Source organism: Cannabis sativa, chromosome 7 (assembly GCF_029168945.1).
Source record: "Cannabis sativa cultivar Pink pepper isolate KNU-18-1 chromosome 7, ASM2916894v1, whole genome shotgun sequence".
NCBI lineage: Eukaryota > Viridiplantae > Streptophyta > Magnoliopsida > Rosales > Cannabaceae > Cannabis > Cannabis sativa.
In genome coordinates this window covers 57191097-57263185 of record NC_083607.1, presented here as the reverse complement: position 1 = coordinate 57263185, position 72089 = coordinate 57191097, and the positions used below count along the sequence as shown (strand labels likewise).

The following is a 72089-nucleotide window of genomic DNA, read 5'->3' as shown; positions in this document are numbered from 1 at the left end:
CTCACAAAAATATTTATCTCACCAATGAGAATCAAGTCGCATTTTGCAGACCAAAACTGATGAGACATGTGAGGAATAAGTGAGAATCAACTAAGTATTGTCGTTTCCACAAAGATATTGGGCATACAACCGAAGAATTCTGTCAATTAAAAGATGAAATTAAAAGTCTAGTCTCGCAAGGGTATTTTAGGCAGTGCATGAGGACACAAAGAAATGAGCCTAATCAGTCTAATAACCTAAGATTACAACCTTCCCCCGTAAAGGGCGAGGATATCTTGGTTATTTCTGGAGGGCCACACCTCGTAGGAAACAACAATAGTACACAAAAGAGGTACATTAACGAGGTAAAGAATGAATTATCAACATTTGCTCCAGAACCTTTGGAGAAAGCAAAGTCATACGAACCACCCATCATCTTTTTTGAAGAATACTCAAAGCATGTGCGATATCCTCATGTGGATCCTCTCGTGATAACAATTCAACTCGCCAATAAAAGAATAAAGAGGGTTCTCGTGGACAATGTCAACATTCTTTATAAGGAAACATTAAAGAAAATGGGATTAGAGGAAGTAAAATTAAGACCTTGCTTGGTAAATTTGTGTGGGTTCATAGGCGACAGTGTTGCAAGCCTTGGCATAATTGAACTTCCCTTAACTATGGGGGAACCACCGTTGTCTATGACTCAAATGCAAGAGTTCTTAGTTGTTGATATCCCTTCTGTCTGCAATGTGTTGATGGGACTTCCAACTTTAATTGGATTGGGGGCAATAAGTTCGATAAAATATTTGTCCTTAAAGTTCCCTACACATTCTGGAGTAGGGACAGTAAGAGGCGACTAACTGTTAGCTTGAGAATGTTACAGAGTGGAACTTAAAAATAGAAGAGCCAGTCATCAACTAATGGTAATTCTAACTGAAAAAATTGAGAAAGAAACAGAAAACTTGGATCCTAGGATCCATAATGATAATAACCAACTCAAGCCAATTGAAGAGTTGGAAAAGGTAAATTTAGACCCAAACAATCCTATTAAGTGTGTATATATTGGGAAAAGTTTAGGGGAAGAACCACTACTACAAAACAAGCCTTTAGAGGTTCTTTTTTCAGCATAATAATAAATAACCGACGGCATAGGGTTGAAAATTTTTTAGAAGAGAATTTTACGCCACTTATGGCGTCAGTTATTTGGAAATAACCGACGGCAAAGGGTTTATAACTCTAGCCCAGCCCTTCGTCTTCCTCATTTGATCAGCCAACCCAGAAACCCCCAAACTAGAGAAACCCCAAACCCTCTTCACCAACCACCATAGAAAATCACCCCTCTATCACCATTTTTTCACCATTATTTTAGCTCATTTTTGTTTCTAAATCTTCTATTTTTCATAGCTAAAACTATATATCTAAAAAGATCATATTTTTCCTCATCTTTTAGGGTAAACCAAAGGTAGAGGTAGTGGTTGTGGTGGTTATACCTTATTTTTGAAAATACAATCTTTATATAAATTAGCTACTATGATTTTATTTAAATATTAGAAGAGATATAAAAAGAAATTAGTATTGCACATTTCATTGTAGTATAGTTAACAAATACATCATAAACATTGATTTTAATACTTACCATTAGAATTTTATTAGTTTATTTTAAGTAAAATAGCAAAATAAAACACAAAAAATTAGGTGAAAGGGGTGCATAACATGATTTTAGTATACAAAAGAGCATTTTTTGAACAAAATGGTTAGCCAAACTACCGTAGGCTGTTTGGGATGCGTAGAATGCGAAAAAATACCCAAGTTCAAAAACAAATCGCCTCAAACGGACAATCGGATCAAAAGTTATTAATGTTCAAAGTTTTCAAAAAAAATTATGCAAAGTTTAGCCATTTCTCTAATTTTTTTCCATTTATTTCTTGTCCTTAAATTATTGTTTCAATTTAATGGTCTTGAAAAATTTAAATGTATAAAAATATTAAATTACATAAAAATTAAAGTATTACACATTATTTATTATTTAATATACTAATTATTATACAAAACATAACTTAAAAAATTATAAAAATGATACTAATATACTAAAAAAAACCAAACACATAATGTAAAATATAAAATATTAATAAAAAGAAAGCTAATATACAAACACTTAGATTAATGTAAATATTTTATTTAACTTTTTAATTTAATTTTTTTATGCTTATTATATATAATTTATACTTAATTTAATTATATTAATAATAAAATAATATATATATAAAAAAAATTATGCTAAAACACAAAATTGTAAAGTTGAAAAAAAACCAAAACCCTATGGCGTCGGTTTTTTCATAACAACTGATGCCATAGGGTCCCTATGGCATCGATTCTTGTATAACAACCGACGCCACATATACATATATTAATTCTCTATTTATTAACATAAAAAATTTCTTATCTCAACACAAAAAAATGTTTTTTTTTTGAATAAAAATCATAAGATCTATTAATTAATAAATTCGTTCAAAACAATAGAACGCATTTCAGAGGAACAGTCCTCCAACTGAAGCACACGACCTATAGAGAAATAAGAGTCTCTTGCTAATAAGCAATGAGCCAACTTATTTGCAGATCGTTTTACAAACTAAAAATTGTGAAGGCATAAAATACTGCTCTGAATCGCTTGGACACACACCAAGCTATCTGTTTCCAACATGACTCTATCCCACGAATGACGAATAAGTTGCAATCCAACTCAATGCTTCTTTAATGCTTATTATCTCAGCAATTTCAGGTTGAACACATCCAATCTTCCCCTTCTTGAATGCTTTCTATCATAGCACCATGATGATTCTGAGCTACACAACCCATGCCAAAAGACAAGACTCGAACCAGAAAAAAACTAAAAGGAAAAAACTAAAAAATTATGTCAAAAGACAAGACTAAAGAACCATGTCAAAAGACAAGACTAATGGAAAAACTAAATTAGTTTCAACATATAAACACGATCACAGCATTAAAATTAATTAAGGAAACTCCTTATAATTCTAACCACATAAAAGCATTAATTGGAATTAAACTAATAATAGTAAATTAATAAATGAAAATAAAAATCTGAAACGAAAGACTGCTCTTGAACCCCTCACAGAAGAAGACGTTGATGTGGGAATGAGAAAAATTTTGGCATCAATTAAGAATATCAATACAATAGTCTTCTTCTTCAAACACCATAGTTATTCAAATACTAGCAACCTGTTAATTAATTGTTGAGAATGATGAAGTCAAAGATTTTGGTGGACTTTGGAAGCTAGGTTTCTTTCGTAGTTAGGGAACAAATGTGTTAATACATATATCACTATTATTTAAAATAGTAAAACACAAAATACATCATCATGGTCACCCATGAATGGCTTTCACACAAATCTCTTATCCTTATATTTTGAAAATCTTGATTTATCTTCTCTTCTATTAAAAAATGAATAAGTTTTTTATTGTTAGAGATTTATATATATCAAGAAAATAAATCAAGATAAATTACAACTCATTTTAAAAATAATACAAGAACTAAAATAAGAGATTAATTACATAAATGTTACAACACATCTATACAATATGTATATATTATATATAAGAAAGGCAGAAGAGATGAATTACAACACATGTTATATACAACATATATAATATAATATTAAGAAGGAGATATATATATACACTCACTCACAATCTTGAGTAGTGTAGATTAGTGAGGATCACGGTCATGACCTAAACAAGGTATTAATTACACATTTGTCCAAAAATTATTTCCCATTATCTCTAAGCACTAAGGGACTCTCATAAAAATAACTTTGGGAATTATCAAATCTTTTAGAGTTTCTAGCAAAGTGTTTTTTTGATTAAAAAAAATAACTTAGTCATCCAAATGAGCACATTAGACTCATTTATGTAGTTTTTAGGTGATCACGCTTAGGATTCACACACTACCTCATTTATCTCGTATAAAGTATTAATATAATTTATAACAACTATATTTCATTACTTTTGAATCTTATCGTCAATTTTGTGTAACATCTCTTTTATTACACCAAAATATCATAAGCAACCAAAAGAAAGTTACAAAATAATTAATCTAGTAACTCATCTCCATATTACAAAGTATAGGTTACAATTTAACACTTAATATATAGGGGGCTAATACAATAGGTATTGTAATTTTTACCTATCAATAGGGATAATAATTTATAGTCATTGATTTAATCTAATGGCTCAAATCAACTCTTGAAAATTACACCAAAATTAATATATTTTTTTATTTATAATTAATCTTGAATATTATTAATTACAAGTTCAACTAACAAACTCCAAACTTTTTTTTTTACTTATTTATCTTATGACTAGTTATAATTTTCAATTAATTATTTTTTTAATTTGAAATTTATATATTTATTTTTAATTAATTTTATTTTCTACTTAACACAATAATTGTAGCTAGAAAAGTACAAAATATTCAAGTTATTTAATCCTACCATAATCAATACAACCAATAATATAATAATGGTGTAAGAGGTAAAATTATTGTATATCAAGTACAATGACATGAGTTCAATCCTTTCAAAAGATATGATTTTTTTATAATTTAAGATTTTAAATTAATTTAATAATTTGAATTTCTTTATTTTTTTTCTAAACAATAGTTCATTTTTTTTAATATTTACTAATATGGAACAATTCTTATACTATAAAAATTTTAAAGTTTGTAATATTATTGTGGTGAAAAGTTTTAAACTTTTATTTGTTAATATATATTGGTGGTTGTATTACATAAAGTATAATAGTGAACAATAAAATAACACATGCAACAATAATAATAATAATAATCAAATAAAAATTGAATAATAAATTTTGTCAAATAAAAAAATACATTATAAATAGATGAAAAATTTGGTACTAAAAAAATATCTAAACGATTTCGATTTATTGTCGATTTCATCCAAATTTTATAGTTTATGACAACTCTAATTATATGGTGCTTCAAACGTACTATAAACGATCGAATTGCTACCCTTGTAAAGACATGATTTTTTATTATTTATTATTAATTTAACTTTTAAATTAATTGAATAATTTAAAATTTTTGTTTTAAACAATATGTATGGAATACACTATAAAAATTTTAAGGTTGTAATTATAATAGTGAACAATAAAATAATACATGCATTAATAAATAATATTCAAATGAAAAGTTATGGCTCTTTTTCAAAGCAAATTATGCATAATAAATAGATAAAAAGTTTCGCACTAAAAAAAAAATTTAAATGATCTCGATTACTGTTGATCTCATTCAAATTAGATAGTATATGATAACTCTAATGACCGCTTAAGATCAATATTTTGGATTATTAAATGATTAGGGCTAATTGCAATATTGAGTTATTAATTATGATTTACATGTTTATGGAGATTTATTTAAATTCAAAATGTATTATTTATGCTATATATGTGAATTTCGCGTTTTATGTGCTCGTGTTCGGTAACGGTAGAAAGCGACGTGGGCCATTAGAGAGTCATGTTTTGTATGATTTAGAATGTCAATAGCAGGGTACTATTGTTAGGCATAGGAGATATCGGGGATTTGTCGGGAGTGGTAAATGACTAAACTACCCTTGCTACAATTATTGAGTTTTCAATCAGAGATAGGAGGTCCAATTCAAGGTATAATGCTTAGCCTTCTTCTTTATGGTTTTCTTTAGCTCAAGATAGGTTAATTGCATGATTTTAGTGATTTGAGGTTTTGTAGTGTGCAACTAGTTTGGGTTTGAATTCTGGGGTTAAGATAGGTTTGTTTTAGTTGATTTTGTGCTGAGATAGCTAGTTGTGCTACGGATTACTCAAACTTGAAGTTAGAGAGCTTAAGTTGGCTCTCTAATGGTGTTTTTAATTTCTAAGCTATTTGATGTGTTTCGTTGCTTTAAATGGATTTAGTATAGTATATGCAATTGTTCTAGAGCGTATGGTAGAGTTTGGGCTCGAATTGAGTTGTGGAGGACATTTTTGGGGTTCCCTGCACTGAACCGATCGACCGGTTCAGGGGAGCCTGTAACAACCGGTCGACCGGTTGATCCCCAGGAACCGGTCTTCCGATTGGGAACCAGTCTGCTGGTTGGGCTATTTTCAGAACCCTACCTTAAACTAAGTTGAAGAATAAACATACTATGAATGTATATTATTTACTAGTTCATCCATGATTTTATAAATAATGTAACTGATGTAAAAAATTAATTTTATATCTAAAAATTTTAAATACATTGAACATTATAATCTTGAAAAATAAAATTAATTAATATAATATGATAGAATTTTTAAACTATTAAATTAATTGAAATCTTAAATTAAATATATGTAAAGAAAAGAAAAGAAAATATTACATTGAACTCGTGACATTTTAATTATTTTAAGAATGATTATTATAAAATTATTATAAGTTGAATATGTTATAAGCTTTTATAAGTATAATTATTGTTTTAAAAATAAATTTAATTAAGATATTTTTATGTAAATTTGAAATAAAAAAAAATATAATTAAAATTAAATTTTAAGTAGAAATAATATAAAAAGATAAAAATATTAGGTTTGGAGTTTGTTAGTTGAACCCACAATTAATAATATTAAAGATTAATTATAACTAAAAAAATATATTAATTTTGGTGTAGTTTTCAAGAGTTGATTTGAGCCATTAGATTAAATCAAGGGCTATAAATCACTATCCATATTGATATAGGTAAAATACCCAATCCCTACCATAATAATATATATTCATATTTTAATCAATGTATTATTAAATAATATAACACATTCCACTTCTAGTAATGCTATATATGTGTGGCTTTAATTACATGATTATCACACAACATGTGAAATTCAAATAATATTTATATCATCCATCCAGATGGCCAAAAAATTCATAAGTTTGAAATACAAAATTTCTTTCAATTATCATCATAACCAATTCTCGAAATTGGAACCACTTCATCAATAACTAATAATACCTATAATTTAGAAATAAGCTATGAAACTAACTAACAATGAGAAAAAAATAGTGTCATAATAATAATTAATAATTCCTTCACATAGTGACATGTTATAAAATTAAAATATATATATTATATATTACAATGTAAAGAAAAGAGATAAAAAATGAGAAAAATGGAGAGAATTGTTCTTTTATTTATTTATTTATTCATTCATTCATTTCTTAACCAATACACTCCATAAATACACTCTTAATAAAACTAGGCCTGCAATTTCAATAAACTAAAAGGTATATATCACAACCCTAAAATACATAAATAATAATCTGCAATTACAATACATGTACTTTACAATTTATTGATATTAAAATATATATAAATTAATTATGCAATATAAACCTCACACTAACTTAATTATACTTAAAGCAAATTTTCTTTTTCACTTTCATAATTGAAATTGGTCAATAACTAACAATAAAATAATATAATTTCTCAAAATAAATAAATAAAATTAATAGAATGATTGTTTATAGAAGAAAGTAACAACACAAACCTTTTTATTCCTCACAATTACAACATTATTTACATCTAAAATAGAGGGATAAAAATAGAAAGGTGTATATAACAAATAACAAATAACAAAACAGATGTTGACTAATTCAATTATGAATTAATAATCCATAGAATTATTCTTTGACCTAAAGAAATATTATTAATATGAAAACACTACATATATATAAATTGGAAAATATGATTACAAACCTTTAATTAAAATCTGTCAACCTGAAAATATGAAGACGGGGATCGAGAGAAGATCCCATGGAAACTCAACCAATTAGTGTTTCATTATCACACTTCCATTAATTACAAGGTGATTACATTTCAAATTAAATATACTTTAAACCTTCTCATCACATCACCTATTAATTGTATTTTTTTATATATATAAACTTGTTATGTATATCTTTAATGGCTTTTGTTAAGTTATTAATCTAGATTATTGTGAACATATAAATATCATTGTTGTTATATATTACTTCTATTCATTCATCGACAATTTTGTTTTTGGAAAAAAAAAATGAATATGTACTATATAGACACCTATTAATTCTTCAATTCTTTTTCTTCAGATTTTCATATATAAACATGGTGTGTTTTTGGAGATTTATTGGCTATTATTAAAACATGAAATATTGATTATTGTAAGCATGCAACATTTGCTATATGTATTACTTATATAATCTCATGAACAATTTTTTTTTTTATAAAAATGGTGAATATATAGCTTTGATTTGTTTTTTAAGATGAGTTTGAGTTATTATAGGATGATCAAATTCACACAAAAAAAAAACCCTAAATATAAAAGATTGAAAGATCATTTTCTGAAGCATCATAAAAAAATTATTATTATTTGATTTTTGTGCTTCTGAGTTTGGATTTCTCACTTAATTAGATCTTATTTAAAAATTTAATATTATTAATTAACATTTTTTAACATAATTGTGTTTATGAGAATATTATGTGTAACCATTACTATCTATACTAATATTACTTAGTTGCTTAATAATGTTACATTTCATTTTTTTCCAGAGAACCTGAATTTGTTCTTTTGAATTGTCGAGTTCAAGGTAAAATATCTTAAATTATAATATAGTATGAATATAATAAGCTTGTGACAATAACAATTCCACACAAGATCAGGCTATGTTTATTTTAATCCATTAGCAATAAAAATTAAGGTTATAAATATATATATATATATATATATATATATATATGTTTATAAAGGCTTGTATGCAACTTGCAAAGAGACTTATTTCAAACAAAAAGTGTATGCATCCAAAGTTGATGCAATAATAGTACTTTTATTTTTCTTTTTTTATCATAATTTTCTTAAAGTATATTGTCATTAACTTTTTTATGTTCTTCTTTAGTCTTGGTGAATAAACAAGTGACATAGAAGCAAATTAAATGTCATCTTCAAGCTCTCATTCACCATGTGCTGCATGCAAATTTTTAAGAAGGAAATGCACTTTAGAGTGTGTATTTGCACCATACTTCCCTCCTGATCAACCACAAAAGTTTGCATGTGTCCATAAGGTTTATGGCGCGAGTAATGTGGCCAAGATCCTCAACGAGCTCGCGGTAGCTCACCGTGAGGAAGCTGTGGTCTCCCTAGCCTACGAGGCACAAGCTCGTATACGTGATCCAGTCTACGGTTGTGTAGGTTTCATCTCTGTCCTACACAACCGCCTCAAACAAGTCCAGACCGAGCTTCACTCGGCCAGGAAAGAGCTTGAGGCCTACATTGGCCCTCAAGCAATGATGATACCATCCTATAGCCTCTCCCCAATGCCACCCATGTTGGGAATTCCCACAAATATTCCCAATATGGGCCGGCAACACCAACAGTTCATGATTCAAGATCCAACCAATAATAATAATAATCATCATTTGCAACATCCAATTTTTGTTGACAACAATGCTGCTCATCAACAACATCAAATGAGGTTCAACAATAATAATGGCTTTGATCACATGGGAGTGACTGCTTCAATTGGAGACATAGGAGTTGGCATTGGCTGCGGGTTTAATAATAATCAAATGAGCAGTAGTGGCGGCGGTGGTGGTGGCGGCGGCGGTGGTAGTGGCTCTCCTAGTGCTGTTGGTGGTGGTGGTGTTATGTCTCCTACTTTAAGTCTACAAGGAAGCTTTAATAATAACATTTTCAATAGTACTACTCAGATGCAACCACACCAAACAACCGTACTAAATCACAATTCTCTTGACTATCAACTTCAATCACAGCTCTTGCTCCAATCTCAACACAATTCAGAAGCTGAGGAGAGTTGAGCTTAATTATATAGCTATTTTTTTTTATAATGTTTATACTTAATTAGTATTATTTCTCTGCAATATTTTTCATTCATTCATATTTTTTTTTCATTTATTTACAATTAATTATCATATTCATTTAATTTATTCTTTAAGATTTGATGAATATATATCTTTTTGGATGAAATAATTGAAGGCCATATATTATATATTGGATAGTTTTATAGTGCACTACTTACGGGTTTATTGATGCACCCCTTTATGTTTCGACATCTAAGAAAACTTTTTATTCTAAATTTTTTCATGCTCGTCTATGTTGTAGTTATTTAAGCATCCTGTAAAATTTTGAGAGATTCAAAAATAAGGTTCAAAAAGTTTATTATACGCGAGACTCTTTTATTTTATTTGCGTATGAAATAGACTGTTTAAAAATTTTGCAGGATGTCTTAAATAATTAAAATGTAGACGACCATGAAAAGAATTAGACTAAAAAATTCAAATACCGAAATAAATAGAGAGTACATCAGTAGACTCCTTTTAAGGACGTGTATTGTAAAAAAAAAATTATATTACTTATATATGTAGCCAAAAATACCAAAACATATTTTTATAACCCTATATATGATATGACATACCCCTAATAGTTATTATTTTTATGTTGTTGTAAATATATTAGGTTTTCAAACCAAATGAGTCCTACTAATGACTATCTTCCAATAAAAATTGGATAACAATCCCATTGTTTAAATAATAATTAAAAAAATGATAAGACCAACCATATGTTAAGACACTAAGGCTCATTTGGTACATCATATTGTATTGTATTATGTTGGATTGTATAGTATTGTATTAGTATTATTTAATACAATGCTATGTTTGGTATTGATTTTTATTAATAAGTTGTGTAAAGTTACAATATATTTTCAATAAACTCGACCACAACACTAATTCTAGGTTGGGTCTGGGTTCGGGGTTCGGTCCGGTTCTAGTCCGGTCCAGGTCCCGAGTCAAGTCACGATCTGGGGTACATATCCAGGCTGGGTCCAAGGTTCGAGATTCGATTCGTGTAATGCCCTATCCCATAAAGACGCCACGTGTGTACTTTTATAAATTAGTTTATAATAATAAACTAACAGTTTAAGTAAAATTGTGATTTAATTAAAATCTTGCTAACTAATTTTGAAACATAAAATTTCTTGGCATAACTTTTATAAGATCGGGAATTCTCTTTCAAAATATTACAAAAGATTCCATTACTTTATTTTTAACAAAATATACATTAAACTTCAGAACATTGTTAAATATGAATCCTGACAACTCGTCTCTACTTGCTAAATAAGCTTATATGTACATTTGCTGGAGAAGATCCCTGACTCACGACTGACCAAATGTTTCTTATCTCTTACCTACACCATATAGCACTTGTGAGTCACAAAGATTCGACAAGAAAAGTAATAACATAATATCACAAATCAGTACATAAATATCATCCACTTAAACTCAAATAATCACAATCAAGTAATCACAGGTATATAAACATTAGGTAATGTACAAATACTTGTCTAATAAGACAAGTCATATCTGTTACTTTATAAAGTAACCATTCTTATTATTGTCTAATAAGAGAACCATGATACTTAATCCAACATCCAAATATTATTATTGTTGTCTCATAAGACAACTCTGATATCTAACTCGACATCCAAATGTCACTATCATTACCTAATGAGATAACCGACAAGTAAGAAACCTAACAACGGTTTCAATTTATAGCCATGACTTTTCTCACATAACGGTAATGATCGTGTCTTATAAACAGTAATAATTGTATGCCAACATGACATGCTATGTGTTACAATTGAACGTTCCTTACCTCTAATCCAAATCCATGCATGTCGGGCAACCCGAGTGGAGAAACACCCGACGATCTCAGCCCTATATCACAATAATGGTAAATCAATCAACAACTTGACCTAACCCATTCTAGGTCTTAAATTCACAGTCAAAAGTTTCATGTAATGATCGTTATACTTAGACATGGGATTAGTGGGACACTTAGCACTAATTAATCTGATTATGTGTGTAACGCCCTAATCTATAGGAACGCCACGTGTGAATTTATAAAACTAGTTTAATACTAATATAGTAATTAATTATTAAAAACTGTGAGGATAATAAAAACTTGACTAAAATAAAATACTAAAAACGGACATTATAACGGCAGTAAAAAGGAGTTCTGGAAATCCCTGTTATAAAAGATTTATCCAAAAGATGATATACAACAACAGTTCAAAATACAATTCAAAATACAGCAGACACAAGACACAGCCAGTCTAAAACAACTCCTGTCAACTCAACACGCAAGCTGGTGGGGTCAATATGTACATTGCTGGAGAAGATCGCCATCTCATGGTTGTTCTAACTTTGCCTTGCCCTTACCTGCGCCACAAAGCACCCGTGAGTCACATAGACTCAGCAAGAAAAGTAATAAAGAAGGATACATTAAATAGCTAATTATACATTTCATTATCACAAAATGATTAAACTATAACATTCAACAGTAGGTAATATAATCAATCACATGCATAGAAACAGATATGCTCATATATTTGTATTGCCTAATCAAGCAAGCCCGTGTCATAATGCAATATCATATATAATATCATTGCATCACCTAATCAGGTGAGCCCGTGCCACAACTTGACGCTAATATATCGCATCGCCTAATCAGACGATCTCGTACCTACGCTCGGTACTCATCATATGCCACTGACGCCCGTACCTTTGCCTGGTACGTCGCCAAATGTATTGCATCACCTAATCAGGTGAGCCCATATATCGTGTCTATAGTATCATTACATTATCATTGCCTAATCAGACAATCGGTAATTTCAGAACATGTCATGCCATGTGGTACATTATACTTTTCTTACCTCAAGTTTCGGATCAGGTATGTTGGCCGACCTGCTTGGAGAACGATCGATAATCTCGGGCCCTATGTCATAACAATAGTAAATCAATAAGTGTTTATCCCAAAACACCACTTAACACTCGCGTAAGACAATCTAGGATTTTCTACCAAACTCTGTGGTATAATACACTAAAATAAAACTTATATTTTGGCTCTAAAATATACACCATATTGTAGAGCTCGTCGCAAGCTTCGAAACGGTATATAGAACGTCCAAAATAGACACCCGAGTGAAAAGTTATGATAAAAATACGATTTCTGATCTCTTATGAATTTCTAAAAACTATGAAACACGAAAATCTCAATTTTCGCACTCACCGAAACACTACCAAAACTTATCCAAATCACTCCAAACTTCACAGGGCACATATATACCATGAATACTATCATTCTTATGTAACAGAAGTTAAAATCGAGCCCTTAAATGGAAAACGCCATTAACGCTCGGACTAAGCTTTAAAAAGTTCCAAACTCGATTTCTAACCCAAAACTACTTCAATTTCAACAAGAAAACATCGGAACTAGTCCCATGACTACCCGAGAACAATCCTATAAGGTCAGAACCTTCATAACTATTCTAATTCACAAAACCCCTATACGAAACCAATTGTTATTAAACTTAAAACGAAATTAAACCTTACCTTAAGCTTCTCCGCTCTGAGAATTCGCTATCCTGCTACTACCGGAGCTTAGATCGCTATGTTTTGGATGAAAATCAAAGAAAATGGATATAAAAGGAGAAAATTTGATTGAAGGGGAGAAACGAGGGTTCGTCTCTCTGTTCTCTGATAAGTTATATATATAACTTAATAATATATATATATACGTATTCAAATTTTCTTTTTAACGTTAATAATAATAATAATAATAATATATAATAATATAATATTAATAAAAATTTTATTATTAATAATTATTTTATTATTTCTTAGTTACTAAGAAACTTTTACTTCTAGAGCGCTACATTAAATTCTACATACTCCTAATTATCCCAATACCTATATTATCAACTTATCAAAATATTCTCATTAATTCTATCAATTAAGCCTGTTATGACATTTCTAGCCCCCGATCGAGTCTCCAAGGTTGTCAAACCTGAAAATATTTTTATTCCACATATAGTTCATATTACATTCACGCATACTATATAAATCTCCGTAATTTAAAAATCACGCTTATTTATCCACTTATAGCAAATTTAAAATTTTATGTTGAACTAAATTAGTTGGATTATCATCCCACTCATTACTTGGTTAACTCATAATATAAATATAAACCCTAATTATTAATTATTAAGCTTATTGGGATATTACAACCATCCCCTCCTTATAAGAATTTCGTCCTCGAAATTTACCTGAATAACTCGGGATACAACTCCCTTATCTGTGACTCTAATTCCCAAGTCGCTTCCTCAACTTTACTATTCCTCCATAGGACTTTAACCAGAGGGATCGTTTTATTTCGAAGTACTTTCTCCTTTCTGTCTAAAATCTGGATAGGTTGTTCATTATAAGATAAGTCTGTCTGGAGCTCAATATCATCGTAACTCAAAACATGTGTCGGATCTGACACGTACTTTCTCAACATAGAGATATGGAAGACATTATGCACCCCGGATAACGCGGGTGGTAAAGCTAATCGATAGGCCACCTGTCCTATCCGCCCCAGTATCTCAAAAGGACCAATGTATCTAGGGCTCAACTTTCCTTTCTTTCCAAATCTACGCACCCCTTTTATAGGTGATATTCGAAGAAATACAGAGTCTCCCACTTGAAATTCGATATCCCTACGCTTTGGATCAGCGTAGCTTTTTTGTCTACTTTGCGAAGCAAGCATACGAGATCGAATCTTTTCAATGGCTTCATTGGTCCTTTGGACCAATTCAGGTCCAAGATAACGTCTCTCTCCAGCCTCATCCCAGTGGATAGGCGATCGACATTTCCTACCATACAACATCTCGTAAGGTGCCATACCAATGGTACTCTGATAACTATTATTATATGAAAACTCAATCAAGGGTAGGAACTTGCTCCAAGATCCTTCAAAATCTATTACACATGCTCGCAACATGTCTTCCAATATCTGAATGGTTCTCTCAGACTGACCATCAGTCTGAGGGTGAAAAGCTGTACTGAATCTCAACTTGGTTCCCATAGCTTTCTGTAAACTCTCCCCAAACTTGGAAATAAATTTGGGATCACGATCTGAAACAATTGACTTTGGGGTTCCATGGAGTCTCACTATTTCCTTAATGTACAATTCAGATTATTGTTCCACAGTACAAGTCACTCGCACAGGTAAAAAGTGCGCTGACTTGGTGAATGAATCCACTATCACCCATATGGAATCATATAACCCAGTAGTCCTAGGCAACCCCACGACGAAGTCCAGAGTTATATCTGCCCATTTCCATTCGGGTATTCTCAAGGGCCGAAGTAAACCTGTGGCCTTTGATGTTCGGCCTTAACACCGCCGACGGGTTAAACACTTTGAAACGTATTCAACAATATCACTCTTCATTCCCGGCCACCAATATATTGCCTTGGTGTCATGATACATCTTTGTTGTCCCCGGGTGTAGGGAATACGGAGTAGTATGGAACTCATCAAGAATTTCTCTTCTGATCTGATCATCCGTCGAACACAAATTCTACCCTTATATCTTAGTAGTCCACTTGGAGTCACAATGAAATCTTTTGTAGCACCAATCTCAACTTTTTTTCTGAGTTCAATAAATTCAGGATCATTTTGTTGGCCAATCTTTATTCTTTCCAGTAAATCAGACTGCAATGTAATATTTGCCAACTTCCCGACTACAAACTCATCTCAGCCTTGGCCATATCCTCAGCCAATCTTGGAGAGATTTCCTTCAACTCATAAACACCTCGCCCGGGCCTTTCCGCTAAGTGCATCCGCCACTACGTTTGCTTTGCGGGATGGTAGAGGATTTCACAGTCATAATCCTTGACTAACTCTAGCCATCGTCGTTGTCTCATATTCAAATCTTTTTGAGTGAAAAAGTATTTCAAACTTTTGTGGTCGGTGTAAATCTCACACTTCTCACCATATAAATAGTGACGCCAAACCTTCGTGGCAAAAACCACGGCTGCCGGTTCTAGATCATGAGTGGGGTAACGCCGTTCAAAATCCTTCAATTGCCTAGAGGCATAAGCAATAACCTTCCCCGATTGCATTAACACACAACCCAAACCTTGTCTTGAGGCATCACAAGATATCACAAACTTTTCGTCACCGATCGGCGGGCTTAGAATCGGTGCGGTAATCAATCTCTTCTTTAATTCTTGAAAGCTATTCTCGCATTTATCGGTCCACATAAACTTATAACTCTTTCGGGTCGGCTCGGTCAAAGGAGTAGCAATTTTGGCAAAACCTTCTACAAATCTTCTATAGTACCCCGCCAATCCTAAGAAACTTCTAACTTCGATTCTTGTCTTAGGTCGTGGCCAATCTCGAACGACTTCAATCTTCACCGGATCTACCGTAATCCCATCCTTACTTACCACGTGTCCTAAGAAACTCACTTGGGACAACCGTAATTCACACTTCTTGAACTTTGCATAAAGCTTGTGTTCTCGAAGACGCTGCAATACCATACGGAGGTGTTGTTCATGAGCTTCTTCCGATTCAGAATAGACTAGAATGTCATCAATAAACACAATCACAAAGTTATCTAGAAAGTCCTTAAATACCCGATTCATTAAGTCCATAAATGCTGCTGGTGCATTAGTCAAGCCGAAGGACATCACTAACAACTCATAGTGCCCATATCGAGTACGAAAAGCAGTTTTGGGAATATCCTCTTCCCGAATCCTCAACTGGTGATAACCAGATCGAAGGTCAATTTTGGAGAAGATGGTCTTTCCCCTCAGAATCGATCAAACAAATCATCTATCCTTGGCAAAGGATATTTGTTCTTTATTGTCAACTTGTTCAATTCACGATAATCAATGCACATACGTAACGATCCATCCTTCTTCTTGACAAACAAAACCGGTGCACCCCAAGGAGAGGTACTCGGCCTCGTGAATCGTAGATCAAGTAGGTTACGTAATTGGACTTTCAATTCTTTCAATTCTACCGGTGCCATTCTATATGGAGCCTTAGAAACTGGCTCAGCCCCAGGTACTAATTCAATTTCGAAGTCAATCTCTCTTTTTGGTGGTAATCCTGGTAACTCTTCCGGGAATACATCTGGAAATTCACATACTACTCGAACCTTTTCCGACCCCTCAGGTGTATCTTTTGTGGTATCCAACACACTAGCCAGGTATCCCATACATCCTTCTCGTAATAATTCCTTGGTCCTAAGTGCCGATATCAAAGGAATCCGAGATCCCTGCACCTTTCCCATAAAAACAAATGGAATCTCACCCTCTGGTTCAAAAGTCACCATTTTTCTCTTACAATCTATAGTAGCATTGTACTTAGTCAACCAATCCATTCCCAGGATTGCATCAAAATCTTCTAAGTCTAATTCAATCGTATCCACTGACAATTCTCTCCCTTCTACTAACACTGGGAGAGACCTTACCCACCTCCTGGAGATTACCACTTCTCCAGTAGGTAACAAGGTACCAAATCCACTAGACATGATATCACATGGCCTACTCAATTTCTCAATGATTCTACTAGAAATATATGAATGTGTGGCACCAGAATCAATCAAAATAGTAAACATAATACCACCAATAGATATCTCACCTGTAACGGTCGAAGGGCCGGCTTCGGCATACGCTTGGGTCAAAGCAAACACCCTAGCAGAACCACAGACTTTCTTTCTTAGCCTAGGGCTTTTGTAGTGTGGACGGTTGTTCTTGAAATGACTCGCTACTCCACATTGGTAGCAAACTCTAGACCGCATTCACCCAAGTGATGTCTCTTGCATTTTGGGCATTCGGGGTAAGGCCGCCAAACCTCATTTCGCCTCGACGAAAGCCCCGGTTACCTTGAAACTTTCGTTTGGACCAACAACCAGTGGTCCATCTGGTTTCCTTTTTCGGTCATTGGGGCTAAAGCGTTTACTCACTCCAGTACTAGATGAGGTTTTCCACACGTCCTTCCTCTGAGTACTCTTTTTACGAATCATGCTTTCAGCCCCCTCAGCAGTGAGAGCTAAGTCCACAATCTGAGGATAAGTCTTCACGATCCCTGATTGTTTGGCTGCCATAATCACATCTCTAGCAATATACTCTTCAAGACCTCTGATAAACTTAGCTTTTCTTGCAGCATCACTGGCCACTTCATCAGAAGCAAACTTGGCTAGCCTGTCAAACTTGGTAGCATATTCAGTCACAGTCATGCTACCTTGAACTAATCGTGCGAACTCTTCAGCTTGAGCGGCACGAATGGATTCATTATAATATTTCTCATAAAACAGGTTCGAATGCATCCCAAGTCATAGTATTCAGATTATGACCTTGGGAAACAATCTCCCACCATATCCGGGCATCATCTCGTAACATATAAATAGCACATCGTACCCGATCATTATTTTCTACCCGCATGAAATCAAAGATAAAAGCAATCATAGTCATCCACTGTTCTGCTTTCAGTGGGTCTGGGCCACCCTCAAACACAGGTGGGTTTTGTTTCCTGAACCGCTCATAAATTGGTTCCATACGATCCCCCACATTCGGTGGCACTACCTGAGGTGCCAGTATAGGTGCAGGACGAGCCTGTTGCTCTCTCAGGTCTCGAATCCTGCTCCCCTTCGCCTAATCGTCTCTTGCATGGCAGCAAATAGTTGTTCCCAGTTTTGAGGGGGTGGAGGATGCTCTTCCCCACCACCTAACCCGAGCTCCAGCTCGCGATTTAAACGGCCAGATCGCCGTTGCATGATCCAATATCCTGCAACCCAAAACCTTCAACGATTTAGAATTCAAACAATATCAACATCAATATGCATATGCTATTCACACACTACTTCTTCTCATCATACACTATACTTGTCTAAACAGGTAAGGCAATAGCAAATAACATAAACACTTACTATACCATGAGTCGACTCCGTCCTCGCAAAGCAAATGTACATATTCGACCGCCTTCGGGACCTTTAAAACCATGGTCGCTTCCGATACCAAGTTGTAACGCCCTAATCTATAGGAACGCCACGTGTGAATTTATAAAACTAGTTTAATACTAATATAGTAATTAATTATTAAAAAGCGTGAGGATAATAAAAACTTGACTAAAATAAAATACTAAAAACGGACATTATAACGGCGGTAAAAGGAGTTCGAAATCCCGTTATAAAAGATTTATCCAAAAGATGATATACAACAACAAATTCAAAATACAATTCAAAATACAACAGACACAAGACACGGCCGATCTAAAACAACTCCTGTCAACTCAACACGCAAGCTGGTGGGGTCAATATGTACATTGCTGGAGAAGATCGCCATCTCATGGTTGTTCTAACTTTGCCTTGCCCTTACCTGCGCCACAAAGCACCCGTGAGTCACATAGACTCAGCAAGAAAAGTAATAAAGAAGGATACATTAAATAGCTAATTATACATTTCATTATCACAAAATGATTAAACTATAACATTCAACAAGAGGTAATATAATCAATCACATGCATAGAAACGGATATGCTCATATATTTGTATTGCCTAATCAAGCAAGCCCGTGTCATAATGCAATATCATATATAATATCATTGCATCACCTAATCAGGTGAGCCCGTGCCACAACTTGACGCTAATATATCGCATCGCCTAATCAGACGATCTCGTACCTACGCTCGGTACTCATCATATGCCACTGACGCCCGTACCTTTGCCTGGTACGTCGCCAAATGTATTGCATCACCTAATCAGGTGAGCCCATATATCGTGTCCATATTATCATTACATTATCATTGCCTAATCAGACAATCGGTAATTTCAGAACATGTCATGCCATGTGGTACATTATACTTTTCTTACCTCAAGTTTCGGATCAGGTATGTTGGCCGACCTGCTTGGAGAACGATCGATAATCTCGGGCCCTATGTCATAACAATAGTAAATCAATAAGTGTTTATCCCAAAACACCACTTAACACTCGCGTAAGACAATCTAGGATTTTCTACCAAACTCTGTGGTATAATACACTAAAATAAAACTTATATTTTGGCTCTAAAATATACACCATATTGTAGAGCTCGTCGCAAGCTTCGAAACGGTATATAGAACGTCCAAAATAGACACCCGAGTGAAAAGTTATGATAAAAATACGATTTCTGATCTCTTATGAATTTCTAAAAACTATGAAACACGAAAATCTCAATTTTCGCACTCACCGAAACACTACCAAAACTTATCCAAATCACTCCAAACTTCACAGGGCACATATATACCATGAATACTATCATTCTTATGTAACAGAAGTTAAAATCGAGCCCTTAAATGGAAAACGCCATTAACGCTCGGACTAAGCTTTAAAAAGTTCCAAACTCGATTTCTAACCCAAAACTACTTCAATTTCAACAAGAAAACATCGGAACTAGTCCCATGACTACCCGAGAACAATCCTATAAGGTCAGAACCTTCATAACTATTCTAATTCACAAAACCCCTGTACGAAACCAATTGTTATTAAACTTAAAACGAAATTAAACCTTACCTTAAGCTTCTCCGCTCTGAGAATTCGCTATCCTGCTACTACCGGAGCTTAGATCGCTATGTTTTGGATTGAAAATCAAAGAAAATGGATATAAAAGGAGAAAATTTGGTTGAAGGGGAGAAACGAGGGTTCGTCTCTCTGTTCTCTGATAAGTTATATATATAACTTAATAATATATATATATACGTATTCAAATTTTCTTTTTATTAATAATAATAATAATAATAATAATATATAATAATATAATATTAATAAAAATTTTATTATTAATAATTATTTTATTATTTCTTAGTTACTAAGAAACTTTTACTTCTAGAGCGCTACATTAAATTCTACATACTCCTAATTATCCCAATACCTATATTATCAACTTATCAAAATATTCTCATTAATTCTATCAATTAAGCCTGTTATGACATTTCTAGCCCCCGATCGAGTCTCCAAGGTTGTCAAACCTGAAAATATTTTTATTCCACATATAGTTCATATTACATTCACGCATACTATATAAATCTCCGTAATTTAAAAATCACGCTTATTTATCCACTTATAGCAAATTTAAAATTTTATGTTGAACTAAATTAGTTGGATTATCATCCCACTCATTACCTGGTTAACTCATAATATAAATATAAACCCTAATTATTAATTATTAAGCTTATTGGGATATTACAATGTGAATATTTACACATTTTATACTTTATAGACCTTATTTTCATGAAAATAGGTGTGATGATTATTATTTCAAAGATTTCGAAGATTTTATTAAATTGTAGATGTGATATGCATGTTATATATAAATTTTCATATTTTTAAATTTTTATACCCGGCAATAGTAGAAATAGGTCGGATGGTAATTTTAGTCACATGAATACAAATTTGTATCAAGTATTTTATGGGAAAATATTATTGGACATCTTAAAATATCAAGGTTTAACGAAATAACATAATTGGACCATTTTACCCCTAGGGTTACCAGATGACTTAGCGGAAAAGTAAGGGCATTTTATTCTTTTTGCCCTAAGTGATTAGTCACTCTTTTTGGAAGGGTTTATGTGGATGTGGCTCATCCTTTTGAGGATGACCAGCTGCTTAAGAAGAAAACAAAAAGGAAAAGCAAAAGTAAAAGAAAACCAAAACCAAAAAACAAAAGTAAAAGAAAACCAAAACCAAAAAACAAAAGTTAAAAGAAGAAAGAAAAAGTCAAGTTCTCTTCTCCCTCTACTTTGTGGCTTCCGAAACCAGAGGAAACCCCGATGTTTTCCTCCATTTTCAAGCCTCTTCATAGTTGGAATTAATAAAGGAGTTCAACTCCTAGCTCCTCCAAACTTCTAAGGTAAGACCTAGTACTTAAATTGTTAATATTTTCTAGGTTTTGATTGGTTTTCAGTAGTTGTTTTTAGTAGGACCTATTGAAGAAGTTTATGGAGGTTATAAAAAAGCTTCTTAAGGTTATTTAGGACTGCTTAGAAGTGGTTTGAAGTATTTTGGGTGGTTATATCAAAAGTTGTGCAAGTTTGAGTTCAAAGAATTCAAACTTGACTTGGTTGTGATAACTTGAATTCTGTTGCGAATTGGGTTAAGATTTCTTCACGAAAAATGTTAATTATGATGCTTATAAATTCTTTGAAAAGTTTGGTAAGGTTTGGCTCAGGATTGGAAGCCAGCTAATCCTGAGAAGTTTTGGCTTCGATAGTTGTTTCAAACCTCGTCGAATTTCAAATTACTTCAATCTGTACCAAATCTTCTAAGTCGAAGAAGTCTTAAAATTCCTTATTCGTCAAATCTATAACTATCACTATATAGTTAATCAATTCAAAGTAAACTACAAGGACAATAATACTTATACCGAGTAGGAATATTCACTTCCCAATTCGTTAACTTATAATAATCAAATTAAAGATCAACATTAAGAAAGATGGTCTTTCCTTGAAATTGATCAATTAGATCACCTATCCTTAATAAAGGATTGTAAAGACCGCATATGATTGATACCTTGAATTATTAAATAATTAGGGTTTATGTATGAGATTAAATTAATAATTATGAAATGCATATTTTGGAAATATATTTAATATCATATATGTTATTATGCTATTTTATGTAAATTACTCAATTTTTGTATTTGTGTTCGAAAGCTGTGGACAGCGACGTTGGGCCTTTAGAGAGTCGCGTTTATATGTTTAAAATATTATCGGGGTATCATAGTTAGAGGTTAGAGGTGTTAGAATTTTCGGGGATTAGTAAGTGACTAAATTGCCCTTGGAAAGTTTTAAATAATTTATTTATTTAGGGCAAAAGGGTCTTTTGTTGAAATACCCTCTCCCTTTTCATTTGTCTTTTGTGGGGTTATATGCTGAATATGGGGGATTTATTTTAGTGATATTAATAATTTTAATAGATATTAGAGAGAGAGAGAGAGAGAGAGAGAGAGAGAGAGAGAGAGAGAGAGAGAGAGAGAGAGAGAGAGAGAGAGAGAGAGAGAGAGAGAGAGAGAGAGAGAGAGTTGTAGAAAAACCTAGAAAAAGAAAACACGTTTCTTTATTCTTTTTCTTCCTCTTTCGAATCACTCTACAACCAGCCAAGATTTTTGTTATTCTCAACTAAAATCAAGGGATTCTTAGTAGGGTTTGAAGCTGAAACCAAGGTATGTGGTTTTGATCTTATTCTCTCTAAGTTTTCTCAATTCAAGTTTGATTTTCATGTGTGAATTTGGGAAATTGGTGGTTGTTTGCTTTAGAATTGTTTGGGATAGTTTTCTGGTGTTAAATAGAGATTGTTGTTATTATTTTAAGCTAAGAAAGGTGGGTATTTTAATGCTTGCGTCAAAATAGAGTTTATGAGCTCAAGTTGGAGCTCTAATGGTGGTTTTGTTTCATGAGCGGTTTGTTGAGTTTTCTGGCTTGAAACTGGTTTATTATAGTGCTTACAGGTGTTCTGGAAGTTATAGGAAAGTTTGGGCTTGAATTGATTTAAGGGGATCGAATTTTTGTTCCCAGCTCAAAACCGGTCGACCGGTTCTGGGAAGCCTCTAGCAACCGGTCGACCGGTTGGTACCCAGGAACTGGGGTTCCGGTTGGGAACCGGTCTGCCGGTAGGGGCTTTTTCCCGAGCCCTAGTTTTTCCCGTTTTTACGTAATTTAGGGTATTGGCATCCTATTTATCGATAGGGTTAATCTTAGTTTCAATTTTTAAATCCTCGATAAGTGTTTTAGCGTGTCTGTCATCAAATTCTGAACATTATTGTTTAGGGCCCTGTAAAGCGTCGAGCTGCGTTTCCACTCAGGCTGACCGGCACACTTAGCACGGAACGAGGTAAGATAGCATAAGAATATATATATATATATATATGAATATATGCTTGTTTTAGATGTTTGCACTACTAGCACTAGTATGAATGTGATTTATAGAGTGTTAGTATAGTGTTGTTTATAAATGTAGTTACGGTGTTACCAACACGAGTACCAGGGGTACGTCGTGCATGTGGTACAACACTTAGTAGCTTTTGGGAGTACAGGTATGGCCCTACCAACACGAGTACAAGGTTGATACTTTAGTGCATTTGGTACAGTGGTCGTACTTCCTTAAGAACGTTCTTATCCATTTGGTGAGCTTAATTATTGAGCTCAGGGCGGCTTAATCATAAAGCCGGCATCGCATTATGTTTATATATATATATATATATCTTGCATATATTACTGAGTCTGTTGACTCATCAGTTTGCTACCTTGTGTAGGTAAAGGAAAAGCAAAGCTGGAGGAACAGTGAGATAGAGCTCGGCAGTGATTGTACATATCGCGGCAGTGCAACCTGGAGGGTTTCGGCCTTTTACTATTTTGGAGTCTGTATTTTGATGTTGCATGCTAGCGAGTTTAAAAAAAATATTATATATACATATTAGTAAAATGCTTTTAAATTATATTTTGATACTCAGGATCCCGATCCATATAGTTATAAAGCTATAATATATCAAAGTTATCTTTTGAGTCTAGTAAATTTAAAATGCGGGCGTTACAAGGATGCTTCCCTTAATAGACCATTTATTCACCCTTTGATTAAGCAATACCATTCTCACTGATCTGTCCTTTCTTTTAACAAATAATCTGACGTACCCCAAAATAACTACACGATCTGGTGTACCGTAAGTCAAGCATTTCTACAACTGAATTCTCAGTTCATTTAATTTTTATCGATACTGTTCAATACATGTCTTAGGAACTAACTCTGTCCCCAACATAACTTCAATCTTAAATCACTTTTTTGCTTCATTAGTAACTCCGGTAATTAAGACCACTTAGCCATGAATAAAACAACAAACAACATATTAAAGTTTAGGAATTATTAATCAATGGTTGATAGTACGGTTCACTGATGCCCCTTATTTGGTGTAAGTAATGTCGATTCAGATTATTGATGTAGTATGATATCTAAGTGAGAGTGTTGTATATAATAGATACTATATATGAAAAGGACCGATATGTAATTAAGATGTCTTTATCAAACATAATGTTTACTATAAAGACCTAATTTACATCATAATGATGATCAATGGTAGATCGGCCTAAATCCTAAGTAATCATGAACTCTTATTCATGTTATTAGTTTCTTTGATTCACTCGTTAAAGTTTCTCAAAGAAGATGATTCTTACAACTTCTATTTTGAGAATCTTATAATGTGAATAGCTGGGAACATGATCTACAATTATGGAATTCTAACTTTCTTAACGAATCAAATGTTGGTTCTATTTAAGTGTTAATTATGGAATTAAAAAGTTATGCACAAATTTAAATTGGATCTAAATATACTTTCACTAGTGAATTAACGATACTAAAGGATAAAGAATTAATTAGAAAGGTAAAACAGTAATTTAAATTAAACTAATTACGAACCGACACAAGGAGGGCTAATCACTGGAATTAGTTATATCAATGGACGATGTAGTAAAACTCAGTAAATATAATTCTACAATTACTAAGAGTTCAATTCCATATTTATAGTGGAGTAATCATGGAATTAATAAACAAGATTGTAATGTCCTAATGCTAAGGCAGGCTACAGTGCTTTTCAATTACGGTGCTATCTTTCCTAATCAAAAAATTTTCTCGAAAAACGTGTCAAATTAAAACTTTTATATTAAATATTAAACTTTATAATTTACATACCAATTTACAAACACCGGGATCCCATTTTTAAACTTTTATCCAAAATATACAAAATACATAACCAGGTCGCCCAGCGACTACAAAATAATAACCATAGATGTCCCGAGACTAAACACTCCAGGTCGCGCCGCCACGACATGTACAACCTCATCCCAGCCCAGGCTCACTCCTGTTCAGCTTTCGCCTTTCCTTTACCTACACATGGAAGCAAAACTGTGAGTCGACAGACTTAGTAAGAAAAGCATATAACATATCATATAATACCGACTTGTATCTAGGCACCCATACACCTATTTACAAGGCTTAACAGATGAGTAAGAACGTTCCACACTAGGGTACAGCCACTATACCACATACACTACGTACCTCACTGTACATGTGTTGGTAGGATTTGTCTCGTACCCCGAGTACCACTGAGTGATATACCACAGACACCCTGTACTTTCCCGTACTTGTGTCGGTATCACTTTAATGTACTCATTAACAATACACACTATACCAATCCACTCTGTACCATATAAGCATGCATGTATATACACACAGATATTGATATCACACATTATATACAGCTCTTACCTTCTTTCCAGATTCAAGTGTGCTGGTCGACCTGAACGGAAAGTCTCGTGTTGGATGGATGCCCTAATCACATAACGAAATCGGGTAAATCACATGCTCGAAACCCTAATCCAGGAAACTCGAACCTATAACTCTAGGCTCTGTAACATTCACCAGAGATTACACTAACTCGGGAAATAGGGAAACACTCAACTAAGGTACTGAAATGATCGAGAATTGAGAAAACGAGTTGCTCGGGGAATCTGCCAAAATCGGCTAACTGGTTTTACAGGCCCTGGCAAACCGGTTAGCCGGTTTGCACTAGGTTTTCCCCAATAATTCATTTCTTGCTCAAAACTCATCCAAATGCCACCAAACTTTCCAGAGTACCTAAACAATGTATACACAACATAATCCAACCAAAAAATCCCAGAAAAAGCCATTGAATTCAAATATGCCATTAAAGACCCAAGTTTAGGTTTCTAAGCTTAAACTTGCACAAATCCATTCCCATACACCAAAACTAGCTGCTAGAAGCTAAATCTAACTCAAATAAACCCTACAATTCGAACTACACAAAAACTAAACCCTAACAGCCCCTAATTTTCAAAATCATATACTCAACCAAACCTTAAAATTCAAGAACTAAGAAATAGTGATGCTAGGGCTTACCTTGGCTTGATTCTCTCTGAATTTATTGCTGAAAACACCAAGAATCAGCAACGATTTCCCCTTGTTCTAGGCTGGTTCAAAGAGAGAGGGAAGGGAAGAGAGTGTTTTCTATTTTTTTTTTATCTTTTCCTTTGATTTTCTCTAATTGAATAAAAGTTAGGAAAATTAATTCCTTGCTGAAATTAGAATGGCCATGTGTCACTCTCCTAGGCAGCCATTAAACCTCCTCTTTGACAATTTACTAAAATGCCTCTAAACTTATAACTTAGGTATTTCAAGACTAGGGGTAAAATGGTCAAATTCCATAACCCTGCTCAACCCCGGTATTTTATTTTCTTCAATACACATCCCACTAAAATATAAGGTTCTAGACTTACCCATGTGATTAAACTAGTCATCCATCGTATTTTCCGCTGTCATCGAGCAAAAATTACAAAAATTGCATAATTCACATATAAGTCAAATAATACTCCTAGAGGTTAATAAAATCTCAAAAATTAAGAAATTATGACTCTAATGCCTATTTCTAACAATGGGACCCACAATAATTAAATTCATAAATAATTATAAAAATATCAGATTTTAGTGCTAATTGCATTTACTAATCTAAATTACTAAAGCGGTCATTACAAGGATTGTTTGGTTGATGAGATTCAATAAATAATCTAGTTTATTATAGTTTATAATTATAGGTCCATGGTCCCTGAATCGCCACCTTGAAATACTATCAAGGGGAGGAACAAAAGTTGTATATGGAAGTTCGAAAAATCTATTTTGATTTGTTAAAATAGTAATTATTTATTTTGTAATAAATAATTTATTTTTCAAATATAAAATTAAATAAATTGGTTAGACAAAAAATATCAAGACAAAAGACACAACCCTTGTCTTAACTAAGACAGATGAAAGTGCCACCTACACTGCCTATGGCCCATTTCAACTCAGGGTCGGCCCTGTTTCCAGACACTATAGGCGCCCCTAATGTGAGGTGTCCCCACTAGATTTTTTTTGGTTTAATTAATTAATTAATTAATTCAAAAGATAAATATTGATTTAAATTTGAATTTGAAAAGTAGTTGAGATATTCCCTCAATTGAATATAGAAAATAAATATCTATAATAGAATTTTGTTATATTATTTATTTAAATAATTAATATAATTTAATAAATAATTTAAATTTAAATAATTAATTAAATAAAATATTTATTAGATTTAGTTAAATATACCATATAACAAAATTTTGAAGAAAAAGAAAGAATTTTAACGTATCTTTTTGGAAAGCTTAAAAAAGATTAACTTGATTTAATCTTTTCTCTCAAAAAAATATTATAGAATTGTTCTTACTCATGTAGAATACAAGAACTTCATATACACTTTGTATTTTACTAGTCCACACTAATCTTTGTATATGGTGGAAGATCTTGAAGATCAAGGTATGAGTTTTTAAATCACCGTCCTGAGGATACAATATACGAAAAAGACTCAATGATACATTGATAGGCTTCGAGAGGTAAACAATCTTTTCATTTTTATTACTTTCAGATTTAATATATATACATATGTTAATCTTAGGCATATGATACAATAATAATCAGAAATATTTATTCTGATTTGTACCTAATTTAGTACCATAAAACGAATATTTACGACTGTCAAAGACCCTTTAGGATTTCCCGATGTAGAGGAAGATCCCAACAACATACCACCTAAGAAAAAAGCAGGCAAGGATTGTCATTTGATACCAGGGACAGGCAAGATCCCCATAGAAGACTGAATATATATATGACTCCCAAAAATCATATCTTGCTGCGATGAAAAAGAAACACTCTCATTCTCAATCATGTGATCAAAATTCTCGTGCAAAGTCACATCTCCATTATCTAACATAGACCCACCATCACATGCCAAATTAGTATTACCAATACCATGCACATTAACTTTCCAGTCGTGTGCCACATTAATATATAGTATCAGAGAGATGTTCATATTTAAGCGCCACCAACATCTTCTCTTCTCCTTCAATAATACCAACACGCAGAGCCCTTGGGAGAGATTTAGAAACATCAACGGTTATATGAACACAAAGAAACTGACCAAACTTATCCCCAAAAAAAAGTGAGGATCAACCTCTACAACAGACCCAATCAATCTACCAACCTCCCTACCAATGTCCACATCAAGACATCCTAATGGAAAATAATGTTGTTGGATTCAAAAAGATACCATATTAAAATTCAAAAAAGAATAATTACCAATACCAATTGGTTCAGCCAAGAGTAGTAAAGTATGTTCAAGAATCTAAGGACCCCCATTAAGAACTTAACATTGATTATCATCAAGTTTGAACCTAAAAAAAATCGTATTGGATTTACATATTTCTTATAGCCAAAACTATAGAATCATGGGGATCAATCAGGCTGAAATAACGTAGCCCACTAACAATTTTGAGACTCTCTCAATCCCTTTGGAGATTGATAGACAAATCTAAATCTCCTTGAATGGTATCCTCACTTTCATCAACATCCAAGGTATATTGTAACGCAGTTAACTTTTCACTGTCTAGGACAAAAAATGAGAAACAAAACACAATGAACACTTCAAACCCAACACCACCAGAAACAGAGACTCAGAGAGAGAGAGGTCAAACTTAGGAGAGCGAAAATTTATAATATTTTTCTTTGTAGGAGAGGTCAATGATTGGTTACTATAGATGAATTTGTATTTTTATGTTAAGATGAATTAGTAATTAAAAAAGATATATATATAATAATAATAAGAAAAATTTTATTTACACCTCAAAAATTTATAAACACACCTTATTTTAATAATTTTTATTTTATATAAAATTTATATCTTTAATTGTACTAAGTTTTTTTAACGTTTTTCTTCTAATTCATATTCTTAAAAAATATACCTATCAAATAAAAATAAATTAAATTTTAAATATTATGACAAAAAAATTAAAATAAAAAATTATACAAAATTTTTTTAGAAAAAAGTAAAATATATATACATAAGTTAGAAAAAATTATGAAAATGAAATCAAAATTAGTATTGAAATTAACATAAAATAATGTGAAGAAAATTTTTTAAGAAAAATATTAAGAGTAATTTATAAAAATTATTCAAGTTTATATTTTTTTAATAATAGGGTGTATTTATCATTTTATGGGGTGCAAATATAACTCCCCTAATAATAAATTGTCCATAACAAATTAACTTTCCCGAATTTCATCTCTTTCTCTCTAGCCGCTAACCACAAGTTCCTTTTTTGATGTTCTGACCAGGGCTCCTTGGGCTTTGCGTGGCTCTGGTCGGGCATGAGTGTTTGTGTTTGTGCGAACAGGAGCCTCTTGATCCTTTCTTGGGTTGTCATGGCATTGTTCTCTTCTTTTTTTTTTTTTTTTTTGTTTCAACGGTTTGTGGGCTCTCTTTGACGGTTTGTGTAAATCTATCGAAGATTTGACGGTCATTCTAAAGGTTATTTGCTTCCAATCAGGGGTGGGATTGTCGAATCCAGGGTGGTGGTGTGGATTCCTAGAAGGTCAGCGATGGTGTAGCTCTCTTTGGATTCGAACTGGGCTCTTGTATTGGGTCTTCTTGGGTTGGGGACCTTGGGGTTGTGTTGTGGGTGTTCACAAAGAAATGGTCCATCAATATGGTAGTGTTTCAAGATTGAAGAAGGTGACCAGTGTTTGGGATTTGGGCCATGGCTATCTGTGATTTTTAATTTTATTGTGTTGTTTGTTTTTTTATGTTTTCAAACAGATATAATAAAATATAACTTCATAAAAAGCTAGTGATAAAAAATACTATTTGGAAGCATAGCAAGTTGTATCCTCTATTGTCGTTAAAGATATTGAATTTTGAGTTCTGACAATCGTGAGACGTTAGTTCGGTCGGTGCTCAAAGCTAATTGACTTCCCCCTCTACTGGTATTGGTCTGCTAAATTGTGATGCTTCCATTGGTTCCAATTCAGTGGGCTGTGATTCGAGTGTGGTTGCCCATGATTTTCAAGGGGTTGTCATTGCTGCTCAAACTAAGTACAAGTCAGGGCTCTTCTCTATTTAAATGGGTGAGGTTTTGGCAGTGCAAATGGCCATTGAACTTGATGGTTTTCCACAGTTGCCTTCTTTATTTGTTACCTCTAACTATGTTGTCGTGTTGAATGCCTTCGGGTTGGGAGAAGAGTTGCACACTAATTGGTAGGTGCTGATTAAGTCCATTAGGGCTCGTTTAGTACGCCGTATTGTAATGTATTGTATTGTGTTGGATTGTATTGTATTAGTATTATTTAATACAATACAATGTTTGGTATTGACTTTTATTAATTGATTGTGTAAAGTTATAATATATTTTTAATACACTCGATACCAACACCAACTACGGGTCCGGGTCCAGGCCCGGGTCCCAGATTCGGATCCAGGCCCGGGTCCCAGATCCCGGGTCCGGGTCCCGGGTCTCAGTCCGGGTCCCGAGTCCCAGGTACGGGTCTGGAGTCCGGGTCCGGGTCCCGAGTCTAGGTCTAGGTTCGGGCCCGAGTCCGGGTCAGGGGTCCGGTCCAGTGTCCAGCATCTGGGTCCGAGGTCGGGGTCCGAGTCTGGGTCCATGTCCGGATCCGGGTCTGGGGTTGGGGTCCGGGGTCCGGGTCGAGGTCTGGGGTCCAAGGTCCGAGGTCCGAGTCCCAAGTCGAGGTTTGGGTCCGGGGTCTGAGGTTCGGGTCCAGGGTCGAGGTCCGGGTCCCAAGTCCGGCGTCGGGGTCCAGGTCCGAGTCTGGGATCGGGGTCCGGGCTTCAGGCCCAGGTTCGGGTTCGAGTCCGAGTCCGGGTACGGGGTCTGAGGTCAATCTAAGTTCGGGTCCAGGGTCTGGGTTCGGGTCGGGGTCAGGGTCTGGGGTCCGGGCCCGGGTCCGAGTCCGAGTCCGGGGTCCGAATTCAAGTCGAAGATTAGTGTTAACCCCAAATCCTTTGTAAATATTATAATGCAAGCTAATACGAACTATTTATTAGGTATTAAATAATACAACATACATTGTATTAAAAAATTTGATTGTAATAATTAATACAATATATTGCTTAATCCAAACATAGTGTTATTTATTATTTAATACAATACGACCCTTATACAGCGTACCAAACGAGCTCTTAGAGAGTTGTATAATAATTTTCCAACTCTTTGAGATTGTTTCATTCTTTCCTTTCCGTGCAACTAATAAAGTAGCTCATAAGTTAGCTAGTTTTGCTTTTTGCTTGTTGAGTTGTAGTGGCACCTAGCACTCTTTATAGGTGGCACTATATAAATGGTTAGCGATTATTCCATAATAGTTATTAAATTAAATTATATGAAATCTGATACTTAATTATACGAATAGTAATATGACACATCTAAATGGTGCTAAGCACCACCACTTGTGCCTTTTAACATTTCTCAATTTTTAAGCAAAGTTGCACGCTATTAGTCCGTTTTGTTGAATAAAATTTCTCTTCAAAAAAAAAATTAGTGATAAAGAAAAAAAACTAATAATCATTATGACAAAACCGGCATATTAGGAAAAGAAATTTTGAAGTAAAAGGTTAGTCATTACAAAGACAAAAGAAAGAAAAAAAAAATGGGTCTCTTTTAACGAATTAAAGAATAAGAACCAACTTTCATCTCAAATGACTCCAGTAGTCTCTCTGTCCACCTCTCTACATTTAAGTGTGATGAAAATCAGCTCCAATAATAAATCAATATATCAAGTAAGGAATTCAATTTCAATACATTATGATAAAACAATGCTACATTACTTAATATTTATCTCCAAAAAAATATAAGATGAACTAGACCCCATATAATGATGATAGTATTAATTTCCTATGAATATGTCAAATGAAATTTCTACATTATTTAAACTAAGAGGTCTTTAGTTGTACTCAATGAATATGAATCAATTAACAAGTTCTTTGTATTTTTACACTTTCGATATCCCTAGAGATATAGGAATGGCCTTGCCTATTTCAATAGGGACTCAAGAATGTTATTTTAACCCAAGAATATATTATAGGGTGAATACCATTTTGGACCTTATATTTTGCAAAAGTTATTAATTGAATCTTATGTTTTGTTAAATGACAAAATGGATCTTGTATTTTCTAAAATTGTACAAATAGGATCATGAACTAATTTTTTATCAAAATAAAACTTAATAATAATCTAATCTAGAGATGTTATGATAAAACTAGATATATTTTCTGTATGTTCTTATTAGAAAATTTCTTAAAGTTGATTATACAAAAAAAATAAAATTGTTAAAAATTGAGTTCAATGTTCTATTTTTACCATTTTAAAAAATGGGTAAATGGCAGCAAAACCTCCAAAACTTTCATTTTGGTTTCACTTAACTCCCAAAACCCTAAGTTGGGCGGTAAAACCCCCAATACTCGTGTTCTTACCAATTTAACACTTCCGTCCAAATTTAGTTGTTAACTGTCAGGTTGGATTGTCCACGTGGACACAATATACACATGGCACAATTTTATTGGCCCACGTAAATAATTATATTAAAAAAATTAAAATTAAAATTAAAAAAATATTTTTTTTTCTTTAAAATCATTAAAAAAAACTATTTTTTTTTCTTTTTTTCTTATTTTTTTCTTTTCCTTTGTTTTCTTTTTCATTTTTGCAAACACCCTCGTCCTCTTCTCTTTCTCTCTCTCGCGAGTAGGCAGCGGGCAGCCCAAGACCACCATCATCAGCCATCTCTCTCGATCCCCCTCTCTCTCTCTCTCAGCCATCTCTCTCGATCCCCCTCTCTCTCTCTCAGCCATCTCTCTCAATCCCCCTCTCTCTCTCTTAACCATCTTCTCTTTCTCGATCCCCCCTCTCTCTCTCAGCCATCTTCTCTTTCTCTCCCGATAACACCCACCACCGAGGTGTCGTCGCCGTCATCGAGGACCACGGATCCAGGTGTCGTCGCCGTCGTCGAGGACCACCAAACCAGGTTAAACCCGATCCCCTATCTCTCTCTCTCTCTTTCTCTTTCTATCTACCTGAACTCCTCTCTCTCTCTTTCTCTCTCTTTAGATCTAGGGATTTCTATAAAAAAATTTTGCAATCATCAAGATCTGTGTATAGATATCCCTATTTGGGTATTATTGTGTTCATTATTTTCAGATATGAGAAAAGATAATTGTTGTGGGGAAAATAAATTTAGGGTTTTCAGATTTGAGTTTTGGGACTGAAATTTTGTGTATATATTTGTGTGTGTTTATTTGTTTGTTGGATTTGAATTTGTTTAAATTTGATTTTAGTATTTAATTTTTTGTGTTATATGAATTTGAAAAATAGGTTGTGGTGGTAGTTTCGGTAGTGGTGGGTGGTGGTGTTTACGATGGTTATGGATGGTGGTGGTTTCAGTAGTGGTGGGTGGTGGTGTTTACGGTGGCTACGGATGGAGGTGGTGTTTACGGTGGTTTCGGTTGTGTTGGTGGTGGTGTTTACAGTGACTTTGGATGGAGGTGATGGGCTGATAGAGAGAGCGAGCTAAGATGAACAGATAGAAAAAGAAAGAATAGAAAGAAAAAAAAAAAAGGAAAAGAAAGGAAAAGAAAGAAAGGAAAAAACAAAGAAAAAAAAAACAAAAATATTTTTTTATTCATAATTTTTTTTAATTTTAAATTCATTTTATTTTATTTTTTTAATTTTCTTAATATAATTATTTACGTGGGCCCATAAAATTATGCCACGTGTATATTGTGTCCACGTGGACAATCCAACCTGATAGTTAACATCTAAATTTGGACGGAAATGTTAAATTGCTAACAGAACACGAGTATTAGGAGTTTTACCGCCCAAATTTGAGTTTTGGGGGTTAAGTGAAACCAAAATGAAAGTTTTGAGGGTTTTGCCGCCATTTACCCTTAAGAAATATAAGTTCATTTTATCATTTAACAAAACAGAAAGTCTAATTAGTAACTTTTGTAAAACACAGAATCTAAAATAGTATTTACCTAATATTATATGATTAAGGTTCAGTAGAATGTAAGTCAATATGAAATAACAACAAAAGGTACATACATACCTTTTCTCCTTGTTTCTTCAAGTCCTCAAGATTAGAGCCACTAGAAAAGTTGCTATTCTTTTCCTTCTGATAAGTTTTATTCTTATGCAAGGATTTCTGCTTCTTACAATCCTTAGTTGTTTTATCCTTGCTACCGAGCCTTTTGCGTTTCGTCACCTTTTCTTCCAACTTACTCTTAACCTTTGCCACAGTAGTAGGAATCCCTTTCTCTGCCTATGAACATTACAATAAGTTTCAATTATCATACACTAAAATAGCAAGTATAAAACCACATACAGAATTCATAAATCTTACAAGAGAAAGGTTAACTGAAGTGGCATCCCCCATATGAAAGGCATCATCTAAGGCATTCAGATTAAAAGGACGAATACATGCATCACTTTTTCGCAAAAATTTGCCATCTAGAAAGAGCTGTTCCAACTCCATCCCTTCCCCTTTACAGATTTCAAGGTTTCCAACCACACTATGTAGATAGTGTGTCTCAGATATTGATGAAGGAATTGACCTTCTACAGAAAAGTTCGTAGTGAGGCATAAGTTTGTACTGATTTATGAGATCAACCGCACCGCCAAGTTCTCGCAACCCTGACAATCATTCAAAGATTTTATAAAGTACCATAATTTCAATTAACTTATTACACATGGTTCAAGATAATTGACAATGTTCCATAACACAGCAGATAGTAGAAGCCGGTTCGAGATGGAACTTGTTTAATTTAGTTCTCCAAGTTCCAACTTCCAACCATTTCAATCTTAGCACAAACAATAGAAGGAAAGAAAATATGGCAATGATATTTCAGAGCCATAATTTAAATCCTAAATTTAAGGAATAGAATCGTCCTACTATTTAAGCATTAAAATTGCGTATGTTTGAGCAAGTTCCTTCCAAGGACTTCTCCAGATGATCATTTCACGATCAAATGGGTTTGTATACAGCTCAGTTTTTTATATCACTGTGTTTAAACCCCATGAAACACTCCAAACATGGAGATCTGATCAGTGACACAATAAGCGGACATTTATACATAATACAGATGTATTAACAGTATATAACTGCCTCCATTCATAAGGACTTCAAACACAATTGGCATTCCCCCACCACGCAAAAAGAAGAAGAACTACAACAAGAACAAAAACAAAAACTTGGACAAACAAATAAACTCACACCCTTCAATGTTTGGACCATAAGTCAAGTACCAATTACTTCAAAATTGTAAATCCACCAAACACAAGTACAATAAACTATCAGATAATCAGAATAGCCTATTACCATGTCCAAAGCTTTTGGCTTCAAAATCCATTTTCCCTTTGAGATATCAGGTAAAGTCACAACTTCACCTGTCAAGATTAAAAGATCACATAATTATGAATTCAGCTAATTAACCAGCATAATCTGGTGAGTATAATATAACTTCAAAACAATCTTTTTTTTTACCAGAAAAAGAAAGCAGTAGAATATTATAACTTCATCCATTATATAAAACAAAAACAGAAACCAATAATGGGGTTTCTTTCCTATTAAATATTTCATTGGATACAGATTACAGATTTGAGGAAAAGAATGTGGAAAAAGGATAAACTGGAAAACTATAAATGACCAAATAATTGAGTTGAGCCCCTCTTCTATTCTAACGCCAAAATTGTAACCATTGCAAAATTTAATTCAATATATATTATTGTGTACTAGATTGCTTTCAACCCAGCAAGTTGGCGTAGTTTCTCGCAGAGTATAAATGTGATTGTAGTTTGAGGACCTAATCTTGCGAAAATTGCAAAACCCCCCTTGTAAAGGGCTTTGGGGCCTTCTGTACGAATGACCTGGTATGCACAATGAAATCCATTCTTATAGTTACCAACTCTTTTAGATTCTCGTTGCAACATGAGGCGGGTTTTCACCATGTCCATGGGTGCAGTAATGAAGGTGCTGACTGTGCCTGCAACAACACTCGAGATGAGATGCAAATGAAATCCTTCTTCAAATGATGCCAAACTAATCAGGATCCGCTTGGTTTCATCATATGTTGCCAGTTGTGAGGCAGTCAAAGCAGCAGCTCTGGCCATTGCAGGGCCAACCCCCTTCCAAAGTGCTATTATTCCTTCTTGGGAAACAATTCTGCGCAATTCTTCTATCGGTCCTCTATTTCTCATATTTGGATTCATCTGCAATCGAACCTTCAAAACCTCAATTGGATTTGTCACAGCAGTTGCAAAGGCACCAGCAAACCCACCAGATGCAATCTTAAGAAAGATATTGTTAGATCCAAAAGCCCAATTACAAGCATACTTTGAGGGTTCATACAAGCCTAAGCGTAGACCACCATACAGAACTGACCTTGTCAATGCAGGTGTTAATCCCAGATACAAAGATTTAGGACCTTCAGTTTTTAATACTCCAACAAATAATTGCCCCTGTACATGATTTTTTTCATGAGTATACTCTGATAAATCAGATCATGATGCATTCATTAAAATCAATGAAGATTACCATTCCAGCCAAAGGACCTTTCTGACCAACAAGTTGCATCTGCAGCCTAACTTTAAGTACATCAAGAGGATGAGTTATTCCTGTTGCAACTGCTACCGAAAGTCCACTAGTACCAAAGTGGTAACCAGCATTAGAAGGCGAGACAGCCCAACTCGGCTTCTCACTGCCTCTCATGGTCCCTGGAAATTTCAACCAAAACCATGCTTAACGAGTATATCATATATTTGTGTTTGGTAGACAAGAAAATACATAGAAGCTTGGCTTTTTATAAAATTTTGAGGCCTGCCCTGTACAAAACTTTAAAACAATAACCCAATTGACATCACTCATTTATAATAATAATCATAACTGAGATTGAAGCCTGAAAAATGAATCATTGGCAACCACTGATCAAATGGTAGACATGTTACCATTTACAGTGAATCACTGGCAACCATTGATGAAAGGGTCATAAATTGCTTGGCCCATGTCTAAGAGACCGTTGTAAGTCAAACCTTTCGAAACAATATCAAAGACTATAATTTTTGAAATAATATCATTGTAAATATCCCCTCTAGTTATATTCTGCTCATTATTTCAGACAATTTGTTGATCTATTACTAACCTGTAAATCTGGCTCAATTCAAAAATTCAGACAAAAAAATAAATATATAAATAACAGCCTAATGATGAATTATGCTAATATGCACATGCATTCTTAAAGAAAATGTTTTTACGTGTTAACGATAATGAACTAAATTTCAAATAACTTAAAGTAGTTAAATAGACTCTCATGCTGCAAGTAACTCAAGGCCTAATAAGCAAATTGTTTTTTTTTTGAAAAAAAAGAGCAGAATATAATTGAATGGGGATATTTGCAGGGGGACAAAAAAAAATAGGGCCAAAACTCTACAAGCCACAAGAGTCATAATTCAAAGGAAAAAATCCTTTTTATTCAAAAAAAAAAAATCTAGCAAATGACATATTTTAGGAACAATATATGAAGCCAGAGATCTTTGAAAATTTATCCCTCTTCAATTTATTTTGTATAATTGAAGACGAGAAATATAACAGTAAGAAAAACAAGAAAGATTAATTAGTGTATACAGTCTTCAAGTGTTAGGTGTAAAATTTAAAGACTAGATAAGCGCTAAAACAAAACAATTATAATACAATAAAGATAAATGTGGTTACATAGTATTCAAGTGCAATATGCACAAAATATTAGGAGACAAATCAAAAAGTGAAGCAATTTATTCAAATTTCTGAAATGCAATCAACAGTACTAGACTGTGACCCTAGAACAACAGCTGGGCTGAAAAAATGCCAGCTTGAATCATGGAAAGCACCATAATAATCATCTGAAACTGTCTTAATTTTGAACTCATCTGTGACTTTACTAACCAAAAAGATATGCCTTGATAATGCAACAACTGAGTTCTTAAATTGTGATGCATACTGTTCATAGTTGTCAAAGCTATTCCCAAACAATACTATGTTTTTCAAAAGCCCAACTCTCAAATTCTCCTCTAAAAGATTGTCATACAACTCTGCTTCACAGTGTGGCATGAAAAACATGGTTGGCTTTTGCGCCTTTCGCCGACCTTGCTCATCAATAGATAAGACTGAGCAACCCAGAACTTCCAAAACTTGTGATTCTGTGGAAGAAAGAACTGGATCAAATACCTCAATGCCTCCAATCCAGGTGAACTTTCTTTTTAGCAGAAGTGCAAGACTCAATTGCAATCGAGGGTTTTCATAGGATTCGATGCTGCCGATACCATAAATTACCATCTGCATGTTTGAATCAGAACCTAAAACCTTTTGCAAATTATTTGAAATTTCTTGAGACTCAATTTGATCCAATAAAGTAAGAAAAAACTGAGAAGTCTCGAGTTTCTTCATGCAGAGTTCCATCTTCTGCATCAATTTTGATTCTCTAAGAGAATTAACTTCAAAATCTGTTGGAGACCAAGGGATCGGTTTCTGGGGCAGTGGTTCTCGAGTTTGAACTAAGGGATTGGTTCTTTTTCTACCGCGACCTCGACGGGGTACAACTACTGTCCAATCTTCATTCACAGAGCCATTCCTGGCTGACACAGTTTTGGCAGAAGCTTCCATTGCCAAAAGAAGAATCTTCCTGTCTCTTTTACCTCAAAAACCTTCTCTTTTGTGGGTTGCAATACAAACAAAATCTACTTTCTCTTAATTCCCTACACAATAAACTTAGCTATAATTCTTTCTAAACATATAGCACCACACAGATGCACATAATGGCTCAATTATGAACACACAAAAAAAAAGGACTATGAAATTTAATCCAAATAAAATAACTAATTCAAAGTGAAATCTTACATCACATCACCAAAACGAGCATGGTTGAATATTCATTAGCTAATAGGAATGAACACAGTAACAAAGGGAAGAAAAAGAAAAGGCAAATACTGAAATGGTGAAATTAAAACACAATTATGAAAATCACTAATCAATTGTATGAAAGTGAAAACTTGACCCAAAGTGGGTCGTCACACATCGCGGAAAGGGCGATCTGTGGAGAATCCCAGAGTGGGTCGCCATGGATGTCGCGAAGAGGAAAATGAAGGCGCCGTATACTAATTTTTGGGAGAGAAATTGACCAAAGTGGTCTAATAAGACCTGATCAAATAAATCTACAATGTTGGTGTCCTAGAATTCAATTGAATCAACAATTTATTTTTGGTTTGCAGAATGTTCAAATTCTTGAACGGCATAGCGATTGAAAAACTAATTAATTCCAATCTAGTTTTTTTTACTTAAAGAATTATGAACAAACAGATACAAATAAATAATTATCATAGAAATTGTACAAGCACCAACCTGATAGGAATTAGAAGATGGCGACTGCAGCCGGTATCGGAAGAGATGAAGTGGGCAATTGTGATGGGGCAGCATCCCCTATCCCCAATCCCCTCCTTCTTCTTCTTCAAAAGGGTATTAGGTATTAGTGGAGAGGTTAGGGTTGCCTAATGGCCTCAAGCCCAATCATCTCTCTTAGGCCTATTCACTTCAAACTAATAAGAGATTATTTCACAAATACACAACAACGACAACAACAACAACAAAATTATAAAAACAAAGAAGTACAAAATTTTCAATATTTTTATAATTTTTTTTAATTTATTTACAGAAAATACGGACTTTTTTTATGTTGTATACTTGTTAATTTTTTATTGATTTTTTATTATATGTATGTTATTTTTTGTTATTGTTTGAATGTTATTTTTCAGTTACTTTTATGTAGGTTTTTGTTGTTTTCGTATTGTTTTTATAAAAAACAGTAAAAATATAAAAATCTTTGGTGGCGTTTGGTAACACTTTTGTTTTTTAATTTTAAAAACAGAAAAATGAAAGTAGATTTTTTGCTTTTAAAATTTTGTTTTTAAAAAATAAAAATGTGTTCTATAACTACTTTTGTTTTTAAATTTTAAAAACAAAAAACAAAAGTGTGTTCTGTAACCACTTTTGTTTTATAATTTTAAAAACAAAAAATAAAAGTGTGTTCTGTAACCATTTTTATTTTTCAATTTTAAAAACAAAAAACATAAATTTTGATTTTTTTTCTTTTTTTAAATAAAAAAATATGAATATCATTTTTTTTAAAACAAATATACAAAAATTATAAAAAAATCAAATAAAAAATACTCATTAACATCTTAAAAAAATTTAAGTAATTTAAAATCACGAAACTCATTATCTATAACACAAAACCGACAAAGTCTAATAATTGTCCAATCTTGACGAAAAATATTAAAAAAAAATCTATTTGTTAATAAGCTTCACTCATTATCTTCATCGTCGATTTGCTCTCTATATATGATCAGCAATTTCATCACGGACATTAGCCATTTCACGGAGTTGATCTCTTGAAATGCTAAACTCAACACTATCATTCAAAGTTTCGTGAGTGCTTTGTATAGTAGCATCTTGTACTTCAGGAATGTCTTCATCTCCATCGAAATATATGTCCTTTTTTGCATTTGTCCTTATAAAATTGTGAATTCCACAACAGGCAATCACAATGTACTTCTGTATTTTTAGATCATATGAAGGCATTTGCTTTAAAATAGGAAAACGAGCCTTTAATACGCCAAAGCACCGCTCGATGACATTTCTCAAAGACGAATGTCGATAATTGAACAACTCCCTTTTTCCTGGAGGATTTCGATCTGCATATTGATTCAAATGATATCTTTCTCCTCGATATGGAGAAAGAAAACCAGGCATGTTTGTGAAAAACCGTGTTTTTGCAAATGTCAGTTGTATATAAGAAAATATAAAAACTGTAAGCGTTTGCGACGGCGAAAGTAATTCGCTACAAAGAACCGAACGAGCGAGAATATAAAATATTTGCAGAAAAATAAATAACTTGACACAAGAGATTTATACGTGGTATCAGTGTTCTCACGAACACTCCTAGTCCACGGGGCCACGCCCAGAGAATGAAATCAATTAATAAAGTATCAAAATTACAAAGACAATTGACTTAAACAAGTTTAGACTCCCTCTAAAGTATTGCCGCAATCCTTTGTAATCCACTTTATGAATCTGACTTCTTGAAACACCTTCAAGCCCGAACTCCCTTCGTCTTTGAAGTGTGAGTGCTTACTTCCTCCCGAAGTAAGGCTTCAACAAGTCTTCTCCCGAAGACCAAGTGCTTACTTCCTCCCGAAGTAAGGCTTCAACAAGTCTTCTCCCGAAGACCAAGTGCTTACTTCCTCCCGAAGTAAGGCTTTATCAAGTCTTCTCCCGAAGACCAATCTCTTGTTCAGTCAAGTAGTTCTTCACAACCTCTAGGATAGAGTAAGAACAGAAATAGAACAACTAGAACCTAGATGAACAACTAGGCTCTCACAAAACAAAGAAAGACTTTCTTCTCTCAAAAGATAAATGTAGAAAATGAATAATGGAAGAGGTAATTCGAATGGTTGCTCTCTAGGCTCTATTTATAGATCATAGAAACCAAAGAGGCAACCACAAGTTCGAATTAGTAGCTGTACAAAAACTTTCCAAAAGAAACACGATCTGCTACATCAGATTCGGATGCTGACGAAGCAGATTTGCCCAGAAACGGGAAACTTACTAAAATCGGGTCCGATCTTCTTTCAATGCTTGATTCCTGCCAAAAATAGATTAGATATTCTGATTGTATCAAGATACAATCGAAATCAATAAGGAAAAGGCAATAAACAAAGTTTCCCTAAAAAAGACAACTTTCCAAAAGAGAATTCCTTCTCTTTTGAGAAGTTTTCAACAAAGGAAAGTTCAGCTGAAAGTGCAACTTTCCAAACAAGGAAAATGGCAACTAATAACCGAATAAAAGAGGTAAGAATTCGAAAATGAATGCATAGCAATCTTACCATAAATGGAAAAATTATTTTGTCAACTAACTTGCCAAAAAAAGACTTTACAATCTCCCCCTTTGGCACTTTAGATGAACAAAATAATTTTTAACATAAAGTACCTGCAAGTTAAAGTTAGCAAGAGCAAATAACAACTCCCCCTGAGTAATACACTCGAAATTGTAAAACAACAAAACAGCATGCTAACTTTTAATCCAAATAAGTTCACAAGTACCAAACACAATTCCCCCTGGAAAAAGGGTCTAGAGTTGATAAAAACAAATTGAATGCTCAATAAAATGCACATTAATTAAGAACTATTTTGACAACTAAATTGCCAAAAAAGGACCTAACAATCTCCCCCTTTGGCACTTTACACTACTAGAAAAAGCACAATTAGTAACACTTTTTTTTAACTAAAGAAAATTATAAGACAACACTTTTAAAAGTGTTGTCTCCTAGGGTGTTACCAAAAGTATTAACAAAAGACCACACTAATTATAAAAGTGTTGTGTGTTGTCATATGTTACTAACTTAAAAATACATATAATAATATTTTTCATAAAAAGTGTCACGAATTCAAGTTTATAAATAACTATTATAAAATTATTAATTTTATATATATAGTTATATATTTTTATATTTTTTTTAATTATCAATGTGATCAATCATTATTTTTTAAATAAATTCATTGTTTGAATGTATCTATGTAACTTAGAATTAATAATAATAATAATAATAATAATAATAATAATAATAATAATAATAATAATAATAATAATAATAATAATAATAATAATAAGAAGAAGAAGAAGAAGAATAAGAAGAAGAGGTAGAAGAAGAATAATAATGTATTTACATTTGAATAAAATTTATGTTTACAATCTAAATAAACAAAATTATGCTTACAACACAAGTACAATACATAAATTTAAGCATATTCTCATTATTTCATCAAATACATTATTTAAACAAATACTAAATGTGCTTCCCTGCAACTTTAGTTGGTCGAAGCTATAATCTGTTCTTTTTTATTATTCCAAAAATATGCACCATATATTATCATGTCATGAATACTGCAAAAAGAAAAAAAAAAGTTTATACAATAAAAACATTAATTAAAATATCAATATTCTGATTAATTAGTACGTAGCAGTGGAAAAAAAAATTATGTATCATAAAATTTATGAAACATCGTATATGTATAATCCTGAAAAGAGCTTACTAGTTAAGGTAGAGCTCTGATGCAATAACTTGAATGTATTTCTGCAAGATAAAAAAAACTAATGCAGATGACATTTATCATCATTATCCAAACATAAAAAATATATACATTAAATAAATAATAATTGTACATATATAAATATAAACTTACATAAATGGTTCAAACTTATATTTTAGAGTATAGAAGGTACGAACCAACAATCAGTATATGTGAATTCTTGGAATGGTCATCCATAACTAGTGGATTTCTAATGAAGAAACACAGTTTCTCCCATCTTCTTTTTTGTCTTACTGGTGCTACATGAATGGATAGAAGTAGTTTTGGAGAAGTTACAATCCACTAAAGTAGTCCATATAAGTTATTTTAATTGGAACTATTTATATATAAAAAAAATAATAATAATCTAATTAGAGTTGTACATCTAGCAACATTTATTTAAAATGTGTTACAATTCTTTAATTATCCATAATTATTAACAACACTTATTTTGAAGTGTTGCTATTGCTTATTTATTTTTATTTTAAAAATACAAGTTTAAAAATATGAAAGTTATTTAGCAACACTTATTTTTTAAGTGTGTCAAATTATTAAAATAAATAAATTAACAACACTTTTCTTATTAAGTGTTGTTAAATAAGTGTTGCTAATTATAAATTTTGTAGTAGTGTTAGATAATCAAAATATTATTAATTAACAAACACCTACAAAACAAAGTTAGCAAAATAAACATAAAAACTCCCCCTGAGAAGCACAACATTAAACCAAAATAAAAAGCTAACTTTGACCAAGGATGAACACAAACACAAACACAAACCTCAACTCCCCCTAGACAGTTGAGTATACAATTACTCCCCCTTTTTGTTTATCTATAAGGGCCAAAGACAAAAAGAAATGAAAATATAGAAATATGTCCAACAAAAACAAAAAGAAAGAAAACTTATGCCCCATAAAGCTTGATCAATGAGGACAACTGCTTGAACAACTCTTGATGAACCTCCTCCATGGCAACAAGACGATTGGAGCAGCAAGAAGAGCATTTGAGGGGGCTTGTTTGGATTCCACCATTTTGATCTAAAAGAGACAATGAGCAGCAAACAAGCAAGAGAGACAAAGAAATAGAATCGGGTAGGTGGTGAGAGTGAATGACAAAAATTGGTTGAAATAAACATGGGAGAGTTTAGCAAAAAGGAAACCAATTTCAACATATTTGAGAAACCACCAGCCCACGATTACAAAAGGAAACTGCCCACTCCTTGCAACTTCTTTCCCCCTTTTTTTAAAAAAAAATAAAAGGAAACTAGAATTACCAACAATATTTCCAAAAATAAGTCAATCTTTCAAGATTAAAGACACATTACTATATAAAAGATCAATCTTTAAATGGAAACATATCAAAAATAAATCAAAGAAGAATGAATGTTGATACTTACCATTTATGCACAAGATTTTCTTAACCCATGTAGCAAGTCACTCGCCTCCCTCTTTTTTATTATTTTATTAATTTTTTTTATATATTAAAACCGAAAATAAAATACAATGTGTACAATAGATATATGTGATTCGAATCAAGCAAAGAAATCAAATATCATTGATAATTGACAAAATACAATACATGTTATGCTTTTAAAGAAAATAACTAATCAGTATCTCAGGGACAAATCATACTTAATTGATGTTGAGGAAAAAGATATGCATGTTACTAAAAATTGTGAACCAGGATTATCAATTTAATTTTAATAGAGGAGACTTACAAATTTGAACACACTTGTCAAACATAAGTGTGTGCAGTGAAAATAGGATCATTGTCCTTGGCAAGATTTTTCATTTTCGCCTTTTTCAATTTGATCCCGCAACTGGATGCTTTCACACCATACTGAAGGTAGCCCTTTTCTATGGTAGTGCATCCTCATCATAGTTGCTAATTACAATGTTCCAGCTTACTCAACAGATGGCTTTCACACCTCAGTATGGGTAGCTCTATTCCAAAGAGGGCCTGACAAGACTGAAACAAAAATTGCTCAACTCTGTATAAGTACATTATTTAATCCTAGACACAAATAAAGAGTAACATGAACCTTTTAACACAACATCACAAAGTATGATCAGAATGAGATCCTAACTGATTATAATCCAAAAGCATAAACATGATTTGTCAAAATACAATGATAGGAGATTAAAAGCTAGAGAAGAATCACATAACACTATTGTACAAAAATTATGAACATGATAAAATTAAACAATATAAACTCCCAAAGACTTTCTGAGGAGTCAAAGCGACTTGCATCTAGGGCCTTTGTGAAAATATCAGCTAATTGTTTTTCAGTATCAACATATTCTAATTGCAATGATTTATTTTCAACAAGTTCCCTGATAAAGTGATGTCTTATATCAATGTGCTTTATTCTAGAATGTTGAACAGGATTTTTGGAAATATTTATGGCATTAGTATTATCACAAAAAATAGTCAAAACACCTAATTCAAACCCATAATCAATCAACATTTGTTTCAACCACAATAGTTGAGTACAACAACTGCCAGCAGCTATGTACTCAGCTTCGGCAGTGGACAAGGAGATGAAATTCTGTTTCTTGCTATGCCAAGATACTAGATTATTCCCAAGAAAGAAACACCCTCCACTTGTGCTCTTTCGATCATCAGCATTGCCTGCCCAATCTGCATCACTAAAACAAGCAAGATTTGAATTAGTATCTTTTGAGTACCAAATTCCATAATCAGGGGTGCTATTAACATATCTAATAATCCTTTTTACAGCTGATACATGAGATTCCATAGGATTACTTTGATATCTAGCACACACTCCCACACTGTAACAGATATCAGGACGACTAGCAGTTAAATACAAAAGACTTCCAATCATGCTACGATAGAGTGTAGTGTCTACCTTTACTCCATTCTCATCTTTTGTTAATTTCAGTGTGGTGCTCATTGGAGTACTTACCTGCTTAGCCGATTCAAGGCCGAATTTCTTGACAAGGTTCTTAGCATACTTACTTTGAGATACAAATGTACCTCCTTCCATTTGTCTCACTTGAAGACCCAGAAAGAAATTAAGCTCACCAACCATGCTCATTTCAAATTCACTTTTCATTTGATCAACAAATACCTGCACTTCATGGTTAGATGTAGAACCAAAAACTATATCATCAACAACCACATTAGCTGATTCCAAAACAGTTTGAGTTCTCATGTTATAAACACGATAAGCTCTACTGTTTAAGGAATATCCAATACACACACCAACATCACTTTTAGCATCAAGTTTACCAATATGCTCACGATCTCTATAGACATAACACACACATCCAAAAATATGAAAATGACTTACATTGGGGCGCTTACTTTTCCAGATTTCATAAGATGTTTTTGAGGTACCTGGACGAATAAACAATCTGTTTATTATGTAGCAAGCTGTGTTAATAGCTTCAGCCCATAAGCGCTTTGTCAACTTCTTGCTATTTAACATCACTCTTGCCATTTCCTGCAATGTTCGATTCTTCCTCTCAACAACTCCATTTTGTTGAGGAGTTTTGGGAGCTAAAAATTCATGAGTTATACCTGTAGACTTGCAAAAATCATCATACACAGAATTTTCAAACTCCTTACCATGATCACTTCGAATTCGAACAATTTTCCCAATATTACAACCTTTCTCAACTCTTAATCTCAGACAAAGAGTTTTAAAGACATCAAAAGTGTCAGATTTTTCTCTTAAGAAATCTACCCAAGTAAAACGAGAGAAATCATCAACACACACAAAGATATATCGTTTACCATTCAAACTTTCAACTTGGATTGGACCCATAAGATCCATGTGAAGCAATTCCAATACTTTTGAGGTATTGATATTTGACACAGGCTTGTGAGTGAGTTTTAATTGCTTCCCAAGTTGACACGGTTCACACTTACCAACACTTTCTTTACCAAGCTTGGGGAGTCCTCGAACAATACCTGCATTTGACAATTTTTTCAGGTTTTTATGATTAATATGCCCAAGCTTGGCATGCCACAAATCTGTGGTGTTGTTGATAGCTGAATGACAAGTAAACACAGGGGTTAGAGTGTAACAGTTATCATTTGATCGAAATCCTTGCAAGATACATTCATTATCATCATTAAGAACATAGCAATGATCACTATCAAATGAAACAGTATACCCTTGGTCACAAATTTGACTAATGCTAAGTAAATTAGCCCTTAGTCCTTCAACTAACATCACATTTTTCAGTCTAGGTAACCCTTCAAAATTTAGAGTTCCCATACCAACAACTTTACCAGCTAAGCCATTACCAAACGTGACCTCACCATATTGCATTGGTTTGATATTCATTAAAAAATCCTTGTCACCTGTCATATGTCTATAACAACCACTGTCAAAATACCACATTTGAGAAGCAGCACTTTTATCAGAAAAACCAACTAGACGTTTTTCTTTTTCAACCCATTTTTGTTTCAAAGCACTATGTTTCTTTTGAAAAAAATTCAAATTACCAAAATAATTTGTTTTAAACAAATTTTTCAACGTGAAACATTTAGGTCTGATATGTCCTTTTCTACCACAAAAATGACAAGTAGGAACAAATATTTTTACCTGAGATCTTACTCTTTTCGAAAATTCTGGAGATTTTGCGACATCAGAAACAGCTCTTGCTACAACATACGTGAACCGTGGCAAAGAACTTTGTAGCCTCAGAATGATTCGTTGGAACACTAGATTTTACAAACTTTGTGACTCCAGAATTTTCCATTCCATTTGATCCAATGCCTGCGAAACCTCTTTGACCTGCATTCTGTGCTTTTTCAAAAATAGAAGATCCAGGGTTAAGCATTTGAATATTTTTATTAAAATTTTCAAGTTCCTTCTTTAAGAGAGTGATTTTTTCATCTTTATCACAAAAATTTGTCTCATACTCTTTTATTTTCAGTTCACACATTTCAATTTGATGAGACAATTTTTTATTCAATTTATTCAACTCTCTATTTTCAGAAGCAACCTGAATCCATTTTTCATACATGACTTTGTATGATTCAGCAAGATACTCTTCACAGATTTCAGACTCATCTGAATCTGATTCCTCTTGTTCGGTGGTATTATTCAGACATACCAATCTAGCTTTCACCTGTGAATCACACAACACATTAGACATAACAGAGGTTAGGGCAACATTTTCAGAATTATCTTCATCACTTTCGGTTTCATCATCACTCCAAGTGACATTGAAACTTTTCTTATTCTTTTTCAAAGTGTTTGCACACTCAGCTTGAATATGCCCAAAACCTTCACATTCCCTGCACTGAATTCCCTTTTTGTTAGAAACAGATGGTTTAATAAAAGTATTACCTTTTGAACCTTTCGAAATATTCTTTTTATTTCCCATCTTTTTCATATATTTCTGAAAATTCTTAGTTAATAAAGCAATCTCATCATCACATTCACTATCAGAATTTTCATTATCAGCAACTTTCAAAGCAATACTTTTACCTTTATCAGCAATGGATTTGGGTTTGTCCTTTTGTTTAATCTGTTGATTTAATTCAAAAGTGCGTAAGGAACCCATCAATTCTTCCACTTTCATAGTGCTAAAATCTTTAGCTTCCTCCATTGCCAGAAGTTTAGTATCAAACCTTTCTGGAAGAACTCTAACAATTTTTCTCACAAGAACAGAATCATCAAGCTTTTCTCCAAGAGCAAAATATCCATTAGCAATGTCAGATAATTTTTCATAGAATTCAGTTAAAGTTTCATTATCAGACATTCTAAGCTCATCAAATTTAGTTTGAAGCATGATAAATCTAGATCTTTTCACATCAGAAGTTCCTTCAAACTGAGTTTGAAGAATCTCCCAAGCTTCCTTAGCAGAAACACAAGATGATATAAGTTTAATGTAACCCTCACCTACACCATTAAAGATAGCATGCAAGGCTTTGCTATTGTAGGCAGATAGTTTATCATCTTCAATAGACCATTCCAGTTCAGATTTTATAGTAGTATTACCTGAAGAATCTGTCTCAACTGGAGGAGACCAACCTGATAGGACCATTCTCCACGCCTTCTCATCTTGAGATTTGATGAAGGCCCTCATTCTAACTTTCCAATAAGGATAGTTAGAGTCATTAAGCAATGGTGGTCTAGAAATAGAACTTCCTTCTGCAAAAAATGACATTCTAACAAAAACGTTATAGGACCACACTAAGAGTTTAGTGTCCCGCTCTGATACCAATTGAAAAATCGTGTTTTTGCAAATGTCAGTTGTATATAAGAAAATATAAAAACTGTAAGCGTTTGCAGCAGTAGAAAGTAATTTTGCTACAAAGCGAACGAGCGAATATAAAATATTTGCAGAAAAATAAATAACTTGACACAAGAGATTTATACGTGGTATCAGTGTTCTCACGAACACTCCTAGTCCACGGGGCCACGCCCAGAGAATGAAATCAATTAATAAAGTATCAAAATTACAAAGACAATTGACTTAAACAAGTTTAGACTCCCTCTAAAGTATTGTCGCAATCCTTTGTAATCCACTTTATGAATCTGACTTCTTGAAACACCTTCAAGCCCGAACTCCCTTTGTCTTTGAAGTGTGAGTGCTTACTTCCTCCCGAAGTAAGGCTTCAACAAGTCTTCTCCCGAAGACCAAGTGCTTACTTCCTCCCGAAGTAAGGCTTCAACAAGTCTTCTCCCGAAGACCAAGTGCTTACTTCCTCCCGAAGTAAGGCTTTATCAAGTCTTCTCCCGAAGACCAATGCAACACCCTAACTACCTTAGGCGTATTACGTGATTTTTAAACGTACTGTGCAGCTCGTTGCTAATCAACGAGGTTTATGGAAAAACGTGATTAATTAAAATTTTGCTTTTTGATTAAACTTGTAAAACATATTATAAAAGACTCGGGATCCCGATTATAAAAATATTTACAAAAAGTTTCACTATTTAACTATTACATCAAAATAAAAGTCGTCTAACGACAGTTACAAAATTCAGCCTTGCTGTCCCGAGGATCGTACGCTCCAGGCCTAACCGCCCCGACATGTACAATCTCATAAGCTCGCTCACGGTCCATCAGCTATAGCCTTGCCTTTACCTACACATAAACGTAAACTGTGAGTCGACAGACTCAGTAAGAAAAGCATAATAATACTCATACATAATACTAACTGCCGTGTCCAACACGATACTGAGTCCCGCTACTGCCATGTCCAACATGGTACTGAGCCACTACTGCCATGTCCAACATGGTACTGAGTTCTGAACGTTCATAGGGACGGTACTATTGACACGTAACAACCTGATCGGTCGAACCGGTCATACTCATTCTTGGTCATACTCCGGCTGTACCGACGTGTTACTATATCCTCCGATCGGTCGAACCGGTCATACTCCGGCCGTTGGTCATACTCCGGCTGTACCGACGGGATACGTCAATAGCACGGAACCACCAACCAAGTGTCGGCTGATCGGTCAAACCGGTCATACTCATTGCTTGGTCATACTCCAGCCTGTACCGACGTGACAGGGTTGGATGGTTCGAAGCCAACATACATCTAATGTAATCTAATAGGCTTCCTACATGCATGCTAAACATGTAATCTACATATGCATACTGTTATACTAATCTTACCTGGATTCCGATTTCAGGTGTGCCGGTCAACGATCGGAATCAAGCCGAGCGGCGGATTGCGGCTCCTAAACCATAAAAATCACAACGCTATAAGTGACACGCTAAATCACTTCCCGGGGACTTAAACTAGGAACTAAAAGTTTCCCTATCGATAAAAAGCATGGCAATACCCCTAAAAACATAAAAACGAGGACAACTAGGGTTCGGAAAAATTCCCCAACCTAGGTAGGTTGCCCAACCGGAATTCGGTTGGGAATTATCGGACACCCATCCGGAATTCCGGTTGCACAACCGGAATTCCGGTTCCTGCGGAATTTTTCAAAAATTCATAACTCGATCAAATCTAACCCAAATCATGCAAGACCTTCCAGACCTGATCTATATGCCCCAAATAACCATTCAAAGGCAACAAAATCACCCAGAACTCACAGAATCACAAAATGCCATTAAAGACCAAGCTTTGAGTTCCAAAACTCAAACTTGATTAAAATCCACTAACATGCAATCAAGCTAGATCAAACCTACATAAATATGCATAACTAAGCCTCTGAAAATGAAAATGATCAACCACAGCCAGTAATTTACAGATTCACATACATTTTCAAAATTCATGCTCTTGAACTAAAAACTCCCAAAACATAAATCCAAGTAATCAACATGCATACACTAGCTCTAAATTACTTAAAAATAGCAAGATAAACTTTAGAAAACAACAACAAATCACAAGGCGGAAGAACTTCAAATTAACAAGCATTTACTCAACTTTTTCATCATTTTTTTTTCATAATTTTAAGGAAGAAATCAAGAGAGCTAACCTAGCTTGGAAAAATGCTTAGATTAGGATGAGAATTCACTTGAAAGATTTGAACAAAACCCAGCTCCAAGCACCCACATGCACAGCCGAAATAGAGAGAAAAGAGAGTGTTCTTTGAAAAATTTTCTTCTTTCTTTACTTAGTGATTTTTTTGAGAAAAAGGAATAAAATGAAACAAGTCACAAATACTCATTCTTTTCAGCCATAAAAATCCATTAAATTAAACATTTAATCCATTTAATAAATCATATAAGACAAAATACTAATGGGGCAAAAAGACCATTTTGCCCCTCCACCATAAAATCACATAAATCATACTAAAAGGGTATTTTTGGGAAATTCTAAATTCCCGGCCATTCCCGACATTCCCAATGTCTAAAACCCGTCCCCAAACTACTAACATACTAAGTTGTGATTTCTACTGAGCCAAACGCCGAGTTCCAAAATACCGGGCACCGGAAATGCAAAATATGAAAAACTACTGATAACATAATCATGCATTTCTGAATTCCATAAATAACAGTAATAAATTATTTAAATAGCTATAAATAATTTCATAATTAAACATAAACAACTGCTAATTTCCAAATTAACTAAGCGGGCTTTACAACTATTCCCCCCTTAAAAGGATTTCGTCCCCGAAATCTAACCTGAATAACTCTGGATATTGAGCTCGCATATCTGACTCTAGCTCCCAGGTGGCTTCTTCCACCTTACTGTTTCTCCAGAGAACCTTGACCAATGCTATGGTCTTATTCCGAAGGACTTTATCCTTTCTATCCAGGATCTGCACTGGTTGTTCCTCATATGACATGTCCGTCGAGTGAAGACTCTCATAACCGAGTATATGAGAGGGGTCCGAAACGTATTTTCTCAACATTGAGACATGGAATACGTTGTGCACCGTCGATAAGGCTGGAGGCAATGCTAACCGATATGCCACTTGACCTATCTTCTCGAGAATCTCGAAAGGTCCTGTAAATCTAGGGCATAACTTGCCTCTTTTCCCGAAACGTTTAATCCCCTTCATCGGAGATACCCGTAAAAATACATGTTCCCCTACTTGGAACTCAACATCTCTGCGTTTCGGATCTGCGTAACTCTTCTGTCTGCTCTATGAGGCAAGCATTCTAGCTTTTATCTTTTCTATTGCCTCATTGGTCCGCTGAACTGACTCTGGACCTAGGTATTTCCTCTCCCCTGTCTCATCCCAGTGGATAGGGGATCTGCATTTCCTACCGTACAACAGTTCATAGGGAGCCATCCCTATCGTACTCTGATAACTGTTGTTGTAAGAGAATTCTATCAACGGTAGATACTTACTCCATGAGCCTTCAAAGTCCATAACACAGGCTCTCAACATATCCTCCAATATTTGAATCGTCCTTTCGGACTGACCATCTGTCTGAGGATGGAATGCTGTACTGAATTTTAGCTTTGTACCCATTGCCCGTTGCAAACTTTGCCAAAATTTGGAGGTGAATTTCGGATCCCTGTCCGAAACTATAGACTTCGGTACCCCGTGAAGTCTCACTATCTCCCTGACATATAACTCTGCCAACTGATCCACTGTAAATGTTGTTCTGACCGGCAGAAAATGAGCAGATTTCGTAAATCAGTCCACCACTACCCAGATGGAATCGTACATACCCGTGGTCCTAGGTAACCCGACCACAAAATCCATCGTAATATCCTCCCATTTCCATTCCGGTAGGGTTAGAGGCTGCAACAACCCTGCTGGTCTCTGATGTTCAGCCTTGATCTGCTGACAAGTGAGACATCTCGATACGAATTCTACCAAATTCTTCTTCATACCGCTCCACCAGAAGTACGGTTTCAAATCTTGGTACATCTTGGTGGTGCCGGGATGCAGAGAATATGGAGTAGAATGAGCCTCCTCAAAGATCTCATTTCTAAGTTCCACACTGTTTGGAACACAAACACTGGCTTTATACAAAAGCATCCCACTGTCTGACACTGAAAAGTCTTTGGCTTGACCAGCCAATACCTCATCTCGGATTTTCACTAACTCCGGATCTGTCATCTGAGCGACTTTTATTCTTTCTAATAGATCAGATTGCAGCGTCAAGTTGTGAAGCTGACCTACCACAAACTCAATGCTGGATCTAACCATATCCTCTGCTAGCTGAGGTGAGATCTGAACCATGCTAGCTACTTGCCCGGGACCCTTTCTGCTCAGGGCATCGGCCACTACATTGGCTTTTCCGGGATGATAGAGGATCTCACAATCATAATCCTTCACTAATTCCAACCAACGCCTTTGTCTCATGTTCAAATCTTTCTGAGTAAAGAAATACTTGAGACTTTTATGGTCGGTGTAGATCTCACACTTCTCTCCATACAGGTAATGCCGCCAAATCTTCAGTGCAAAAACCACTGCGGCTAATTCTAAATCATGAGTCGGGTATCGCTGTTCATAATCCTTTAACTGACGGGAGGCATAAGCGATGACCCGATCGGCTTGCATCAATACACACCCCAAACCCTGTTTGGATGCGTCACAGTAGACTACGAATTTCTCCTTGTCCGAAGGCAAAGCTAGTACCGGAGCAGTAATCAATCTCTGCTTTAGCTCCTGAAAACTAGCTTCGCATTTATCTGACCAGATAAATCGCTGATTCTTCTTTGTAAGCTCGGTTAGGGGCATTGAAATTTTGGAGAACCCCTCCACGAACCTACGGTAGTACCCAGATAATCCCAAGAAGCTTCTGATCTCTGTCACTGTCTTCGGTCTTGGCCAATCCCTGACGGATTCAATCTTCCCGGGATCCACCTTGATCCCATCTTTACTCACAATGTGCCCTAGGAAGGACACCTGAGACAACCAGAACTCACATTTCTTGAACTTGGCGTAGAGCTCATGTTCTCGAAGTCGTTGCAGTACCATCTGAAGATGTAACTCGTGCTCCTCTTCTGATTGAGAGTACACGAGGATGTCGTCGATAAACACAATCACACAGATATCGAGGAAATCCTTGAATACTCTATTCATCAGGTCCATGAATGTTGCAGGAGCATTGGTTAGTCCGAATGACATAACCAGAAACTCGTAATGTCCATACCTAGTGCGGAAAGCCGTCTTTGGAATGTCCTCCTCTCGGATTCTCAACTGATGATAACCCGAACGGAGATCAATCTTAGAAAAGACCGTCTTCCCTTGAAGCTGATCGAACAAGTCATCGATCCTAGGTAATGGGTATTTATTCTTCACCGTCAGCTTGTTCAACTCCCTGTAGTCGATGCACATCCTCATAGATCCATCCTTCTTCTTGACGAACAAAACCGGGGCTCCCCAGGGTGACACACTGGGCCGAATGAACCCTATGTCCAGCAACCCTTGGAGCTGAATCTTTAATTCCTTAAGTTCAGCTGGAGCCATCCTATACGGGGCTTTGGAAACCGGTTCCACCCCTGGTGCCAAGTCAATTACAAAATCAATCTCCCGCTGAGGTGGTAACCCTGGAAGTTCTTCGGGAAAAACGTCCAAAAATTCCCGAACCACTCTGATGTCCTCTGGCCGAATGGTGTCTGGCCGAGTGGTGTCCACCACCACGGCCAGAAACCCTAAGCACCCGCCGTGCAACAATTTTCTCACTGACATAGCCGAGATCACCGGGATCCGAGATCCCTGAACCGAACCAACAAAAACAAACGGTTCTTCACTTTCCGGTTGGAAGACCACCATCTTCCTTTTACAGTCAATGCTCGCCGAATATTTAGATAGGAAATCCATTCCTAAAATGATATCGAATTCGACTAAGCTCATCTCTATCAGATCAGCGCTTAACTCTCTACCATCTATCCTGATCGGCATAGACCTAATCCACCTATTGGAGATAACCAATTCTCCGCCAGGTAACAGGGTTCCAAACCCTGATTCATATCTATCAAAGGGTCTACCCAACTTACTAAAGACTCTGGCCGCCACATAAGAATGTGTAGCCCCAGAATCAAACAGCACTGAATATAGCGAGTTGTTAATAGAAAGCTGACCTGTGACTACTGATGGGCTGGCATCTGCATCAGCCTGCGTGATAGCGAACACCCCGGGCCGGAGTGGGTATCGCCGGAGCTCTCGGTGCCTCCGGCGGAGCCGGGGACATTCCCTTGAAGTGTCCGGGCATGCCACAATGAAAGCATCCACGACCTTTGCACTCACCCCGATGGTGCCTCTTGCAGCTAGGGCACTCGGGATAGGAGAATCGGGTCTCATTACCACCAGACGACTCCTCGGTTCGGTTCCCCGGAACCTCTTGTTCGACTCGAGCCGCCGAAGCGGTGGGTGCCCTCTTCCTCTGATCAATGGCCGAACCACTACTCCCCCTGCTATAGCCTGATGCAGGAGGGGTAGGAGCTCCGCCACTCACCGGAGTACTGGCTGATTCTGACATACACCCCACTGCGCCCTCAGCTCGCAGTGCCTTCTCCACCATCTGAGCATAGGTGGTGCTGTCGTCGGTGGTGATCATCAGGTCATGTCTGATCTTGGGATTCAACCCGTCCAGATACTTCTCCTTCTTGCTGAAGTCGGTCGGCACAATTCCCGAGGCTAACCTCGCCAACCGGTCAAACTGAGTAGTATACTCAGTGACGCTCATGTTCTCCCGCTAGGTCAGGTGAACGAACTCTTTCCTCTTGGCGCTTCTGACCGCCTCATTGTAGTATTTCGCATTAAAGAGTTCCTGGAACCTTTCCCAGGTCATGGTGGTGACGTCATGGATCTGAGACACCATGTCCCACCAGACCAACGCGTCCTCCTGGAACTGAAACGTGGCGCACACCACTGCGTCGTTACCGGTGACACCCATGAAATTCGGTATCTTGGTGATCACCGTCGGCCCACCTGTTCGGCTTTCATCACGTCCGGACCTCCCGGGAATACGGAGGTGCACAGCTCGAACCGCTCATATAAAGGTTCCAATCTATGGGCCGCCACCACTATCTCGGCACAGGCGGCGAGGGCGGGTGCCACCGGAACTATGGGCACGAGAACCGCAGAGCACCCCGCCGTCTCAACCTACGAATCTCGAGGTCTTGTTCTTAGATCCGGCTTGCATCTCCGCAAACCGTAACTCCCGGTTCGGGGCTCCCCGATCGGCCGGGGAGCACAGGCGACTGTGGCGGGTTCTCATCACCCCGGCCACGAGCCCTGCCTCGGGGACCTCTACCTCGGCCCCTGGCAGGTGGGGGAAACTGAGCTCCCTGTCCCTGATTCGACCCTACGGAGTTGCCCTGACTCCTGGTAGTCCGCCTGGCGTCCATCTGATTAGAACCGCCTGCGAAACCAAGAGTTGGCATATCAGGTCGTATTCAAGGCGAGCTTACTAATGCCGCTTAATTTGGAAATTAGAAATGAAACATGCGCCTATTCTACTATCAGGCTACTAACATGCTTCCTAACAGGCTTTTCTTTTTTCATAACTGAATAAAATAAACTACTAAAGCAATAAAGGCTTACTGAACCGTGAACCGAGCTAACTGCTGATGATGATTGTACATGTCGTGACGATCTTCGGAAGACAACCTGGCGGCTCTGATACCAAATTGCAACACCCTAACTACCTTAGGCGTATTACGTGATTTTTAAACGTACTGTGCAGCTCGTTGCTAATCAACGAGGTTTATGGAAAAACGTGATTAATTAAAATTTTGCTTTTTGATTAAACTTGTAAAACATATTATAAAAGACTCGGGATCCCGATTATAAAAATATTTACAAAAAGTTTCACTATTTAACTATTACATCAAAATAAAAGTCGTCTAACGACAGTTACAAAATTCAGCCTTGCTGTCCCGAGGATCGTACGCTCCAGGCCTAACCGCCCCGACATGTACAATCTCATAAGCTCGCTCACGGTCCATCAGCTATAGCCTTGCCTTTACCTACACATAAACGTAAACTGTGAGTCGACAGACTCAGTAAGAAAAGCATAATAATACTCATACATAATACTAACTGCCGTGTCCAACACGATACTGAGTCCCGCTACTGCCATGTCCAACATGGTACTGAGCCACTGCCATGTCCAACATGGTACTGAGTTCTGAACGTTCATAGGGACGGTACTATTGACACGTAACAACCTGATCGGTCGAACCGGTCATACTCCGGCTGCTGGTCATACTCCAGCCTGTACCGACGTGTTACTATATCCTCCTGATCGGTCGAGCCGGTCATACTCCGCCGTCGGTCATACTCCAGCCTGTACCGACGGGATACGTCAATAGCACGGAACCACCAACCAAGTGTCAGCCTGATCGGTCAAACCGGTCATACTCCGGCTGCTGGTCATACTCCAGCCTGTACCGACGTGACAGGGTTGGATGGTTCGAAGCCAACATACATCTAATGTAATCTAATAGGCTTCCTACATGCACGCTAAACATGTAATCTACATATGCATACCGTTATACTAATCTTACCTGATTCCGATTTCATGTCTTAGGTCAACCCGACCGGAATCGAAGCCGAGCGGACATCGGCTCCTAAACCATAAAAATCACAACGCTATAAGTGACACGCTAAATCACTTCCCGGGGACTTAAACTAGGAACTAAAAGTTTCCCTATCGATAAAAAGCATGGCAATACCCCTAAAAACATAAAAACGAGGAAAACTAGGGTTCGGAAAAATTCCCCAACCGGTGAGCAGGTTGCCCAACCGGAATTCCGGTTACGGGAATTCTTGGACACCCATCCGAATTAGGTTACTGCACAACCGGAATTCCGGTTCCTCGCAGGAATTTTCAAAAATTCATAACTCGATCAAATCTAACCCAAATCATGCAAGACCTTCCAGACCTGATCTATATGCCCCAAATAACCATTCAAAGGCAACAAAATCACCCAGAACTCACAGAATCACAAAATGCCATTAAAGACCAAGCTTTGAGTTCCAAAACTCAAACTTGATTAAAATCCACTAACATGCAATCAAGCTAGATCAAACCTACATAAATATGCATAACTAAGCCTCTGAAAATGAAAATGATCAACCACAGCCAGTAATTTACAGATTCACATACATTTTCAAAATTCATGCTCTTGAACTAAAAACTCCCAAAACATAAATCCAAGTAATCAACATGCATACACTAGCTCTAAATTACTTAAAAATAGCAAGATAAACTTTAGAAAACAACAACAAATCACAGCAGCAAGAACTTCAAATTAACAAGCATTTACTCAACTTTTTCATCATTTTTTTTTCATAAATTTAAGGAAGAAATCAAGAGAGCTAACCTAGCTTGGAAAAATGCTTAGATTAGGATGAGAATTCACTTGAAAGATTTGAACAAAACCCAGCTCCAAGCACCCACATGCACAGCCGAAATAGAGAGAAAAGAGAGTGTTCTTTGAAAAATTTTCTTCTTTCTTTACTTAGTGATTTTTTTGAGAAAAAGGAATAAAATGAAACAAGTCACAAATACTCATTCTTTTCAGCCATAAAAATCCATTAAATTAAACATTTAATCCATTTAATAAATCATATAAGACAAAATACTAATGGGGCAAAAAGACCATTTTGCCCCTCCACCATAAAATCACATAAATCATACTAAAAGGGTATTTTTGGGAAATTCTAAATTCCCGGCCATTCCCGACATTCCCAATGTCTAAAACCCGTCCCCAAACTACTAACATACTAAGTTGTGATTTCTACTGAGCCAAACGCCGAGTTCCAAAATACCGGGCACCGGAAATGCAAAATATGAAAAACTACTGATAACATAATCATGCATTTCTGAATTCCATAAATAACAGTAATAAATTATTTAAATAGCTATAAATAATTTCATAATTAAACATAAACAACTGCTAATTTCCAAATTAACTAAGCGGGCTTTACAACCAATCTCTTGTTCAGTCAAGTAGTTCTTCACAACCTCTAGGATAGAGTAAGAACAGAAATAGAACAACTAGAACCTAGATGAACAACTAGGCTCTCACAAAACAAAGAAAGACTCTCTTCTCTCAAAAGATAAATGTAGAAAATGAATAATGGAAGAGGTAATTCAAATGGTTGCTCTCTAGGCTCTATTTATAGATCATAGAAACCAAAGAGGCAACCACAAGTTCGAATTAGTAGCTTTACAAAAACTTTCCAAAAGAAACACGATCTGCTACATTAGATTCGGATGCTGACGAAGCAGATTTGCCCAGAAACGGGAAACTTACTAAAATCGGGTCTGATCTTCTTTCAATGCTTGATTCCTGCCAAAAACAGATTAGATATTCTGATTGTATCAAGATACAATCGAAATCAATAAGGAAAAGGCAATAAACAAAGTTTCCCTAAAAAAGACAACTTTCCAAAAGAGAATTCCTTCTCTTTTGAGAAGTTTTCAACAAAGGAAAGTTCAGCTGAAAGTGCAACTTTCCAAACAAGGAAAATGGCAACTAATAACCGAATAAAAGAGGTAAGAATTCGAAAATGAATGCATAGCAATCTTACCATAAATGGAAAAATTATTTTGTCAACTAACTTGCCAAAAAAAGACTTTACAATCTCCCCCTTTGGCACTTTAGATGAACAAAATAATTTTTAACATAAAGTACCTGCAAGTTAAAGTTAGCAAGAGCAAATAACAACTCCCACTGAGTAATACACTCGAAATTGTAAAACAACAAAACAGCATGCTAACTTTTAATCCAAATAAGTTCACAAGTACCAAACACAATTCCCCCTGGAAAAAGGGTCTAGAGTTGATAAAAACAAATTGAATGCTCAATAAAATGCACATTAATTAAGAACTATTTTGACAACTAAATTGCCAAAAAAGGACCTAACAGTTTGTATATCCAGAATCAACCAAATAATATTTTCCTAAACAATGTTAATTGATATTAATTTTTTTATATAAATATTAATACAAAATAATGTCAATAAACATAATAAGTTTGATAACACTTACCATGGGGTGGAGCTGGGAATTCATAATCTGGGTTTGTGGCACATTCTGAAAGAATTCGTGCATCATTAGCTGATCCTTCCCATCCAGCAACAACATATGTGAACTTCATGTCAAATGAACATATACACATGATGTTTTGAGTTGTATCCACCTTCCGACCTCGATATGGTATTTGTTCATCAATGGGGACATGAGCTGAGATATGGGTCCCATCTATAGCTCCTACACAATTCTGAAAATAAAATATAAATTATTGGCTTTTATTCTTTCTTTATTTATTAAATTTTGAAATAATAATAAAAGAGATAGAATAAATTTTTTTACCTTGAAAAATGGATAATATTTTGGATTGAATCGAATTTCTGAAAGAACTACATCAAACAAAGGTGGAGTAATTAACTCTTTGGATAAATGACATATCGCCTTTAATACTTTCCTAAAGTATTCAAATGTAGTTGAGGTGGAGTGTTGAAATCGTTCAGCAACTACACGATGTCGTTCATTATGTCCAATGAGATATAAGAACATAGCAACTTGCTCCTCAACAGAAAGATAGCGAGAGTTCTTCAATAAATTTTTTTCTTTTAGAACACCACAAAATAGTTCAAAGACGTCCTTATCCATTCTGAATAAATCATAACACCTACTCTCGTGACCATGCAACACTTCCATTACATACTCATGTCCTGAAAGGGCCGAATTTCTACACGGTTCCTTAGTTAGATACAATTGATTGTACTCCACGCAAGCAAACAAAACTAATAACTCTCCAAACTCATCGTCTGAATCATCAAGAAGTAGATTATTTATGTTGAATGGTGCACCATTTGTAGACATTATCCTGAAGACATTTGGAGACAAAATATATAATAAAAAATAATAATAAGATTGTAAATAAAAGGAGATAGCTAAAGTAACTAACAAGTCATTCATACAAACAATGTCATACAAACAAAGTCATGCTTACAAACAAAGTCATGCTTACAAACAAAGTCATTCATACAAACAATGTCATACAAACAAAGTCATGCAAACAAAGTCATGCTTACAAACAAAGTCATGCTTACAAACAAAGTCATTCATATACAAACTAAATCATTCATAAATCCCAACAATTATAAAGTGTAGGCTAAACAAAGTAAAAAAAAAAAATCACTTTAAATAGTTCAACCAATCAATTCTTCTATGTTCTGGCATCTTTAGAAACAATGCTCTAGACACTTCGCTCTCAAACTTCTCAATAGCCTTTGCATATACTTCTCCACTGATTCCATCAATTTGATTGAGAGCTTCAATACACTCCTCCAATAAGTGATGTTTTGTCGATGTCATTGAATTCTCATACATTTCCATCTTTCGCTTTGCGGCTTCATTATACACTGTCAATGTTTCTGCCAATGCGAGTGAAAACTTTGCTTTTTTTGCCGATCGAGAACTCGTAGTGGAAGTTGATTTACCTCTTCTTTTGCTACCATCCTCATCAAAACTACTTTCTTGATTCCTGATAGATGGACTCTTTGACATAGCATCATCATCATCATTATCAAGATTTATAGAAGGACTTCGAGTTGAAGGATGAGCATTGGAACCAGTTGCAGTGGTATCACCGAAAATAGTGCATAACTTTCCATAAAGTACACAACCCTTTTTTCTAAATTTTTTAGCTAACTTGTTAACCTACATAAAATAAAATAATAATGATAAATATACCAAAACCTATTAAAAATCAAGCAATAAATTCGTTTGAAAATATTATTTACCCGAATAAGCCTATCCCACAATTCATCTGGCGCAGTAACTTGTCCAGTCGCTACACTAAATCCTATGCCAGTCTCTTTTAGTAAAGACTTGAAATCCTTGTGCTTTTGTCTTAACAAATTATATTTGTTCCTTAGTTGCTTATCAGTATAACTTCTCTTTGCTTGTGCACAAAGCTCCTCCTTTATACGCTTCCACGATTGCTTTGTAAAAGTTGTAGTATTCCTATTTCCCTTCACAACTTCTTCTTCCATAAGTTCAATAAAAATTTCTTCATGTTTTTCAGGCCAAACAGAAGCTTCGCTATTATCAATAATAACTACTTCACTATTTGTTCCTGCCATCTATTCAATCTACATGTAATTACAAAACTAATCCTAAAATCTATATAGAAAATAATAATAAAGTAAATTTAAAAAGTTACAAACTAATGAAAACTAATGAATCATAATCACCCTACAATCAATAATACAGTGAACAAATATCAAAAATCTCATTAATGTTCAATAATACAATGAACACAGCTACAACACACAATTAACTAGATATATATATAGAGAGAGAGTAGGTTTCAAACACAGCTACAACACACAATTAATTAGCGATGTAATATCAAATAAAATGTGTTGCAAAATGAATCAGTATGCAAATAATAATAATAATGTAACATTTATCTCTTATGAAGAAACTAAAAAGAAAAGGAAGAAAAATAAATAAGAGAAACAAATCCATTCAATCCGATTACCATTTCATCTTAATCCATTTGCACCTCCCCACATGAACGAATCCATATCACATCCACATATAAATATATCATAAAAATATCAAGGAAATGTGGGAATTTATCAGGTGGTCTAGAAAGAAAACCGGCACTATCCGGCAACAACATGAATGAACATATGACATGATAAACAACACTATAGAAGACTCTAGCAGTAAGAAGTTAGTTTCAGTACCAAGTTGCAACCTCCCACATTTAAAGCACAGACCAATAGAAATAGGACATGGAATCGTGTCATGATATAGGAAACCAAACTGTTTGTTTTTGTTAGAATCCTCCCTTCAAATTTTGGGGTGGGTGGGCTAGGTTGGGGGGGACTACTTTGTGAGTTGTTAAGACAGGTCAGAATAGTAGAAGAAATCTGGTATTCACTGTCATTAAAACATTCCAATGATCAATTTAGCCATTTTAAATAGCTAACCTTTAACCGTAGGTATTCTCTTTTCATTTGGAATAGAGAAGATTATTACATCATTGGATTTAGTAACATGAAAAAAAAAAAAAAAAAGTTCTATGCTATTAATAAGATGACAGTTCACTTTATTACCATGGAAAGCTTCGTCAACCACATGTTCTGCAGCATGTCTTAAAAAATTATCAAACATACTTAAATTGTGCAAAAAGATGGAAATGTTTCTCAAATTTTTATTTCATACACCTATCTCAAATAAAAAAAAATACTGTATTTAGTGAATTAAATTTCAAACTGAAAAAAAAATAAAAAAAATACACACAAGTCAGAATGCTACATTCATTCATAAAAGTCAAAGATCATAGAACAAGGACGTATGGATCTCAAATACTCAGATTGTCGTAACCAATACAGTTTACAAAATTACATTCCAAGGTCAGCTACTAAACTTGCGTTACTAGTACTATGTACTTAAACGTTGCCGGAGATGAATCAAAAACATATAGGGAAATTCAGAATCTAGCCACTTTTTGATATTACAGGGGAACATACATAAGCTATGATTTGTTGATCGTTCTGCTTTTTATAATAATCCCATAAGAAATGAAACAACATATTTAAATCACAAACACTTAAGAATGAATAGAAATTATAACATCATTTAGATCGACCCAAGCATAGATATTTTGCAATTAAAGATCTTCTGCTGTGGAATTTTTCAATTTCTTTTTTAATAATATTTTTGAACAAGCAAAGCATCATCATATATATTCCTTGAAACAACTCAATAAGAAAATTTTGCTTATTTTCTACAAACACATCCAAACACAACAGAACAAAATAAACAAATACAAACATCAAAAGAAAATTACATAAAACAGTGAAATCAAGCATACCTGTTTTAATTCTCCGAACAACTATTGAGTACTTCGAAAACGACAACCTAGCTTCAAATTCGGCAAGAATACTGTGAGGTAAAAAATGTAGAACCCAATTCAGAGTAAAATACTAAAATCTCATTTCAGAGATGAAACCCTAAATCTAATTAAACCAAAATCTTTCAGAGAGAGAGAGAGAGAGAGAGAGAGAGAGAGAGAGAGAGAGAGAGAGAGAGAGAGAGAGAGAGAGAGAGAGAGAGAGAATGAGTGAGTGAAAGCAATATACATAAAGGAAGAGATTACCTCCATTGAACATCGTCGAGCTTGAAATCCCAGAGTTGACGGAGAGAAAGCGAGAAAAAGAGAAAAAAGTGAGTGAAAGCAATATACTAAAATCTCATTTCAGAGATGAAACCCTAAATCTAATTAAACCAAAATCTTTCAGAGAGAGAGAGAGAGAGAGAGAGAGAGAGAGAGAGAGAGAGAGAGAGAGAGAATGAGTGAGTGAAAGCAATATACATAAAGGAAGAGATTACCTCCATTGAACATCGTCGAGCTTGAAATCCCAGAGTTGACGGAGAGAAAGCGAGAAAAAGAGAAAAAAGTGCTTTTAAAATCTGTTTTTAAAATCGTTTAAAATCTATTTTTAAAATTTACATAAATTTGATTTTAAATTAAAAAAAACAAAAAACATAAAGTTTTACCGAACGTGCTTTTATTTTCAATTGCTGAATTTTTTATTAAAAAAATAAAAAACTATTTTTAAAATTCTTACCGAACAAGCCCTTTACTTTTTGCATCTATCGTCTCTGGTTCTATATACTCTGTTTGCCTCTATTTTACATTTGATTATTGTTCTCAATTTATTAATCTTGTCATTGCTAATCATTTGATTGTTTAAAGTTTAATTATTTAGATTCTACACTATTAGCAGGACACACTAATAAGAGTGTGGGGGCTATAGCCCCCACTAAAAAAAAAGTTAGTGTGAAAAAAAATTAAACATCTTCTAATTATACAACAAAATAGTAAAAAAAACCCCACAAAATAGTTATAATTTTTTTTTTTTTTTGAGAAATTTCACTGTTATTAAAACTGATAATCGTTTATAACAACAGAGAAAATAGGATTCGGGATTTCACCCATCCAACGAATATCTTCATCCAACCCAAGAGCGTACTTTGCTAAACCATAAGCAGCCTGGTTAGCGTTTCTCTTAACATGAGAAACAGTTACTCCCGAGAAAAAGGATAAAAGATAGCAAACATCCATAATTAAGTCATCAAAACTAGAGAGGTTCCGTAATGTAGAATTAATGGCTGAAGAAACACGTAAGGCATCTGTTTCCACATGTGTGATTTGAAGCTGCAATTGTTTAGCCCAATTCAGACTATGGAATAAAGCTTTGGCCTCCAATTCATCAGACCGAAAACATCCCTGAACAGGTTTTGAAAAAGCAGCTACAACATTACCATTGCCATCCCTAATAATAGCACCAACCCCCAAAATTTTGTGTTCCTGGTTTACAGCCGCGTCAACATTCATTTTAAGACCCAAACCAGCAGGTGGAGACCATGAAACCTGAGTGCAACTGTGTTGGGCAGCAGGTCGATTTTGGACAGAGCTGGCAGTAGTGGTGCAGACAGTGTACTGCTGCTGGTTTTTCCTACCAGACCGGTGGTATTTGTCCAGATATAAGCTAGCAAAATCAGCAATGTCACGGCTTGATTTCGAAGCACTTCCATGAACCACCTTATTCCTCTCATGCCATATAGCCCACATAGTGCATACAATTAATTCTAAGTCCGGTTTAGAGTGAAGTGTGGACAAGTGAATTAAATAATCACCCTTATACATAGTTGCAGCATGTGAATGATCAATTGTGAATTTAGTTTCTCTCCAAACTTGCTTAGCTTTGATGCAATTAAACATGGCATGACCAACCGATTCCCATGCATTATGACATAAAGAACAAGTTGCGGAGTCTATAACTTTCCTTCTGCATAAACCAGTAGCCACTGGTAGTGCATCTTGCATTACCCTCCAAGAAAAAAAATTTACCTTAGAAGGTAAGCTTAAACTCCAAAACATTTTCCACCAATGCGTATGATTATTAGAGCCACTCGTCTCCCTTGCTTCAGCCAAGTTTTTGGCCAAATGAAAGCCAGAATTAACCGTGTAGCAGCCCGTTGTTGTGTGATGCCAAATGAGGCGATCATTTGAAGGAAAGAAACTAAGTGGAATCGTCACAATTCTATCAACATCAATGGGCTGGAAATAGGCATTTAAGAGTGGAATGTTCCACTCTCTCTGTTCAGTGATAAAATGTGCCACGGGTAGAGTTGGAGGGCCTGTGTAGCTGATCGCCTTGAAATCATTATGACCAGGAATCCATTTATCAAAACCAGCTAAAACATTATAGCCATTACCAATCTTGTGTCGTAAACCTTTAACCAATAATTCACGTCCTTAATGTATACCTTGCCAAGTAAGAGATGGAGAATGCCCAAGTCGAGCGTCCAAAAAATTATTATTGGAAAAGTATCTATGTTTGAGCAAACGGCTAAGCAGAGAATAAGGCATTTCAAAGATTCGCCAAGCTTGTTTCGCAATGAGAGCTTTATGAAAGTGCACAAAAGAACGGAAACCCATTCCACCTTCAAACTTTGACTTACAAAAAAATTTCCAACTTCTCCAATGTATCTTTGAACCATCTTTGTTAGATCCCCACCAAAAGTTTGCCATCATTGATTCAAGTTGGTTGCAAAAAGTTGATGGCAAACGGAAACAACTCATAGCATATGTTGGAATTGATTGAACTACCGCTTTCAAAAGAACCTCCTTTCCTCCTACAGAAAATAATTTTTCATTCCAAGTATGGAGCTTTTGCCATATTCGTTCTTTGACATCACTAAACATTTCCTTCTTATCACGCTCAGAAAAAGCTGGAAGACCCAGGTACCATTCATGACATTCACTGATAGGCATGCCCAAAATTTGGTGAAAAAAATCTTTCGCTGCTTGTGAGGTATTGGGTGAAAAAGACATAACAGACTTTGATGTATTTAGGAGTTGACCCGAAGCCTTATGGTAAATGTCTAAAACCCTCTGTATTGCTCTTGCTGAATTATTAGTTGCCTCACAAAAAAGGAGACTATCATCCGCAAAGAGAAGATGTGAAACTGATGGTGCGTGACGTGTTAAACGTAAGCCTTTAAGGTTCTGTAGTTGCTCTTCACTTTATAATAGCCTTGAAAGCCCTTCTGAGCAAATCAGAAATAAAAAAGGTGATAAAGGATCACCTTGCCGAAGACCCCTTGTAGGTTGTACATACTCCACTTCTTCTCCATTAAGCATGAAAGAGAACCTTGTTGAATTAAGGCAGGCCATGATCAATGAGATCCATTTGTTGTGGAAACCCATTTTGCGCATAACCTCTTGTATGTAGAGCCATTCAACTCTGTCAAAAGCTTTGCTCATATCTAACTTGAGTGCTGAATAGCTTCGTCCCCCCCTTGTTTTATGTTTCAAATGATGGATCAACTCAAATGCCACAAGGATATTATCAGTGATAAGACGGTTTGAGAGAAAAGCACTTTGAGTTTCGGAAATTACCGCTGGAAGGATGTCCTTGAATCTTATAGCTAGAGTTTTGGAGATGATCTTGTATATGACATTACACAGGCTAATGGGTCTGAAGTCTCCCATACCACTAGGATTCTTTGTCTTAGGAATGAGAGTGATTAGTGAATGATTTATTGATTCCATATCACACCCATCATTCAAAACACACACCCAAGACAACTTTTGTTACCACATCACCGACAATAGACAATTACTTGTGATAGAACATAGCCGACATACCATCACTACCCGGGCTTTTGTCTGGGCTAATAGTCTTGAGAGCATTGTATATTTCTTCACAAGTGAAAGGTTGAATTAATGAATCGTTCATGGCAGCGGTCACTGTTGTTGGTATTGCTGCAATTGTGTGGGTTAAAGCATCTAAATCCACGTCTGTAGCCTTGAATAAATCACCAAAATAAGCTGTGATAATATCAGTCATTCCCTGCTTGGAGTGGACAGCAATGCCACGGTCATCACTTAAAAATTTGATGGTGTTGTGTTTCCTTCTTGATGAAGCATAAGCATGGAAAAAATTCGTATTTTGATCACCATTTTGCAACCAATCTACACGAGATCGCTGCTGCCAGTAGGTTTCTTCCTGAGCCAACAATTCATCTAACACGTTTTCATGATGCTTCAGTTCTTGGATAACAGTGGGGGAGCGATCAGTATCATTGTTGAGGTCTTTCACCTTCTTTTGGGCTCGCGAAATATTCTTTTTGAAGCTGCCGAATTTCTGTTGGTGCCATTGTTGAAGAGATTCAGCACACCTTTGAAGATTATTGACAAAAACATCAGCCACATTTTCAGTTGTAACTTGGTGCCAATTTTGTTGAATCAAGTTTGTGGCCTCCTCCTCTTGTAACCAAAGCTTTTCGAAACGAAACCGAGAGCGTCTTGATCGCTGTTGCTGCTGCTGGTGTGTTGAATTTAAAGGAAGAATATGAACTGCTATAGCACGATGATCCGAACGGTAATAGTCAAGGTGGTGAGTAATAATTGGTTGAAAAATACCCTCCCACATAGTATTTGCAAAACACCAATCTAAGCGTTCCTTAATAGTGTCAATTGTGTGCCTTCCTTTAATCCATGTAAACTGATCACCATCAAAAGCTTGTTCATGTAGTTGACAGAGGTCAAGAACTTTTCTAAACATATCCATTTGAGCCTCATTACGTAAAGCTCCTCCCGATTTATTGCGATTTGATAGGATTTCATTGAAGTCACCAATCACTATCCAAGGTAACAATGGGGCAACATCTTTTAATCTCTCTAACAAAGTCCATGTATGGAGACGATTATGAACAGCCGGGGCACCATAAAAGGCCGTGAAGTGCCAAGTTGGGCCATTTCCACAAGACATGTAACAATCAAACATATTTACATCATCTTTCAATAGTAACATTAAACCTCCACTAAGACCAACACGAGGGACTTCAAGTCCATTATTAAAACATAAAACATTACGAAAGCGAGAAATAGAATTAGGACCTAACTTAGTTTCCATAATAAACAACACACTTGGGGATTGCTCTTTGACAAGCAATTTGAGATGACGGACAGCCCTCGGGTTCCCCAAACCACGAGAGTTCCAACTTATGATTTTCATGGCTGAGTGCGGGGCTGAGAGTCAGCCACCGCATCATTGTCGCATGCACCAAAAGAATCCATATCATTCATAGAAACTTCAAGGTCGGATTCAATTTCAACTGACAACGGAGAAATGAACAACTGAGTTTGGTTACCACGGCATCTTTTCAAAGTTTGCCTCAAGTTAATACCCTCGGAATGCCTTTTGCAAAATCGATTTGGAGACAAATTTTCCTTACCCCATTGCTATTCGGCACCAGAAGCAACAATAGATTGAGATAAATGATAAGTCTTGGCAGGTATTGGGAAGTGGAGCTGTCCAGTTTGATTGCTATGGAGAGTATTAATTGCTGGAGGATAAGTAGCAAACACACTTGGATCATTGTTCATGACAGCGAATGGAGTGAAAACTCCTGACAGATCTGAGAAAACATCACTGGTTTGGGACTTTGTGGAAGCGCCAGTAGTAGCAGCAGGAAGTGAATACATACTTGTGGTTGCAACATGTGAAACCAACATTGGTATAGTACGATTTGGTGATGAAATGAACTTAGATGCTACTTCATTTTGTAAACTGACACCTGTTGTATTATAAGCATTTGTTGCAGTGGTGATGTTTGTACCAGCCATTGGGAGATTATGAACATTATGAAGTGGGACAGATGGTGTGTGTGAGGCATGTGAATAAGTAGCATGTGCATTGGATGTAATGGCAGTAGTTTGAGAGGATTCACCTATAAGCAGTGATCGTGGATGTGGAGAATCTCTTGTCTTCAGGCTTGGAATTGCAGAAATGAGAGAGTTTTTGGCGAGGCGAGTTAGCAGTGGCCATGCATCACCCTTTGGAAAATCAGTACGGTATTTGTCATAATTGGAAATCGGTAGAGCAGATCCTTTCATTGTAGGCCGATATTCCAAATCAGGTTCTATGCCATTATCCAATTTTTCAAGGTAAATAGAGCATTTATCAAGGTAAATAGTTATAATTTTAATGTAAAGTAAATAATAAATATTTTTATAAGCCTCTACAGATCAAAAATTCTGAGTCCGTCACTGACTATTAGTCATAATTTTTCCACAAAGCTCTTATTTTGTATGGTTTGTTTTTGTTTAAATAAAAAGTTTTCTATTGTTCAAAAAAAAAAAATTAATAAACAATATAATATAAAACTATTATAATTTATATATAATGCTCACCTTTTTTCATTCTATTGATACTAATATAATATAAATATAAATACATATATAAATATAATGCCTAGACTAAATAATATTTGTAAAGAATATCAAACCAAACTAAAAATCAAATAAAATGATAAACTATGGGAACTTTTGGTAATACTTTTATTTTTTATTTTTTTAGTCACAAAAATAAAAATAAAATTTTTGTTTTTAAAATTTTATTTAACAAAAATGTGTTGTATAACCATCTTTATTTTTTAATTTAAAAAACAAAAAATAAAAGTGTGTTCTATAACTTTCATTTTTATTTTTTGATTTTATTTAAGTCGAGTCTAGGTTCGGATATAGGGCCGAGGCCGTGGTCGGAGTCTGAGAATGGGGTCGGGGTCGGAGTTCGGGTCTCAAGGTCTAAGTTAAAGTTAGAGTCCAAAATATTAATTAAGAAAAAAATTATCTAAAAAAATTTTAAAAGTAATTTTTTTCAAAACTTTTAAAATTTGATTCTCAGTTAAAAATTTGAAAAGTAAA

General features: G+C 35.0%; 4 protein-coding genes across 8 annotated transcripts; 1 reads left to right on the top strand and 3 right to left on the bottom strand.

Annotated features, from left to right (window-relative positions):
- The first annotated feature begins 7645 nt into the window (after positions 1–7645).
- LOC115698011 (LOB domain-containing protein 12-like) lies at positions 7646–9956 on the top strand. 2 transcript variants are annotated; one of them, XM_030625191.2, is made up of 3 exons: positions 7646–7860; positions 8580–8617; positions 8924–9956. In XM_030625191.2, exon 3 carries the CDS (start codon positions 8961–8963, stop codon positions 9840–9842), a length of 882 nt encoding a protein of 293 aa, XP_030481051.1. In that variant the 5' UTR covers positions 7646–7860; positions 8580–8617; positions 8924–8960; the 3' UTR covers positions 9843–9956. The 2 variants fall into 2 exon arrangements, with proteins under 2 accessions (XP_030481051.1, XP_060975001.1); XM_061119018.1 differs by lacking the exon at positions 8580–8617 and having other exon boundaries at positions 7780–7860.
- Positions 9957–32350: 22394 nt separating this feature from the next.
- On the bottom strand, positions 32351–37281 carry LOC133039907 (probable mediator of RNA polymerase II transcription subunit 19b). The gene is made up of 5 exons (XM_061119017.1): positions 37208–37281; positions 36146–36213; positions 35171–35460; positions 34877–35089; positions 32351–32504 (listed from the first exon to the last, which is right to left on the bottom strand). Exons 2-5 carry the CDS (start codon positions 36174–36176, stop codon positions 32466–32468), a joined length of 573 nt encoding a protein of 190 aa, XP_060975000.1. The 5' UTR covers positions 36177–36213; positions 37208–37281; the 3' UTR covers positions 32351–32465.
- LOC115697191 (protein SENSITIVITY TO RED LIGHT REDUCED 1) lies at positions 36332–40437 on the bottom strand. Of its 4 annotated transcripts, none has more exons than XM_030624103.2 (3): positions 40196–40388; positions 37361–37539; positions 36332–37284 (listed from the first exon to the last, which is right to left on the bottom strand). In XM_030624103.2, the coding sequence occupies exons 2-3, from the start codon at positions 37532–37534 to the stop codon at positions 36559–36561; spliced, it is 900 nt and encodes a 299-aa protein (XP_030479963.1). In that variant the 5' UTR covers positions 37535–37539; positions 40196–40388; the 3' UTR covers positions 36332–36558. The 4 variants fall into 4 exon arrangements, with proteins under 4 accessions (XP_030479963.1, XP_030479964.1, XP_060974999.1 ...); XM_030624104.2 differs by lacking the exon at positions 40196–40388 and adding an exon at positions 38744–38883; XM_061119016.1 differs by lacking the exon at positions 36332–37284 and adding an exon at positions 38744–39552 and having other exon boundaries at positions 37398–37539; positions 40196–40433.
- Positions 40438–62485: 22048 nt separating this feature from the next.
- LOC133039769 (uncharacterized) lies at positions 62486–63435 on the bottom strand. Its single transcript, XM_061118715.1, has 2 exons — positions 63094–63435; positions 62486–63010 (listed from the first exon to the last, which is right to left on the bottom strand). Exons 1-2 carry the CDS (start codon positions 63433–63435, stop codon positions 62486–62488), a joined length of 867 nt encoding a protein of 288 aa, XP_060974698.1.
- Between the last annotated feature and the right edge of the window lie 8654 nt (positions 63436–72089).

What these genes read in the sequence shown, in the direction of transcription:
- LOC115698011 (XM_030625191.2), top strand. Translation starts at nt 8,961, where the DNA reads ATGTCATCTTCAAGCTCTCATTCACCATGTGCTGCATGCAAATTTTTA.
- LOC115697191 (XM_030624103.2), bottom strand. Translation starts at nt 37,534, where the DNA reads ATGAGAGGCAGTGAGAAGCCGAGTTGGGCTGTCTCGCCTTCTAATGCT. An exon ending in AAGGTCCTTTGGCTGGAATG is followed by an intron (nt 37,285 to 37,360) that starts GTAATCTTCATT and finishes AATCATGTACAG; the next exon opens with GGGCAATTATTTGTTGGAGT.
- LOC133039907 (XM_061119017.1), bottom strand. Translation starts at nt 36,176, where the DNA reads ATGGATTTTGAAGCCAAAAGCTTTGGACATG. An exon ending in AGCCAAAAGCTTTGGACATG is followed by an intron (nt 35,461 to 36,145) that starts GTAATAGGCTAT and finishes AATGATTGTCAG; the next exon opens with GGTTGCGAGAACTTGGCGGT. An exon ending in TGAAGAAACAAGGAGAAAAG is followed by an intron (nt 32,505 to 34,876) that starts GTATGTATGTAC and finishes ACTTAAATGTAG; the next exon opens with AGAGGTGGACAGAGAGACTA.
- LOC133039769 (XM_061118715.1), bottom strand. Translation starts at nt 63,435, where the DNA reads ATGGCAGGAACAAATAGTGAAGTAGTTATTATTGATAATAGCGAAGCT. An exon ending in TGTGGGATAGGCTTATTCGG is followed by an intron (nt 63,011 to 63,093) that starts GTAAATAATATT and finishes TATTTTATGTAG; the next exon opens with GTTAACAAGTTAGCTAAAAA.